The 72,089-nt window shown below is 48.6% G+C and overlaps 2 protein-coding genes across 5 annotated transcripts; one reads left to right on the top strand and one right to left on the bottom strand.

Annotated features, from left to right (window-relative positions):
• Nucleotides 1-23,708: 23,708 nt before the first annotated feature.
• On the bottom strand, nucleotides 23,709-36,083 carry LOC120920796 (serine-rich adhesin for platelets-like). Of its 4 annotated transcripts, none has more exons than XM_040333107.1 (4): nucleotides 35,977-36,083; nucleotides 30,330-30,490; nucleotides 25,217-26,441; nucleotides 23,709-25,036 (listed from the first exon to the last, which is right to left on the bottom strand). In XM_040333107.1, the coding sequence occupies exons 2-4, from the start codon at nucleotides 30,465-30,467 to the stop codon at nucleotides 24,144-24,146; spliced, it is 2,256 nt and encodes a 751-aa protein (XP_040189041.1). In that variant the 5' UTR covers nucleotides 30,468-30,490; nucleotides 35,977-36,083; the 3' UTR covers nucleotides 23,709-24,143. The 4 variants fall into 4 exon arrangements, with proteins under 4 accessions (XP_040189041.1, XP_040189042.1, XP_040189039.1 ...); XM_040333108.1 differs by having other exon boundaries at nucleotides 23,709-25,159; nucleotides 25,403-26,441; XM_040333105.1 differs by having other exon boundaries at nucleotides 23,709-25,566; nucleotides 25,687-26,441.
• Nucleotides 36,084-59,799: 23,716 nt separating this feature from the next.
• On the top strand, nucleotides 59,800-63,775 carry LOC120920599 (beta-1,4-galactosyltransferase 3-like). The gene has a single exon (XM_040332763.1). It carries the CDS (start codon nucleotides 60,049-60,051, stop codon nucleotides 61,012-61,014), a length of 966 nt encoding a protein of 321 aa, XP_040188697.1. The 5' UTR covers nucleotides 59,800-60,048; the 3' UTR covers nucleotides 61,015-63,775.
• The last annotated feature ends 8,314 nt before the right edge of the window (nucleotides 63,776-72,089 follow it).

Here is a 72,089-nt window from a genome sequence, read left to right as displayed (position 1 = left end):
ACCTGCAACCACTCGTTACCGACCTTTGGCTTGTCCCTTAACTATGCTTCCGCTTGACCCCAACCTGCAACCACTCGTTACCGACCTTTGGCTTGTCCCTTAACTACGCTTCCGCCTGATCCCAACCTGCAACCACTCGTTACCGACCTTTGGCTTGTCCCTTAACTACGCTTCCGCTTGACCCCAACCTGCAACCACTCGTTACCGACCTTTGGCTTGTCCCTTAACTACGCTTCCGCTTGACCCCAACCTGCAACCACTTGTTACCGACCTTTGGCTTGTCCCTTAACTACGCTTCCGCCTGACCCCAACCTGCAACCACTCGTTACCGACCTTTGGCTTGTCCCTTAACTATGCTTCCGCTTGACCCCAACCTGCAACCACTCGTTACCGACCTTTGGCTTGTCCCTTAACTACGCTTCCGCCTGATCCCAACCTGCAACCACTCGTTACCGACCTTTGGCTTGTCCCTTAACTACGCTTCCGCTTGACCCCAACCTGCAACCCCTTCTTACCGACCTTTGGCTTGTTCCTCAACTATGCTTCCGCTTGACCCCAACCTGCAACCACTTGTTACCGACCTTTGGCTTGTTCCTTAACTACGCTTCCGCTTGACCCCAACCTGCAACCACTCGTTACCGACCTTTGGCTTGTCCCTTAACTACGCTTCCGCTTGACCCCAACCTGCAACCACTCGTTACCGACCTTTGGCTTGTTCCTCAACTACGCTTCCGCTTGACCCCAACCTGCAACCACTCGTTACCGACCTTTGGCTTGTCCCTTAACTACGCTTCCGCTTGACCCCAACCTGCAACCACTCGTTACCGACCTTTGGCTTGTCCCTTAACTACGCTTCCGCTTGACCCCAACCTGCAACCACTCGTTACCAACCTTTGGCTTGTCCCTTAACTACGATTCCGCTTGACCCCAACCTGCCACCACTTGTTACCGACCTTTGGCTTGTTCCTCAACTACACTTCCTCGTGATCCCAACCTGCAACCACCCGTTACCGACCTTTGGCTTGTCCCCTAACTACGCTTCTGCTTGATCCCAACCTGCAACCACTTGTTACCGGAGAAGTAGTACTGTGCAGAGTCCATACATACAGAATAAGAGGAGATACCGAGAATTACGATTGGACTGGAGGAATGATACATATTTGCGGTGTTACATTGCCCCCTAGTGGTGGATATAGTATTAGCTCTGGGTATACGGGGAACACCTGACCCCAACCTGCAACCACTTGTCTTATTCTTCAACTATGCTTTTGCTTGACACCGACCTGCAACCACTTGTTACCGACCTTTGGCTTGTTCCTTAACTACGCTTCCGCTTGACCCCAACCTGCAACCACTTGTTACCGACCTTTGGCTTGTTCCTTAACTATGCTTCCGCTTGACCCCAACCTGCAACCACTTGTTACCGACCTTTGGCTTGTTCCTTAACTATGCTTCCGCTTGACCCCAACCTGCAACCACTCGTTACCGACCTTTGGCTTGTCCCTTAACTATGCTTCCGCTTGACCCCAACCTGCAACCACTCGTTACCGACCTTTGGCTTGTCCCTCAACTACGCTTCCGCTTGACCCCAACATGCAACCACTTGTTACCGACCTTTGGCTTGTCCCTTAACTACGCTTCCGCTTGACCCCAACCTGCAACCACTCGTTACCGACCTTTGGCTTGTCCCTCAACTACGCTTCCGCTTGACCCCAACATGCAACCACCCGTTACCGACCTTTGGCTTGTCCCTTAACTACGCTTCCGCCTGACCCCAACCTGCAACCACTCGTTACCGACCTTTGGCTTGTCCCTTAACTACGCTTCCGCTTGACCCCAACCTGCAACCACTCGTTACCGACCTTTGGCTTGTCCCTCAACTACGCTTCCGCTTGACCCCAACCTGCAACCACTCGTTACCGACCTTTGGCTTGTCCCTCAACTACGCTTCCACTTGATCCCAACCTGCAACCACTTGTTACCGGAGAAGTAGTACTGTGCAGAGCCCATACATACAGAATAAGAAGAGATACCGAGAAATACACTTGGACTAGAGGAATGATACATATTTGCGGTGTTACATTGCCCCCTAGTGGTGGATATAGTATTAGCTCTGGGTATACAGGGAATACAGGGCGTGGTATATAATAATGAGTGCGGCTGGGTGATGCGGATGATCTTTGTTTTCCAAATTCCAGTCATGTGACCTCTCTATTAACCACTTAAGCCCCGGACCAATATGCTGCCTAAAGACCCAAGGTGTTTTTACAGTTCGGGACTGCGTCGCTTTAACAGACAATTGCGCGGTCGTGCGACGCGGCTCCCAAACAAAATCGGCGTCCTTTTCCCCCACAAATAGAGCTTTCTTTTGGTGGTATTTGATCACCTCTGCGGTTTTTATTTTTTGCGCTATAAACAAAAATAGAGCGACAATTTTGAAAAAAATGCAATATTTTTTACTTTTTGCTGTAATAAATATCCCCCAAAAAACATATATAAAATTTTTTTCCCTCAGTTTAGGCCGATACGTATTCTTCTACCTATTTTTGGTAAAAAAAAATCGCAATAATCGTTTATCGGTTGGTTTGCGCAAAATTTATAGCGTTTACAAAATAGGGGATAGTTTTATTGCATTTTTATTTTTTTTACTACTAATGGCGGCGATCAGCGATTTTTTTCGTGACTGCGACATTATGGCGGACGCTTCGGACAATTTTGACACATTTTTGGGACCATTGTCATTTTCACAGCAAAAAATGCATTTAAATTGCATTGTTTATTGTGAAAATGACAGTTGCAGTTTGGGAGTTAACCACAGGGGGGCGCTGAAGGAGTTAGTGTTCACCTAGTGTGTGTTTACAACTGTAGGGGGGTGTGGCTGTAGGAATGACGTCATCGATCGAGTCTCCCTATAAAAGGGATCACTCGATCGATACGCCGACACAGTGAAGCACGGGGAAGCCGTGTTTACATACGTCTCTCCCCGTTCTTCAGCTCGGGGGAGCGATCGCGACGGAGCGGCTAGAAACGAATAGCCGCGCCGTCGTCCCGGATCGCTCCCCGCGGGAATCCGACCGCCGCATGTCGCGGGGGGGGGGGGGTCCCGATCGGACCCGCGGAAAGGCAGGGATGTACCTGTACGCCCATGTGCCTGTACGTGCCATTCTGCCGACCTATATGTACATGCGGCGGTCGGGAAGGGGTTAAAGCAGAACTCCGCCGAGCGCCGTCTCCATCCCGTCACCTTTTCCTCTTGTTGGGAATTTCTCAGAAAGGAATCAATGGAGGGAGGAGTCATCCCCGGAATCTCTTCTTTTTTTACAGCGATGGAAATATATATATAAAAAAATACAAACACACAGGGGCGGACTGACAACTCATGGGGCCCCCGGGCAATAGAAGATTATGGGGCCCCCGGGCTTACAGATGGCCACCACGCCAGGAGGCGGGGCAGCTAAAATCTCGAGATTTTCACATCAGAAGCATGCCGGTTTCGGACATTTCAGGGACAGATGTAAAAAAAAAACACAGGCCCGGATTCAAGTAGATTTGCGCATTTATTTCGGAGGCGCAGGGCAACGATTTTGCCCTGCGCCCCAGCAATTTTTTTGCGCTGCCCTCGATTCACGGAGCAGAAGCTCCGTAAATTGCGCGGGCGCGCCGGCAAAAATGCCCGGCGCAAGCGCGCGCAATTTAAATGATCCTGTAGGGGGCGGGAATCGTTTAAATTAGGCGCGTTCCCGCGCCGATTGTGGAGCGCATGCTCCGTCGGGAAACTTTCCGGACGCGCATTGCGGCAAATGACGTCGCAAGGACGTCATTTGCTTCAAAGTGAACGGCGTCCAGCGCCATTCACGAATCACTTACGCAAAGTACGTAAATTTCAAATTTCGCGACGCGAGAACGACGGGTATACGTAACATTGGCTGCGCCTGCTAATAGCAGGGGCAGCCTTACGCGAAAACCGCCGTACGGAAACGACGTAAACTGCGTACTGCAGGGCTCGCACAACATTGTGAATCGGCGTTGGTATGCAATTTGCATACAATATACGCTGAGCACAATGGGAACGCCACCTAGCGGCCATCATAAGAATGCAGCCTAAGATATGCGGGCGATAAGAGCCTTATGCCGCGCATATCTTAGGCTGCAGTCGGCGTAACGAGCTCTCTGAATCTGGAGCATTCGTTACGCCGGCGCAAGTCAGCAATTGCGCTGTGTAACCTATGGTTACACAGGCGCAATTGCTTCTTGAATCCAGGCCACAGATTTTTACATACTGTCCCTGGTTTTACTGAGCCTGGCAACCCTGACGGGGGGCCCCATAGTGGCATGGGGCCCTCGGGCAGCTTCCGCTGCAGTCCCAGTGTGAAAGCCTGAGTGCTTTCACTCTGGGGCACTGTCAGGGCATTAAAAAAAAAGTCCTCCAAGCAGCATCTCTGTTTTTAAAAAAATGCCATCGGCCCACCGGGAAACTCCCTGTAGTCCCTATGGCCAGTCCATCCCTGACAGGCGCACTCTGGAAAAACCTTCTCGGTTGCCTTTTATTGATAAAAGTTATCAAACATCACAGCAAAGACCGGGGCATACCGCTGACGTTCCGCACTCCAATCAGTGCTTACTCACTTCCCGACCGCCGCATGTATATATACGTCGGCAGAATGGCACGGACAGGCACATCAACGTACCTGCCTAGACGTGGGTCGGGGGTCCGATCGGGACCCCCCCTGGTACATGCGGCGGTCGGGTTCCCTCGGGGAGCGATCCGGGACGACGGCGCGGCTATTCGTTTCTAGCCGCCCCGGAGCTGAAGAACGGGGAGAGCTGTATGTAAACACGGCTTCCCCGTGCTTCACTGTGGCGGCGCATCGATCGAGTGATCCCCTTTATAGGGGAGACTCGATCGATGACGTCATTCCTACAGCCACACCCCCCTACAGTTGTAAACACACACTAGGTGAACCCTAACTCCTACAGCGCCCCCTGTGGTTAACTCCCAAACTGCAACTGTCATTTCCACAATAAACAATGCAATTTAAATGCATTTTTTGCTGTGAAAATGACACTGGTCCCAAAAATTTGTCAAAATTGTCCGAAGTGTCCGCCATAATGTCGCAGTCACGAAAAAAATCGCTGATCGCCGCAATTAGTAGTAAAAAAAATAAAAATGCAATAAAACTATCCCCTATTTTGTAAACGCTATACATTTTGCGCAAACCAATCGATAAACGCTTATTGCGATTTTTTTTACCAAAAATAGGTAGAAGAATACGTATTGCCCTAAACTGAGGAAAACATTTTTTTTATATATATGTTTTTGGGGGATATTTATTATAGCAAAAAGTAAAAAATTTGGCATTTTTTTCAAAATTGTCGCTCTATTTTTGTTTATAGCGCAAAAAATAAAAACCGCAGAGGTGATCAGATACACCAAAAGAAAGCTCTATTTGTGGGGAAAAAAGGACGCCAATCTTGTTTGGGAGCCACGTCGCACGACCGCGCAATTGTCTGTTAAAGCGACGCAGTGCCGAACTGTAAAAACACCTTGGGTCTTTAGGCAGCATATTGGTCCGGGGCTTAAGTGGTTACTCATAGCTAGCGTGTAAGAAAATGCACCAAAAATATATATATATAGTATCAAACAAAACACCATGTGATCAACATCAACCAATAATACAGACTTCCCAAGTGAATGAGAATCCATTGTGTGTGTCTGCTGATTGGATAACACTTACGGGTGTGGTCACACGTGAAAACCATTCTACACCAGCTTAACCCTTTGTGACAAAGGACTGTGAACTGGATGTGAAAGAAGAAGGAAAAAATCCTTTCAGTGGCCTGGATTCAGAAAGAATTGCGCTTTTTTTGCGGAGGCGCAGGGCAACGATTTTGCCCTGCGCCCCCGCAAATTTACTGCGATGCGCGCGATTCACGGAGCAGTAGCTCCGTAAATTGCGTGTGCGCTGTGTAAACTTGCCCTGCGTAAGGGCGCCTAATGTAAATGATCCCGTAGGGGGGCGGGAATCATTTAAATTAGGCGCGCTCCCGCGCCGAGCGTAGAGCGCATGCTCTGTCGGGAAACTTTCCCTGACGCGCATTGCGGCAAATGACGTCGCAAGGACGTCATTTGCTTCAAAGTGAACGTGAATGGCGTCCAGCGCCATTCACGAATCACTTACGCAAACGACGTAACATTCAAATTTCGCGACGCGTATACGTAACATTGGCTGCCCCTGCTAATAGCAGGGGCAGCTTTACGCTAAACACGCCATACGGAAACGACGTAACTTGCGTACGCAGGGCCCGCGCAACATTGTGAATCGGTGTTAGTATGCAATTTGCATGCTATACGCTGATCACAATGGGAGCGCCCCCTAGCGGCCATCGCAAGAATGCAGCCTAAAATCTGCGTGGCATAAGAGCCTTATGTCGCGCAGATCTTAGGCTGCAGTCGGTGTAACGAGGTTCCTGAATCAGGAGCATTCGTTACGCCGGGGCAAGTAAGCAATTGCGCTGTGTAACCTATGGTCATTTAAATTGCATGCTCTAGCGCCGGGCAATTTTGCCGGCGCGCCCTCGCAATTTACGGAGCTACTGCTCCGTGAATCGTGCTCAGCGCAGATAATTTGCAGGGGCGCAGGGCAAAAACGTTGCCCTGCGCCTCCGCAAAAAAAAAGCGCAATTCTCTTTGAATCCGGGCCATTGAAAGGATTTTTTCCTTCTTTTTTCACATCCAGTTCACGGTCCTTTGTCACAAAGGGTTAAGCTGGTGCAGAATGGTTTCCACGTGTGACCACACCCAGAAGTGGTATCCAATCAGCAGACACACACGATGGATTCTCATCCAATTGGGAAGTCTGTATTATTGGTTGATGTTGATCACATGGTGTTTTGTTTGACACTATATATATTTTTGGTGCATTTTCTTACACGCTAGCTATGAGTAAGCACTGATTGGAGTGCGAAGCGTCAGCGCTATGCCCCGGTCTTTGCTGTGATGTTTGATAAAAGTTATCAATAAAAGGAAACCGAGACGGTTTTTCCGGAGTGCGGCTGTCCAAACATTTCTTTCTACAATTTACAGGATACCCGACCAGGGCCGGCCTTTGGGGTGTGCGAGCTGTGCGGCCATCCAGAGGCGTACTAAAGGGGGGGGCGAGCCGCCCCCGGGTACCACACACTGGGGGGGGGTGTCAGACTGGCACCCCCCGCCGCGATTGTATTACACCCCCGGTGGCAGCGCCGCGAGTTTAGGCAGCGGCACACTGGCACAGGCAGGGGGAGGCGAGCTAGCTACAGTGGCGAGGGGGATGGGGTGTGCGAGGGGGGGTGCAGGGTGGCACCGCTGCACCTACCATCCCTTCCTCTTGCGGCCACTGTGATCTGAGGTACTGAAGGGGGGGCTGCATGAATGGGGGGGGCTACACTGAACGAGGGGGGCTGCACTAAACGAGGGGGGCGACACTGAACGGGGAGGGGGGCGACACTGAACGGGGGAGGTGACACTGAAGGGGGTGCTACACTGAAGGGGGGTCTGCACTGAACGAGGGGTCTGCATTGAAGGGGTGGATACACTGAAGGGGGGTCTGCACTGAACGGGGGATCTGCATTGAAGGGGTGGATACACTGAAGGGGGGTCTGCACTGAACGGGGGTCTGCATTGAAGGGGTGGATACACTGAAGGGGGGTCTGCACTGAACGGGGGTCTGCATTGAAGGGGTGGATACACTGAAGGGGGGTCTGCACTGAACGGGGGGTCTGCATTGAAGGGGTGGATACACTGAAGGGGGGTCTGCATTGAACGGGGGGTCTGCATTGAAGGGGTGGATACACTGAAGGGGGGTCTGCACTGAACGGGGGGTCTGCATTGAAGGGGTGGATACACTGAAGGGGGGTCTGCATTGAACGGGGGGTCTGCATTGAAGGGGTGGATACACTGAAGGGGGGTCTGCATTGAACGGGGGGTCTGCATTGAAGGGGTGGATACACTGAAGGGGGGTCTGCATTGAACGGGGGGTCTGCATTGAAGGGGTGGATACACTGAAGGGGGGTCTGCATTGAACGGGGGGTCTGCATTGAAGGGGTGGATACACTGAAGGGGGGTCTGCATTGAACGGGGGGTCTGCATTGAAGGGGTGGATACACTGAAGGGGGGTCTGCACTGAACGAGGGGTCTGCATTGAAGGGGTGGATACACTGAAGGGGGGTCTGCACTGAACGAGGGGTCTGCATTGAAGGGGTGGATACACTGAAGGGGGTCTGCACTGAACGGGGGGGTCTGCATTGAAGGGGTGGATACACTGAAGGGGGGTCTGCACTGAACGGGGGGTTTGCATTGAAGGGGTGGATACACTGAAGGGGGGTCTGCACTGAAGAGGGGTCTGTGTAACATGCAGGGGGTCCAAAGCATCTCACGTAGGATGAACCATTCATAGTCTGTTTTACGCTCCCAATCACGTGGTGCTGCGGCGCCATGCAATTTGGCACGTGCGTGAAATTGTGTGCGTTTGCGGGCGCCCTGGGGGAGGAGGAGGGGGGGATCACCAATTAAAGGGCCACACGTTTCTGTGCGCGACAGGAAAGCACGCAATTTTGTGCACGTTTCCCAACAAGCGCAAGACGTGAAGTCTGGCGCCCCGTCCACACACTCTACTTCTACTTGACACCAACCCCCGAGGAGCAGAATCAGTGGAGTGTCCCGGATCTTCCCACCCACAAAGAGAAATCGATACATTGTATAGAGCAAAGAATGTTTCCAAATGGATTGAATTACATTTTGGGGGCGCGTACCCCCCCGGGATCAGTTTGTTTTGGGGTCTATAATATGAGGGGAAAATAATGATTTGACCCCCCCCCCCCCCCACTGCTGATTTTGTATGTTTCCCCCGCTGACAAAGAAACGATCGGTCTCTATAATTTCATTGGTCGGTTTATTATAACAGCGAGAGACAAAACAACAACAAAAATATCCAGAAAAACGCATTTCAAAAAAGTAATAAATTGATTTGCATTTTAATGAGTGAAATAAGTATTTGACCCCCCTAGTAGTTGGGGGAGGTTCCTTAGTAGTTGGGGGAGGTCCCTTAGTAGTTGGGGGAGGTTCCTTAGTAGTTGGGGGAGGTTCTTTAGTAGTTGGGGGAGGTTCCTTAGTAGTTGGGGGAGGTTCCTTAGTAGTTGGGGGAGGTCCCTTAGTAGTTGGGGGAGGTTCCTTAGTAGTTGGGGGAGGTTCCTTGTTGGGAAGCACAGAGGTCAGACGTTTCTTGTAGTTGGGGGAGGTTCCTTAGTAGTTGGGGGAGGTTCCTTAGTAGTTGGGGGAGGTTCCTTGTTGGGAAGCACAGAGGTCAGACGTTTCTTGTAGTTGGGGGGAGGTTCCTTAGTAGTTGGGGGGAGGTTCCTTGGTAGTTGGGGGGAGGTTCCTTAGTAGTTGGGGGAGGTTCCTTAGTAGTTGGGGGAGGTTCCTTAGTAGTTGGGGGAGGTTCCTTGTTGGGAAGCACAGAGGTCAGACGTTTCTTGTAGTTGGGGGAGGTTCCTTAGTAGTTGGGGGAGGTTCCTTAGTAGTTGGGGGAGGTTCCTTGTTGGGAAGCACAGAGGTCAGACGTTTCTTGTAGTTGGGGGGAGGTTCCTTAGTAGTTGGGGGGAGGTTCCTTGGTAGTTGGGGGGAGGTTCCTTAGTAGTTGGGGGAGGTTCCTTAGTAGTTGGGGGAGGTTCCTTGGTAGTTGGGGGAGGTTGCTTGTTGGGAAGCACAGAGGTCAGACGTTTCTTGGAGTTGGGGGAGGTTCCTTAGTAGTTGGGGGAGGTTCCTTAGTAGTTGGGGGAGGTTCCTTGTTGGGAAGCACAGAGGTCAGACGTTTCTTGGAGTTGGGGGAGGTTCCTTAGTAGTTGGGGGAGGTTCCTTGGTAGTTGGGGGAGGTTGCTTGTTGGGAAGCACAGAGGTCAGACGTTTCTTGGAGTTGGCCTCCAGGTTCTCACACATCTCAGGAGGGATTTTGTCCTCTTTGCAGATCTTCTCCAAGTCATTAATGTTTTAAAGGCTCTTATTTGGTAGCTTGAAGTTTCTGCTCCCTCCATACATTTTCTATAGGATTAAGGTCTGGAGACCGGCTAGGCCACTCCATCACCTTAATGTACTTCTTCTTGAGCCGCTCATTTGTTGCCTTGGCGATATGTTTTGGGTCATTGTCATGCTGGAAGACCCGTCCATGACCCATCTTCAGTGTTCTGTCTGAGGGAAGAAGGTTCTCCTCCGAGATCTTACAATACGTGGCCCCGCCCATCGCCAATATTCAGTTTGCTTTGTTAGCAGGAGCTTGGCATTGCTGAGCCAATCATCTACTAGATTGCACTGCTTACCCCTCCTCCAGGTCATTTCTGAACAAATTAAACAGGATCGGTTCCAGCACAGAACCCTGGGGGGACCCCACTACCCACCCCCGACCATTCCGAGTACTCCCCATTTATCACCACCCTCTGAACTCGCCTTTGTAGACAGTTTTTAATACTCACCCTTTAATGTACTCCCCCTATGGTCCGTGTACTCCCCCTATGGTCCATGTACTCCCCCTATGGTCCATGTACTCCCCCTATGGTCCATGTACTCCCCCTATGGTCCGTGTACTCCCCCTATGGTCCATGTACTCCCCCTATGGTCCGTGTACTCCCCCTATGGTCCGTGTACTCACCCTATGGTCCATGTACTCACCCTATGGTCCATGTACCCCCCCTATGGTCCTTGTACTCACCCCTATGGTCCATGTACTCCCCCTATGGTCCATGTACCCCCCCTATGGTCCATGTACTCACCCTATGGTCCATGTACTCCCCCCTATGGTCCATGTATCCCCCCTATGGTCCATGTACTCCCCCTATGGTCCATGTACTCCCCCTATGGTCCATGTACTCCCCCTATGGTCCATGTACCCCCCCTATGGTCCTTGTACTCACCCCTATGGTCCATGTACTCCCCCTATGGTCCATGTACCCCCCCTATGGTCTATGTACTCCCCCTATGGTCCATGGACTCACCCTATGGTCCATGTACTACCCCTATGGTCCATGTACCCCCCCTATGGTCCTTGTACTACCCCTATGGTCCATGTACCCCCCCTATGGTCCATGTACCCCCCCTATGGTCCATGTACTCCCCCTATGGTCCATGTACTCCCCCTATGGTCCGTGTACTCCCCCTATGGTCCATGTACTCCCCCTATGGTCCATGTACTCCCCCTATGGTCCATGTACTCCCCCTATGGTCCATGTACCCCCCCTATGGTCCATGTACTCCCCCTATGGTGTATGGTATCTGCAGAGGCACATTGCCGGGGGTAGAGCTGCAGTTTCCCATTGTTTTCAATGGAGGGAGAGGTAAAGGAGAGGTAAACACACCGCTTCTTCACCGCTCCAAAGATGCGGCTAGCAGGACTTTTGGACGCGCCGCTGTTTCAGGTCGGTTTGCAGGCGCTATTTTTAGCGCAATTGCGCTTGCAAACCGCCCCAGTGTGAAAGGGGTCTAAGGGTTAAAAATGAGATTCTTCTTGAACTTCAACCCTTATAATGAGCGCCCACCATTGAGCCCCTAAACATAACCCTGACCCTGACCCCTGAGTCATTTAAAGTGTATATAGAGCCCAACACTGTTCTTAGTTGTGGATAGAGCAGGGAAGGGGTGACACCCCGGCCAGTGTATCCTTGGCTGCAGGGCCGGACTGGGCATAAAAACCAGCCCTGGAAATTCTTTCATAGCAGCCCCAGTGGCGTAGCGGGGGTTGTCAGCACCCAAGGCAAGTAATTTGCACCCCTAACCCGCGGACATTTAGCACGCCGAGTCCCTTCCACTCGTACAGTATTAAAGGAGTTCTCTGACCTAAAAGTTTTAACCCCCGCTGTGCCCGGGCTGTAAAAAAATAGAAAATAAACTGTCACTTACCTGCCTACGATCCCCCGTTGTTCCGATATCGCCGTCCCGTTCTCCGGTCCCGGGCCCCTTCCGCTTCCTGTGTGTCGGTGACTCATAGTGCGCTCAGCCTATCAGCGGCCGCAGCAATGTCCCGTCGCGGCCACTGATAGGCTGAGCGCACTATGAGTCACCGACACACAGGAAGCGGAAGAGACCGGGACCGGAGAACGGGACGGCGATATCGGAACAACGGGGGATCGTAGGCAGGTAAGTGACAGTTTATTTTCTATTTTTTTACAGCCCGGGCACAGCGGGGGTTAAAACTTTTAGGTCAGAGAACTCCTTTAAACCCCCTTATGCCCTGTACACACGATCGGTTCATCCAATGAAAACGGTCTGATGGATTTTTTCATCAGATATCCGATGAAGCTGAAGCTCATCAGTCGCGCCTACGCACCATCAGTTAAAAAAACGATCGTGTCAGAACGCGGTGACGTAAAACACTACGACGTGCTGAAAAAAAAAATGAAGTTCAATGCTTCCGAACATGCGTCGACTTGATTCTGAGCATGCGTGGATTTTTAACTGATGGACGTGCCCACAGACGATCGTTTTTTTCTATCGGTTAGTTAACCATCAGGTAATTTTAAAACAAAGCTCCTAGTTTTTTAACCGATGGATAAAAAACTGATGGGGGCCACGTACACACGATCGGTTAGTCTGATGAAAACGGTCCATCAGACCGTGTGTACGTGGCATTAGGATATACCACTCTTTCTCTTTGTTCTCCTTTCTTTACCTTTTATCTCTCTCTATCCTAATGTCTTGTCCCCACCCCCTATCTATCGCTCTTTATCCATCTTTCATCTTCTTTCTCACTCCTTTTCTTTCTTTATCCCCCTCTTTTAATTCCTTCTCTTACTCCTTGTTTTTTTCCTCTCTCAACTCTATATCTAAACACGCACACACACACACAGGCCCAGATTCTCAAAGGCGTTACGACGGCGCAACACCATTAGCGCCGTCGTAACTCCTCATCTGGCCCCGGGTATCTATGCGACTGATTCTCAGAATCAGTTGCGCATAGGTACCCATTAGATCTGACATGCGTAAGGCTGTTACGCTGTCAGATCTTAAAAGTAATTTTTTTTCCCGCCGCTAGGTGTCGCATCGTCGCTTTTCCCCGTCGTCTATGCAAATGAGGTAAGTACGGCGATTCCCGAACATACGCGAGGTCGACGCAGCGAATTAACGTCGTTTGCGTAGCGTACCCGACGCGTAAGGTTGCCCCTGCTAATTAGCAGGCGCAACCAATGTTAACGATGGCCGTCGTTCCCGCGTCGAATTCAATAAAAATTACGTCGTTTGCGTAAGATGTCCGTGAATGGCGCTGGACGCCATTTACGTATACATCTAGGCAAATGACGTCGGGGCGACGTCATTTAGCGCAATGCACGTCGGGTAATTTACCCGACGGAGCATGCGCAGTACGCTCGGCGCGGGAGCGCGCCTAATTTAAATGGTGCCCGCCCCATTTGAATTGGGCAGGCTTGCGCCGAGCAATCTAACGCTACACCGCCGCAAGTTTACAGGTAAGTGTTCTGAGAATCAGGATGTAAACCTGTAGACCTGCGGCGGTGTAACGTAGATCTCATATATTACGCTGCCCAGGAGCAGCGCGAATGTATGAGAATCTGGCCCACAGTGTATGTATTTACACCTATATGTATATTGCACCCAATAAATGATTGTCTTATGGGGGAGGATGGATTTCAATGTAAAATGTGCCATGGCCATAGCACCCACCATAAAGCATCCTCATTCTGTACTGGGGGCTCTAATATAATTCTGCTGTGGCAGATGAGGAAGTGTGTACAGTGTGTGTGTATCATGTGTGTACCCTCTCCTGCAGGGATTGCAGACATTACAGGAGATGGTCAGAGACTGCAGATATATATTACAGGAGATGGTCAGAGACTGCAGACATTACAGGAGATGGCCAGAGACTGCAGATATATATTACAGGAGATGGTCAGAGACTGCAGATATATATTACAGGAGATGGTCAGAGACTGCAGATATATATTACAGGAGATGGTCAGAGACTGCAGATATATATATTACAGGAGATGGTCAGAGACTGCAGATATATATTACAGGAGATGGTCAGAGACTGCAGATATATATTACAGGAGATGGTCAGAGACTGCAGATATATATTACAGGAGATGGTCAGAGACTGCAGATATATATTACAGGAGATGGTCAGAGACTGCAGATATATATTACAGGAGATGGTCAGAGACTGCAGATATATATATTACAGGAGATGGTCAGAGACTGCAGATATATATTACAGGAGATGGTCAGAGACTGCAGATATATATTACAGGAGATGGTCAGAGACTGCAGATATATATATTACAGGAGATGGTCAGAGACTGCAGATATATATTACAGGAGATGGTCAGAGACTGCAGATATATATTACAGGAGATGGTCAGAGACTGCAGATATATATATTACAGGAGATGGTCAGAGACTGCAGATATATATTACAGGAGATGGTCAGAGACTGCAGATATATATTACAGGAGATGGTCAGAGACTGCAGATATATATTACAGGAGATGGTCAGAGACTGCAGATATATATTACAGGAGATGGTCAGAGACTGCAGATATATATTACAGGAGATGGTCAGAGACTGCAGATATATATTACAGGAGATGGTCAGAGACTGCAGATATATATTACAGGAGATGGTCAGAGACTGCAGATATATATTACAGGAGATGGTCAGAGACTGCAGATATATATTACAGGAGATGGTCAGAGACTGCAGATATATATTACAGGAGATGGTCAGAGACTGCAGATATATATTACAGGAGATGGTCAGAGACTGCAGATATATATTACAGGAGATGGTCAGAGACTGCAGATATATATTACAGGAGATGGTCAGAGACTGCAGATATATATTACAGGAGATGGTCAGAGACTGCAGATATATATTACAGGAGATGGTCAGAGACTGCAGATATATATTACAGGAGATGGTCAGAGACTGCAGATATATATTACAGGAGATGGTCAGAGACTGCAGATATATATTACAGGAGATGGTCAGAGACTGCAGATATATATATTACAGGAGATGGTCAGAGACTGCAGATATATATTACAGGAGATGGTCAGAGACTGCAGATATATATTACAGGAGATGGTCAGAGACTGCAGATATATATTACAGGAGATGGTCAGAGACTGCAGATATATATTACAGGAGATGGTCAGAGACTGCAGATATATATATTACAGGAGATGGTCAGAGACTGCAGATATATATTACAGGAGATGGTCAGAGACTGCAGATATATATTACAGGAGATGGTCAGAGACTGCAGATATATATTACAGGAGATGGTCAGAGACTGCAGATATATATTACAGGAGATGGTCAGAGACTGCAGATATATATTACAGGAGATGGTCAGAGACTGCAGATATATATTACAGGAGATGGTCAGAGACTGCAGATATATATTACAGGAGATGGTCAGAGACTGCAGATATATATTACAGGAGATGGTCAGAGACTGCAGATATATATTACAGGAGATGGTCAGAGACTGCAGATATATATATTACAGGAGATGGTCAGAGACTGCAGATATATATTACAGGAGATGGTCAGAGACTGCAGATATATATTACAGGAGATGGTCAGAGACTGCAGATATATATTACAGGAGATGGTCAGAGACTGCAGATATATATTACAGGAGATGGTCAGAGACTGCAGATATATATATTACAGGAGATGGTCAGAGACTGCAGATATATATTACAGGAGATGGTCAGAGACTGCAGATATATATTACAGGAGATGGTCAGAGACTGCAGATATATATTACAGGAGATGGTCAGAGACTGCAGATATATATTACAGGAGATGGTCAGAGACTGCAGATATATATTACAGGAGATGGTCAGAGACTGCAGATATATATTACAGGAGATGGTCAGAGACTGCAGATATATAATACAGGAGATGGTCAGAGACTGTAGTTACAGGACAGGAGATGGTCAGAGACTGCAGATTATAGTACAGGAGATGGTCAGAGACTGCAGATATATATATTACAGGAGATGGTCAGAGACTGCAGATATATATTACAGGAGATGGTCAGAGACTGCAGATATATATATTACAGGAGATGGTCAGAGACTGCAGATATATATTACAGGAGATGGTCAGAGACTGCAGATATATATTACAGGAGATGGTCAGAGACTGCAGATATATATTACAGGAGATGGTCAGAGACTGCAGATATATATTACAGGAGATGGTCAGAGACTGCAGATATATATTACAGGAGATGGTCAGAGACTGCAGATATATAATACAGGAGATGGTCAGAGACTGTAGTTACAGGACAGGAGATGGTCAGAGACTGCAGATTATAGTACAGGAGATGGTCAGAGACTGCAGATATATATTACAGGAGATGGTCAGAGACTGCAGATATATATTACAGGAGATGGTCAGAGACGGCAGATATATATTACAGGAGATGGTCAGAGACTGCAGATATATATTACAGGAGATGGTCAGAGACTGCAGATATATATTACAGGAGATGGTCAGAGACTGCAGATATATATATTACAGGAGATGGTCAGAGACTGCAGATATATATTACAGGAGATGGTCAGAGACTGCAGATATATATTACAGGAGATGGTCAGAGACTGCAGATATATATTACAGGAGATGGTCAGAGACTGCAGATATATATTACAGGAGATGGTCAGAGACTGCAGATATATATATTACAGGAGATGGTCAGAGACTGCAGATATATATTACAGGAGATGGTCAGAGACTGCAGATATATATTACAGGAGATGGTCAGAGACTGCAGATATATATTACAGGAGATGGTCAGAGACTGCAGATATATATTACAGGAGATGGTCAGAGACTGCAGATATATATTACAGGAGATGGTCAGAGACTGCAGATATATATATTACAGGAGATGGTCAGAGACTGCAGATATATATTACAGGAGATGGTCAGAGACTGCAGATATATATTACAGGAGATGGTCAGAGACTGCAGATATATATTACAGGAGATGGTCAGAGACTGTAGTTACAGGACAGGAGATGGTCAGAGACTGCAGATTATATTACAGGAGATGGTCAGAGACTGCAGATATATATTACAGGAGATGGTCAGAGACTGCAGATATATATTACAGGAGATGGTCAGAGACTGCAGATATATATTACAGGAGATGGTCAGAGACTGCAGATATATATTACAGGAGATGGTCAGAGACTGCAGATATATATTACAGGAGATGGTCAGAGACTGCAGATATATATTACAGGAGATGGTCAGAGACTGCAGATATATATTACAGGAGATGGTCAGAGACTGCAGATATATATATTACAGGAGATGGTCAGAGACTGCAGATATATATTACAGGAGATGGTCAGAGACTGCAGATATATATTACAGGAGATGGTCAGAGACGGCAGATATATATTACAGGAGATGGTCAGAGACTGCAGATATATATTACAGGAGATGGTCAGAGACTGCAGATATATATTACAGGAGATGGTCAGAGACTGCAGATATATATTACAGGAGATGGTCAGAGACTGCAGATATATATTACAGGAGATGGTCAGAGACTGCAGATATATATTACAGGAGATGGTCAGAGACTGCAGATATATATTACAGGAGATGGTCAGAGACTGCAGATATATATTACAGGAGATGGTCAGAGACTGCAGATATATATTACAGGAGATGGTCAGAGACTGCAGATATATATTACAGGAGATGGTCAGAGACTGTAGTTACAGGACAGGAGATGGTCAGAGACTGCAGATTATAGTACAGGAGAATGTCAGAGAATGCAGACATGGTACAGGGGACGGTTAAGGATTGCAGACATGATTGATTCAGGAGATGGTCAGAGACTGCATTTAAAGATGAACTCAATATACAGGTATATAGTATTGCAGGGTTGCTCCACTCTATTTAAACTATCTCTGCAGGATCAAGGCAGTCTTTATGCTTTGAAAGTACAACCAAGTGACAGAAGAAATAATCACATCCAATTTCTAAAATACAAATTTTCTTGCAAAAACTGAACTGCTCAGGATAAGTGGAGGACAGTAACCAGTTAATTGGTCTGTTTAAGTGGTTGTAAACCCACTATTTGTACTTTTACCTACAGGTAAGCCTACAACAAGGCTTACCTGTAGGTAAGGAGAATATCTCCTAAACCTTCACGGTTTAGGAGATATTCCCCCCGCAATGCGGGCGGCGCATGCGCAGGGGGGAATCCACGGCTGAAGGACCGGCATCCGCCGGACCCTGCCGATTTTAAATCTCCCGCGCGCACGCGCCGGAGTGACGTCATCGCCGCTCCAGCCAATCACAGCGCTGGAGCGGCGATACCCTGGAAGACACGCCGGAGCAAGATGACATCCTGCTCGGCGTGGACCAGGTAAGTGGTACACACCTCGTTCCGAGGTAAGTATTTCATAATAGGCTAGTATGCGGTGCATACTAGCCTATTATGCCTTTTGCATTGCAGGTTTGGGGGAAAAAAAAAAAAGTTTATGCGGTTTACAACCGCTTTAAGCTTTTAGCCTCATCCAGCAGTAAATCCTCCAACAAAAACAAACTCCTATCAAACAATCTGTGCAGCACACACAGAGCTCTGCCTAAATAGCTGATTATAGGCTGAAATGGTTAAAGCAGATCTCCACTCTAAAGTGGAGTCCCGCTGATCGGCACCCTCCCCCCCTCCGGTGTCACATTTGACACCTTTCAGGGGGGAGGGGGGTGCAGATACCTGTCTACAGACAGGTATTTGCACCCACTTCCGGCCCTACGATACGGGCAAAGGACGGGTTTTTTCCTTCCTTCCTGTCCGTCCCCGTTGTATGCTGGGAACACTCGGCTCCCAGCACACAGCGGGAGCCAATCGGCGGGCGCAGCGCGACTCGCGCATGCGCCGTAGGGAACCGGGCAGTGAAGCCGGAGCGCTTCACTTCCTGGTTCCCTCACCGTGGATGGAGGGGGGAGCAGCAGGGTGACAAGCGATCGGCTCGTCATCTGCTGCGATCACCGCTGGACTCCAGGACAGGTAAGTGTCCTTATATTAAAAGTCAGCAGCTGCAGTATTTGTAGCTGCTGGCTTTTAATATATTTTTCCCGTGGCACATCCGCTTTAAATGTGTCCCCGGTCTCATAGAACACTGCTGCAGCGTCTTCCAGAGATCTTATCAGTGTGATCAGACAATGTGCAGGTCAGGTTATAGGCAGAAACAGGGAGACAAGAGGTGTGTGTGTGTGTGGGGGAGGCTGATTGATAACCTGCACACTGCCTGATCACATATCTGAAAGACACTGCAGCCGGTGATCTGACGTGCTGGTTCCATGTATCATGGAAGTTCCAGCGCATGCGCGAACTGATGCGCTGAGCTGGTTCCAGCCATCGGGAAAGTTCCGTCAAGCACTGCGCAGGTGCAAACTTGCTGACGGAAATCCCCAAACGGCGGCCGGCATCCAGGGCGACGTGGACTTAGAGGAAAGTGGCCAGTCGGCCTCACGTCCTCGCTTCGCTCGGCCTCCTGGCTCTTTTTTTAACATCCTCCAATCCACGGGGATGTTAAGGAAAGAGCCTGGCTGCCGGGCGAGGTTCGGGGATTTCCGTCGGAAAGTTTGCGCCTGCGCAGTGAGTGGAGGAACTTCCCCCATAGGGGAACATTCAGGACAAGTCACCGGCCAGCAACATGTTACTGTTCAGATTTGTGTGTCCTGAGGCTGCAGAACGTGGATTGTTGTCATCCTACCTTTCCTGCATCTCCCTCCTAGCGTGCCCCATTCAGCCTCACTCCAACACTTAGGCTGCATTCACACCTAAGCGACAAAACGCCCGACGCGGGACGCTTCTGTCGCTAGAGGGGAGAATTCCCATTGCCGTCTATGGAGATGGTTCACATCTCATAGACGCGCAACGCCTGTCGCCTGAAAAAAAGTCCCGGACCCTTTTTTTCACGCGACAGGCGCGTTTTCCCATAGACAGCAATGGGAATACTTTAGAAAAAAAAAAAAAAAGATACATTTGTAATCGCGGCAAATCTGCCGCTACACGCGTACGCGGCTGTCGCTTAGGTGTGAATGCAGCCTTACAATCAAATGTGAGCGGGGGGAAGAGCTACACTGCCTGCTGATTGGCTGTGGATGGACCGGAGGAGGAGCAGGTCCTCCCTTGAACTCCTTTATGCAGCGCTATTGGCTGTGGGTTCCCTACTAGAGAAATGACTGGCCAGTGGCCAGAGAACACCCAGTAAGTGTTCCCTCCTCCACAGCACACAGACCTGACAGTGCCTGCCGCACGATAGTCACGTGCTCCTCCAGCCCTCCGCTCTGCTGCTGGAATTTATTTCCTCATCCAGCCCCGAGTCCTGTTCACAGCAGCCAGCCTACCGGGATATTTCCCGCTGTCCTGCTAGGCCAAGTCCGGCCCTGCTTGGCTGTCTGCAGGTAGGGGCAAGCGCCCCCCCCTGGAATCAGGGATCAGCAAGGTGTCCGCCATAGGCTGCTGTTTCCCCTTTAAAAATAAATACTTGCGAGTCGCGGCTAAGCCCCTCCCCTTCATGACATTGTCAAAAGGGGGTGGAGCATGGGTGACCTTAAAATAATGCCCCCCCCCTGTACAAAGTTCTGCGGACGCCCATGGTTGTCTGTGTTCCCGCTGCAAGATCTCCCTTCATTTCCTGACCTGGAAATGCAACAGGAAACAAAGGGAAGTCTGCCCCTTCTTAGACAGTCTAATGCACACTGTCACTGTCTCACAATGTGCAGGGGAAGCTGCAGCAAGTCAGATGAAGCCCCGCCTCATTCCCTGGCTGGAGGACATCTAGCATCATCTATATTTGCATAACCCTTCCCACTGCTTTCTTCAGGGCTGAGGGCTTTTTATAGGAGTATTGAGGCGGCGCTGTGATGTTTCAGAATGCTATGCCGGGCCCACTCCCACCAGCAATGGGCTGCCTGCATTGTGTAGATAAGCACAGAGATCAGCGCCCTACCAAGGGGTGGGCAGGTAGGGAAGTTGCCCTGGGCGCCATCGTTTATTGCAGGGATGTAGGCACCCTGGCCCTAACCCTAAGGGAAGGGGTTGGGGCGCAGTTTGGCATCTTTGCTCTGGGTGCTGGATGGCCTTGTCCCGGCACTGACAGAGATCCCGGGGTGATGATGACTGTGACAGACCTAGCCTGGACAGAGGCTTTATGCTGGCCTCTTGCCTTCTGATTATGGGCCCTGGATTTTAAGGGAACAATACTCTTTGCGAGGTGTATGCCTGGGGACCTTGAAGTAATGTTACTTTGGATTCTAGTCCATGTCCCCCCAAAACAAACAGACTCTGGGAACCCTGTATATGCCATATAATAGTGATGGCTTCATAATGTTGGGGCTCATAGAAGATGCCGAGGTCATCAACTCCACCCACCTGTCTGTCTGTTGTCTGCTAGAATGTGTTTATTGTAAAAAAGGCTAATGTGGGCTCTGAGGCCTTGTAGCCACGTAATTTGCGTGGGCGCTCTTCAAAAATGCCCTGCGTAAGGGCACCTAATGTAAATGATCCCATAGGGGGCGGGAATCATTTAAATTAGGCGCGTTCCCGCGCCGAGCGTAGAGCGCATGCTCCGTCTGGAAACTTTCCCGACGTGCATTGCGGTAAATGACGTCGCAAGGACGTCATTTGCTTCAAAGTGAACGTGAATGGCGTCCAGCGCCATTCACGATTCACTTACGCAAACTACGTAAATTTCAAATTTCGCGACGCGGAAACGACGGGTATACGTAGCATTGGCTGCCCCTGCTAATAGCATGGGCAGCCTTACGCAAAAACCGCCGCACGCAAACGACGTAAACTGCGTACGCAGGGCTCGCGTAACGTTGTGAATCGGCGTTAGTATGCAATTTGCATACTATACGCTGCCCACAACGGGAACGCCACCTAGCGGCCTGCGTAAGAATGCAGCCTAAGATATGAGGGCATAAGAGCCTTATGCCACGCATATCTTAGGCTGCAGTCGGCGTAACGAGCTCTCTGAATCAGGAGAAGTCGTTACGCTGGTGCAAGTAAGCAATTGCGCTGCGTAACTATGATTACGCAGACGCAATTGCTTCTTGAATCTGGGCCATTGTTGTTTGTGTTAATGAACTCTGCTATTGTGAGAAGGTTTTCTCTGTTTCTATTTATGATAAGGTTGATTGTGTCTTCTGAGCTAAAAGACGGCAAGTCTGTCCTAAAGGTCATGCTTCTGAGTCGGAAGCATGACCTTTAGGACAGACTTGCCGTCTTTTAGCTCAGAAGACACAATCAACCTTATCATAAATAGAAACACAGAAAACCTTCTCACAATAGCAGAGTTACCAAAGAATTAGTAATTAGCTCATGTTAATTAGGTTTCTGGTTACAGTTAGTATTGTTATCCTTGGGCCAGATTCTGAAAGGACTTACGACGGCACAGCGCCATGTACGCCGTCGTAAGTCCTAATCCGACCCGCCGTATCTATGAGCCTGATTCTTAGGCTGCTTTCACACTTAGGCGTGCAGCCACGGTGACGGTATAGCCGCGCTATTTGTAGTGCGGCTATACCGTTGTATTTACCGCGATATTCGGGTGCTAGCGGTGAGGTTTTAACCCCCGCTAGCGGCCGAAAAAGGGTTAATGCCGCCCGCATTGATTTCAATGGGAAGGCGCGGTATAGGAGCGGTGAACACCCCGCTCCTATACCGCGGTAAAGATGCGGCTAGCAGGACTTTTGGTGCGCTCCTGCTAGCGCACCGCTTCAATGTGAAAGCCTACGCGAATTCACGAACGTACGCCCGACCGACGCAATAAAGTTGCAACGTTTACGTTAGGCTTGTCCCAGCGTATAGTTGCCCCTGCTATATGAGGCATAAGTGCGGCGTACCAATGTTAAGTATGGCTGTCGTTCCCGCTTCGAAATTTGAAAAAGTTACGTCGTTTGCGTAAGTCGTCCTTGAATGGGGCTGGACGTCATTTACATTGACGTCGAAACCAATGACGTCCTTGCGGCGTACTTTGGAGCAATGCACACTGGGAAATTCCACGGACGGGGCGCATGCGCCGTTCGGGAAAAACGTCAATCACGTCGGGTCACAGATAGATTTACATAAAACACGCCCCCCTGATCCAAATTTGAATTAGGCGGGCTTACGCCGGCCGATTTACCCTACGCTGCCGCAACTTACGGAGCAAGTGCTTTGAGAATACAGCACTTGCCCTTCTAAGTTGCGGAGGCGTAACGTAAGAATCTGGCCCCTTGTGTATAGATTTGTGTGAGATCTCAAATATAAAGTCTATTCCTGATGTACTCGATGACTGGGTGGGCTAAAGAGTCTTGGATAGTGCTGGTTCTGGACAGAAGAAGCATTTACGGCTGACAAAGTTCTGTTGAGGACAAGGGTTCGTCACAATGACATTGACCCCTCACCCTTGACCAAACTCCTACTCTAGCCCTCAACCTAATATTAAACACAACTTACCGGTACCTTCTAAACGGCCATACTTCTACCTACAGTGAGTGTCTCCAAACTCAGCCGGCACCAGAATCTAGTCATTGGCATTATTTTTTTAGTGCCGGAAGCTTAACCATAAATTTTGAGGGGCCTTTTCTTAAGAAAGAAAAACAAATCCACTGCCATTCACACAACTGTTTTTTTTAACTGTTTATTACAATACTGTAGTAAATCAATTCAGTTTGCAAAGAACAAAGAAAGGACTTGAGACTCACATATAAGAGTAACAGGTCACATCATGGTGGAGGAAGACTTCAGATGCAAATTATTATTAACCCAACGATTCTGTAGGCTGTAAGCTACCACAAACCAGGAAAAAGTATCGGAATCATCAACACAAAATTAATATTATGAGTTTGGTCGACCATTATAATTGTTCCGATGAAATCATGTAAGAATTAAGGTAAGTCAAGCAAGTCGAAGAGAACGTTTTCCTGTAGGTCCCGGATTTACCTGCATCTACATTTTCTATCATTCACCCTTCTTGATGCGACCTCCTCTCGATGGACACCCTTGTAGAGAATATTGATTTTAGGCAAGAGAGCATAGTTGATGTATCGACAGTTGAGAGGAACTTCGTCTTACATGTTTTTCTTGTGGGACTGATAAAACTGGGGTTGTTGGGTTTGTTGGGTTTGTTGGTACTGTTGTGGGGGTTGTTGGGTTTGTTGGTACTCCTGTGGGGCTTGTTGGGTTTGTTGGTACTCCTGTGGGGCTTGTTGGTTTTTTTGGTACTCCTGTGGTGGTTGTTGTTGGCTAATGGCTGAGTCTTGTTGGACTTCGGAGTAAGAAGGTGGCTGTTGTGGGGGCTGAGCTCCTTGGCCCAGAGTTGGGGGAGGTATGTATACGGCTTTTTGGTAGAACTTCTGGGGTTCCTGTCGGGCTAGTCCAGCGCTATCTTGTGCAGATGTCTGGTCTGCTTTGGATGTTTGGTTTTGGGACTGATAGGTGATACTTACTTTAGCTGTTTTGTCTTGATCCTGTTTAGACTGAGCAGTGGTGGTGGAGGTGTCTTGTTGGTTTTGGGACTGGGAAGTATTAGAGGAGTCAGACTGAGTAATCAGATTTTTATCTTGTTGGTAATACCGAGACTGGGAACCAGTGGAAGTCGTGGTGCCACCTGCTTGAGATATTTGACATGTTCCCTGTTGGCTTGGCTGGGAACCGGAGGAGGTGGTACCTACTTGAGATGTTTTATCTGTTCCTTGTTGGCTCTTCTGGATACTGGAAGATGTGGTGGTACCTGCTCGTAATGTTCCCTGCTGGCTCTGCTGGGAACCAGAGGAGGTGGTACCTACTTGAGATGTTTTATCTGTTCCTTGCTGACTCTTCTGGGTACTGCAAGATGTGGTGGTACCTGCTTGATATGTTCCCTGTTGGCTCTGCTGGGAACCAGAGGAGGTGGTACCTACTTGAGATGTTTGATCTTTTCCTTGTTGGCTCTGCTGGGTACTGGTGGTAGAGGAGGTGGTACCTGTTTGGTATGTTCCCTGTGGGCTTTGCTGGGAACCGGAGGATGTAGTGGTACCTGTTTGATATGTTCCCTGTTGACTCTGCTGGGAACTGGAGGAGGTGGTACCTACTTGAGATGTTTGATCTTTTCCTTGTTGGCTCTGCTGGGTACTGGTGGTGGTGGTGGTGGTGGAGGTGGTACCTGCTTGATATTTTCCCTGTTGGCTCTGCTGGGAACCAGAGGAGGTGGTACCTACTTGAGATGTTTGATCTTTTCCTTGTTGGCTCTGCTGGGTACTGGTGGTGGTGGAGGTGGTACCTGTTTGATATTTTCCCTGTTGGCTCTGCTGGGAACCAGAGGAGGTGGTACCTACTTGAGATGTTTGATCTTTTCCTTGTTGGCTCTGCTGGGTACTGGTGGTGGAGGAGGTGGTACCTGTTTGGTATGTTCCCTGTGGGCTTTGCTGGGAACTGGAGCAGGTGGTACCTACTTGAGATGTTTTATCAGTTCCTTGTTGGCCCTGATTGACACTGGTGGATGTGGCGGTACCTGTTTGATCTTTTCCCTGCTGGCTCTGCTGAGTACTGGAGGATGAGGTGGTGGCACCTGTTTTATATGTTCCTTGTTGGCTCTGCTGGGAACCGGAGGAGGAGGTGGTACCTACTTGGGATGTTTGATCTTTTCCCTGTTGGCTCTGCTGAGTACTGGAGGATGAGGTGGTGGTACCTGTTTGATCTTTTCCCTGTTGGCTCTGCTGAGTACTGGAGGATGAGGTGGTGGCACCTGTTTTATATTGTACTTGTTGGCTCTGCTGGGAACCGGAGGAGGAGGTGCTACCTACTTGGGATGTTTGATCTTTTCCCTGTTGGCTCTGCTGAGTACTGGAGGATGAGGTGGTGGTACCTGTTTTATCTGTTCCTTGTTGGCTCTGCTGGGAACCGGAGGAGGAGGTGGCACCTACTTGGGATGTTTGATCTTTTCCCTGTTGACTATCTGGCGCCCTGCGCTTGTCAGTCTGAGTTGCGCTATCCTCTGTAGGCACATCTTTATCTCCGCATGATTGGGGGGTACCTGATGTAGAGGTGGCATCTCCCAATTTTTGACCACCACGTTGATCCACACTGCTTCCACTTTGGCCTTGGTTTGAAGACTTATCTTGAGAGCCATAAAAAGGCTTGGGGTAGAGAGGACTCTGGTAATATTTAGGGGGGGCATCACTTGCCTTCGCTGAATCCTGCGTTGTCTTCTCACCTTGTTTAACGGTTGAATCTTGTTGGCATGCAGCATCTGATCCTTGCACAACCTTGTAATAAGATTTCACTACTCTACCGAAGAGGTCACAGAATTCATTGAAGTCCACTTCTCCGTCATTGTTCTCGTCAAGAACTTTAAGCAGAGAAGAGATGGTTTTGGGATCTTTGGGGTTCTGAAAGAAAATAAAAAGGTTTTTAGTATCGAGGCTGACCAGAGATAGCACTATGAGTGCATTGAAGGCAACTTTTCTTAAAGGATAACTAAGCCCAAGAATACAAATTTAATATACGGTAATGCAGCTTGCCAGGCGTTAGATGTGGTCGCTGCATTCCTTTTCATTTTTAAGGCTGAGGTCAAGAATACATTTTAGCTTCCTTCTCTAAACTAGTAAATCCCCCATTCTCCATGTAATGGAGATGAACAAAGGCAGACATATTTGTAGTCTAGCCTGGGTGGCAATCATGGCTCTCTCCGTAGATACACCTAAGTAGGGATGAGCCAAACACCCCCCCCCCAGTTCGGTTCGCATCAGAACATGCGACAGGCAAAAAATTTGTTTGAACATGCGAACACTGTTAAAGTCTATGGGACACGAACGTGAAAAATCAAAAGTGCTAATTTTAAAGGTTAATATGCAAGTTATTGTTATAAAAAGTGTTTGGGGACCCGGGTCCTGCCCCAGGGGACATGTATCAATGCAAAAAAAAGTTTTAGAAACTGCTGTGAAACAATAAATTTCGAATCTGGGGGGTGTCTATAGTATGCCTGTAAAGTAGCGATTTTTTCCTGTGTTTAGAAAAGTCCCTGCACAAAATTAAATTTCTAAAAGGAAAAAAAGTAATTTAAAACTACTCGCGGCTATAATGAGTTGTAGGGTCCCAGCAATACAGATAAAAGTAATTGAAAAAAACGGCTTGGGTGCCCCCCCCCAGTCCATTACCAGGCCCTTTGGGTCTAGTATGAATATTTAGGGGAACCCCGAACCAAAATTAAAAAAAAATGCGTGGGGGTCCCCCTAAATTCCATACCAGGCCTGGTATGGATATTAAGGGGAACCCTGTGCCATTTTTTTTAAATGGCGTTAGGGTTCCCCTCAAAATCCATATCAGACCCTTCAGGTCTGGTATGGATTTTAAGGGGAACCCCGTGCCAAAATAAATAAAAAACATGGTGTGGGGGTCTCCCAAAAATCCATACCAGACCCTTATCCGAGCACGCAACCTGGCAGGCCGCAGGAAAAGAGGGGGTGACCCCGCCCTCTCTGACGCAATGGGGAAAGGCTGCGGGGGTTACCCGCACAGTGACATGTGCGGGTGACCCTGCCCCCCTCTGACGCAACGGAGATTTCTCTTTTATTGTTTCACTTTAAGCATTACTAAAATCACTGCTCCCGAAAAAACGGGCAGGACCCGGGTCCCCAAACATAAAATTAGCACTTTTAATTTTTCACGTTCGTGTCTCATAGACTTTAATGGTGTTTGCGTGTTCGAACAATTTTTTTGTTCATTGACAATACCATGCATATAAGCCTTTTAAAATGAGCACTTTTGATTTCTTCCATAGGCTTTTAATCGGTGTTCCGCGGCTTTCGAATTTGCCACAAACACCCCAAATTGTTCGCTGTTCGGCGAACAGGCGACCCTTTGGGTATGGTATAAATATTAAGGGGAACCCCGAACCAAAATGAAAAAAAAAAATTGCGTGGGGCCCCCCAAATTTCATACCAGGCCCTTTAGGTCTGGTAGGTCTGGTATGGATATTAAGGGGAACCCTGCAGCAATTACCTGTCCAGGGCGCCCGCGATGTCCTCACCCAAAGCCGATCTGTCCCTCGGCTCTCGGGTGGAGGCACTGCTATCTTCGGTAAGGGAATCAGGAAGTGAAGTCTTGCGGCTTTTCAGCTTGGTTCCCTACGCAATCCCACTGGTCCCTGCTGTCTTCTGAGACCTGTGTGTCTCCCAGAAGACAGCAGGGGGAGGAGGGGCCGGACATGGCATAGATTGCCGCGGAGCCTGCGGCGATCTATGCCTCAAAGTGGGAGCAAATACCTGGATTAGACAGGTATCTGCTCCCCCCTCCCCCCTGAAAGGTGCCAAATGTGACACCGGAGGGGGGGAGGAACAGGATCAGCGGAAGTTCCATGATTGGGTGGAACACCACTTTAAGGTTTAGCTAGGCCAAAACATATTTTTCAGCCAAATCTATATACTATATGGCCAAAAGTATGAGGACCCCTCCACATGATGGGAGTTCAGGTGTCTCCAGTGAAGGGTCCTGTTAATATTACAGCATACAAAAACATTGTAGACAATTATGTCCTTTCAACCTTGTATTAGCAGTTTGGTGAAGACCTTTTCTGTTCCAGCATGACTGTGCCCCACCCATGTACAAAGTCAGCTCCATAAAGACATGGTTTGACCAGTTTGGTGAGGAGGAACTAGAGTGTCCTATACAGAGCCCTGATCTCAACCCTAATAAACACCATTGGGATCAATTGGAATGCCGTTTGCAAGCCAGGTCTTTTTATTATATTTTGGTGCCCAACGTGAGGCCAAATGTGTGAGCCAGGTGTTTTTTTAGGTGCAGAAGGTGAGGTCAGATGTGTAAGCCAGGTGTTTTTTTTTGCGCCCAACGTGAAGCCAAATGTGTGAGCCAGGTATTTTTTTTGGTGCCCAACATGAGGACAGATGTGTGAGCCAGGTATTTCTTTTTTTTGGTGCCCAACATGAAGCCCAAAGTGTGAACCAAGTCTTCTTATTCAACATTGGTACCCAACCTCACAAATGGGCACCAGTTTCCACAGACATTCTTCAAAATCTTGTGGAAAGTGTTCTCAGAAGAGTAGAGGATGTTGATAGCTGCAAAGGGGGTAATACTATATTGATGGCCATGGGGGATGGGGGAAACTCCTTATTAATGGCTAGGAAGGGAGGGGACAACTCCATATTAATGGCCCTGGTCTCAAACCTACTAAACACCTTTGGGATCAATTGGAATGCCGATTGCGAGCCAGGTCTTTTTTTTTTAGGTGCCCAATGTGAGGACAGATGTGTGAGCCAGGTGTTTTTTTTGTGCCCAACGTGAGGCTAGATGTGAGAGCCAGGTATTTTTTTGGTGCCCAAAATGAGACCGGATGTGTGAGCCACGTCTTTTTTTGGTGCCCAACGTGAGGCTAGATGTGTGAGCCAAGTCTGTTTTTTGGTGCCCAACGTAAGGCCCGATGTGTGAGCCAGGTATGTTTTATTTATTTTTTGGTGCCCAACTGCCCAACATGAAGCCCAATGTGTGAACCAGGTCTTCTCATTCAACAATGGTACCCAACCTCACAAATGGGCACCAGTTTCCACAGACATCCTTTAAAATCTTGAGGAAAGTCTTCCCAGAAGAGTAGAGGATGTTTATAACTGCAAAGGGGACATTACCTTATTGATGGCCATAGGGGAAGGGGTCAAATTCTTATTAATGGCCAGGAAGGGAGGGGGAAACTCCATATTAGTGGCCATGAAGGGGGGGGGCAACTCCATAATAATGGCCATAGGGGAAGGGGGCAACTCCTTATTAATGACCATGAAGAGAGGGGGAAACTACATATTAGTGGCCATAAAGGGAGGGGGCAACTCCATAATAATGGCCATAGGGGAAGGGGGCAACTCCTTATTAATGACCATGAAGGGAGGGGACAACTCCATATTAATGGCCATTGTTCTTAAATGGCACGTACAATAAACTCATACAAGTGTGATGGCCAATTGTTCACAGACTTTTGGCTATATAATATAGATAGATACTGCATATAGATATTAAGCATATAAGTTTGCTAGTGTAGACATACATTTTGGAGTTCATTGAACTCCAGTCCTGTACCGTAGGTTGCCCAATCTCGAGTATCGCTATTAGTTTCAGGGCTGTGGCTGTGCATCAGCGAGACGAGCTCCACCCCTGAACCAACACCCCTTCTCAATGTCAAGCATTAGCACCCTCCACAACTGGATGGAACCTTCTGCTTGAACAAGACAGGTCCCCTTCAAGAGGTTTGTCCAATTACCAATTGGTCGTCTTACCTTTATGACATCTGTGAACTCATCCTGAATCAGGAGGTTGAGCTCCTGTTTGTTCAGTTTGGAGTGGCTGCAGTCCTGCTTGGCATATTTTTCAAAAACCGCAATAATGTCTTGGATTAATCCGATGAGATGTGGCATTTTTGCAAATTAGGGATTTTTTCCTGCAGGTAGGGAACAAAAAGAATTAGATTTTTTAGAATTGGTAATTGAGTTTATTAAAGAGGTTTCTTACTTTAGCAGCCCTAATAGGCAGTGTCAGCCAAGAATCTGCGGAGCCCTCCTGACCCTTTCCAATTAGCATGACTTTTTGTTCCCCCCAATTTTTTAGTTTCTCTCTTTGCCCCAAGGACATGGGTGGGGAGGTTAGGTTTAGTTACATCAGGGATGCCTCGCTATTTAAGAGACAGACTTGTGGGTTTCTGTGTGGCCTCTAATATCCAATAGGAAGCTTTATCCCACTTCCCGACCAACCCTAGACGTACACTTGGAGACTTCACCCCACTAATATATTCTTCTGGGAATTGGGGAGGGGGGGGGGGTAAGGTTTAGCTACACCAGGGATGCCTTGCTATTTAAGAGACAGACTTCTGGGTTTCTGTGTTGCCCCTAATGTCCAATAGGAGGTATTGTCCCACTTCCTGACCAACCCTAGAGGTACACTTGGAGACTTCATCCCACTAATATATTCTTCTGTAAATTAGTACGTCCTTAAATTCACGAAACTCAAAAATTTGAGAATCCCCAACCAAAAGCCTCAACCAATGGAGTTGGCCGACTGCGGGTAGCACCAGTAACCCTGAGCAGAGATCAATCGTGTCATGGTTCAGCCACCCTTTAAAAAAAAATGCAAAACTCAAATTATTTGGAATTTCCCAAACCAAAAGTCTCAACCAATGGAGTTGGCCCACCAACCCTAGAGGTACACTTGGAGACTTCATCCCACTAATATATTCTTCTGGAAATTAGTACGTCCTGAAATTCACGAAACTCAAACATTTGAGATTTCCCTACCAAAAGTCTCAACCAATGGAGTTGGCTGATTGCGGGTAGTATCAGTAACCCTGAGCAGAGATCAATCATGTCGTGGTTCAGCCATCCTTTTAAAAAATTTGCAAAACTCAAATTGTTTGGAATTTCCCAAACCAAAAGTCTCAACCAATGGAGTTGGACCACCAACCCTAGAGGTATCCCACTAATATATTCTTCTGGGAATTAGTACGTCCAATGGAGTTGGCCCACCAACCCTAGAGGTACACTTGGAGACTTCATCCCACTAATATATTCTTCTGGGAATTAGTACATCCTGAAATTCACAAAACTCAATAATTTGAGATTTCCCTACCAAAAGTCTCAACCAATGGAGTTGGCCCACTGCTGGTGGCACCAGTAACCCAGAGTAGAGGGGTTGCGGTTCAGCCATTCTTTTAAAAAATTCCCGAAACTATAAATATTTTGAATTTTCCAACCAAGTCAAAGAAAATTTGAACCAAACTCCAAAATTAAGGAGCACCAAAGAATGCTAAAATGTGCAGAATGGTTTGGGAATCTTTTGGAAAAACTGCCTAATGAGATGATAGGGCCTAAAAAAAAACTGCCTGAGCTGGTCTGTGATGTAAAACACATTAATATATTCATTTGACAACACATCATTAGCCAGTCACTGATAATTACCCGATTTATATGTGAAATAATAAGTCATCTCTTCCACCCATGTACACACTCCCATTATGAGTGATCAGGAATGTAGGACAGGACGTCTGTGGGAGACACATCCTTAATTGAGAGGTTTTAAAATTAAAATTAAAATTAATCTTGGGAATATATTTAATAACGCTTGAATGTGAGCTCGATCATTTTATTTGGGGAGGGACTAAAGATAAAGTTCTTTAGACTGAACAGCTTCTTAGAAGGTTTGAAAACCATTGATGATGGTAGGTAGAGGAATTGATGGGAATTTTGACTATGATGGGGCACTAGTCCTCCCAATGACACTAATAATGGGGAACTCGTGCCTTAATACCAACACTAAGGTACTATTCCTCCCACTGATACTAATGATGGGGCGTTCTTTACTCCCATTGACGCCAGGGCATTTTTTACTCACACTGGCCATAGTCTAGCCTCCTCAAAGTCGGAAGGACAGTAAACTGTCTCTTTGATCAGAACATTTGTAGACCCCTGCTCTAGAGCAATGTTTCTCTGCCAGAGTTCTGTGAAACCCTAGGGTTCCTCCAAAGGTTTCTAGGGGTTCCTTGAACAATGAGCAATTTCTGCCTCTCGTATGAGTAAGCCCTGACACCAATGGTCATTTTAACTATCTGTAAGGGGGTAATTCTTTCCCAATGATCACAAATTTAAGGAGCATTTTTCCTACTGACCATCACACAAATATACTGGGTAAGGGTAGGAAAAGTGCCCCATCATTGGTATCAGGGGGTAGGAAAATTTAATAATTATTAACAGGGGGTTCTAGAAGCCAAAACATGGTTGCAAAGGTTAAAAACATTGATAAATGCTGTTTTAGAGGATGCTATTGGCTCCTTGAGCTGTGTCTGATAGACCTGCTATCTAATGTTGCTGGCATGGTTCTGGGTCCAACCCCAGTGATCTTTAAGGGTGGCCTTCTGACCACCACTGTAAGGGAAGAGTTCTCCTCACTGACCACCAATGGGTTCATTTTATCAGAGGGTTCCCTGAGACCTGAAAATTATCTTAAGGCCTCCTCTGGGGTAGGAAAGTTGAAGAAGGCTGGTGTAAGATGTACTTCGTTTACAGAGTTTATTCCTATAAGGAAGCCCATCTCAAACCAAGGACCCTTCTACTGCCTAAAAAGACTCTTGACCACTGGGCTTGCCCTTACCTAAATTTCCCAACACGCTCAAGACATTTTCTGTAAGAGAAGCGTTGCACAATTTGGCAGGGAGTTCCCAAAGACCAGAAAATTATTGTAAGAGTTCCTCTGGGGTAGAAATATTGAGAAAGGCTGATAAAGGATGTTCTGGCTTTACAGAGTCTCACCCAAACCAAGGACCCTTCTACTGCTTTAAAAGACTCTGGACCACCGAGCACGCCCTTACCTAAATTTTCCATCACTTTCAAGACATTTATAATGGTAGACTCTCAATTTTGTTTGAGGTGACCAAACTGAACTTAGCAGCCCCAAATCTTCTCTGCGATTTTTTATGTTAATGTAATAATTATTAGCAGTGGTTTCCTAAAGCCAAAAAATTGTTTCAAGGGTTCCTCTATGTTAAAAAAGGCTGTTTTCGAGGATGCTATTGGCTCCTTGAGCTGTGGCCAATTGACCCGCTATCTAATGTTGCTGGCGTGGTTCTGGGTCCAATGCCAGTGGCATGACACCGATGATCTTTAAGGGTGGTCTACTGACCACCACTGTAAGAAAAGCATTGTACAATTAGGCAGGGAGTTCCCTGAGACCAGAAAATTATCGTAAGAGTTCCTCTGGGGTAGAAAGATTATGAAAGGCTGATAAAGGATGTTCTGGCTTTACAGAGTCTCACCCAAACCAAGGACCCTTCTACTGCTTTATAAAGACTCTTGACCTCCCAGCACGCCCTTACCTAAATTTTCCATCTTTCTCAAGACATTTATAATGGTAGACTCTCAATTTTGTTTGAGGTAACCAAACTGAACATAGCAGCCCCAAATCTTGAGGGTGGTCTTCTAACCACCACTGTAAGAGAAGCGTTGTACAATTTGGCAGGTAGTTTCCCAAGACCTGAAAAATTATCGTAAGAGTTCCTCTGGGGTAGAAATATCGAGAAAGGCTAATAAAGGATGTTCTGGTTTTAGAGAGTCCCACCCAAACCAAGGACCCTTCTACTGCCTCCAAAAGACTCCTGACCACCGAGCACGCCCTTACCTAAATTTTACATAATTCTCAAGACATTTATAATAGTAGACTCTCAATTTCGTTTGAGGTAACCAAACTGAACGTAGCAGCCCCAAATCTTCTCTGCAATCTTTTCTGTTAATGTAATAATTATTAGCAGGGGTTTCCTAAAGCCCAAAAATTGTTTCAATGGTTCTTCTATGTTAAAAAAGGTTATTTTAGAGGATGTTATTGGTTCCTTGAGCTGTGGCCAATTGACCCGCTATCTAATGTTGCTGGCGTAGTTCTGTGTCCAACGCCAGTGGCACGGCACAGATGATCTTTAAGGGTGGCCTTCTGACCACCACTGTAAGAGAAGCGTGGTCAGGGAGTTCCCCGAGACCTGAAAATTATGGTAAGAGTTCCTCTGGGGTAGAAAGATTGAGAAAGTCTGATAATCAATGTTCTGGCTTTACAGAGTCTCACCTAAACCAAGGACCCTTCTACTGCTTTCAAAGACTCTTGACCACCGAGCACGCCCTTACCTAAATTTTCCATCATTCTCAAGACATTTCTAATGGTAGACTCTCAATTTTGTTTGAGGTAACCAAACTGAACTTAGCAGCCCCAAATCTTCTCTGCAATCTTTTCTGTTAATGTAACAGTTTATTCCTATAAGGAAGCCCATCTCAAACCAATGACCCTTCTACTGCTCTAAAAGACTCTTGACCACGAGCGCGCCCTTACCTAAATTTTCCATTATTCTCTAAATCTCTCTCTTGATCGAGCTGTAGCCTCCTCCCTGTAGAAAATGGGGCTACCAAGGGTAAGGTGACCAGATTTTTTTTAATTAAATCCGGGGACTCTCTGCCCGTCGTCGCCGCCGCCCGACTCACAGCCTGTCAAGTCTTACTCTCTGGGCCCTGGGTACTACTGGGTGGGGAGCGGAGGAAGATCACTCTGCCAGGAAAGGCAAGGAGATAAGCAGGCAAGCGGCAGGCTGAGACTTGAGCTAAGGCAGAAGTACATGCAAGCAGAGCTGAATGGGCACCCAAAACTGAAGAAATATTCCCTCTGATCCGACCAGCACATGATCATCAGAAAGGGGCACAGATAATGGAAAAGAAATACACACACCCCTAAGCTAGTAGGAGCGGCAAAGCGGGGGGGGGGGTGTAATTCAGATTTTTTTGGTGACGGATCTTGAAACTGTTACACCCCCTTACAGCAGGTGTCTCTATCACATTTGCCCCTTACATCAGATATCCACATCACAGTTGCCCCTTACATCAGATGTCCCCATCAGAGTGCCCCCTTACATCAGATGTCCCCATCAGAGTAACCACTAACATCAGGTGTCCGCATCTCAGTATGCCCTACATCCGGTGTCCCCATCTCAGTATGCCCTACATCTGGTGTCCCCATCTCAGTATGCCCTACATCTGGTGTCCCCATCTCAGTATGCCCTACATCTGGTGTCCCCATCTCAGTATGCCCTACATCTGGTGTCCCCATCTCAGTATGCCCTACATCAGGTGTCCCCATCTCAGTATGCCCTACATCTGGTGTCCCCATCTCAGTATGCCCTACATCTGGTGTCTCCATCTCAGTATGCCCTATCAGGTGTCTCCATCTCAGTATGCCCTACATCTGGTGTCCCCATCTCAGTATGCCCTACATCTGGTGTCCCCATCTCAGTATGCCCTATCAGGTGTCCCCATCTCAGTATGCCCTACATCTGGTGTCCCAATGCCCCCTTACTGTATATCAGCTATGAGTTCTGTCGGGAATGTGTAAAAAGAATGCAGGACTTACCTCCTCTACACTGACACAGAGCACACTGCAGAATAGGAATGACCAATCTCCGTCGGCATTTATAGGGAGAGGGTGGCCTAGTTATTCCTAAGGAGGCTCCTGTTGTGTCACCTCATTATTCGTGACTTTTATGACCAGCCCATACTCGTTTGGCCAGTACCATCAATTAAGGAGGTTCTGCCTAAAATGAGACAACATGTGTCACCCAGCCCAGACTTCCAAACACGTCCCGCCACTCGAGGCCAGTCAACAACTTCTCACGTGACTCCCTTTGGGTGGCCAACCTACGTCTGGATCAGGAGATGGGCCAAAAAACTGCAAAAAAATATATAAAAATATCTAATTATACATAAAAATGAAGTCAATTTCTTGTTGACTTCTGTCTCGGGTTACACCGTTCACAAGTTTCGTACGAGGCGAAGAGGCTTTGTGTTTCATCGCAGAAGAAGAACGTTCTGCAAGTTTAATTAACCTGTTTATCTAGTTTCATAGATTACCTCATAGGGCCACTAATCATCCCTGACTGGGGCCTTTTGTTTCAGACGGAACTTGCGTACTTGAAATTTCTGAATATTGATGCATGTCATTAGTCCAAAAGCAGATTTCGAGACACCTCCCTGCCCCCTGGCCAAAATCAAGCGTCACGCCGAAACTTGTTGCTTAGGGAAGGGTTAAAGCTTCTCGCGAACCCCCCGGAGATCAATGTATTTACCCTCACTTCCTGTTAGGGTGACAACGCATTTACCAGACAGGAAGTGAGTGGAAATTTCTAACAGAAACACAGATCGAAAAACAACTTTTTTTTTTTTGTAGAAAAAATAAAAGTGCCAATTCCAGTATTTGACCCAAAGGGGACGGATTGACTCAGATAGGTCCCCATCAGAGTGCCCCCTAACATCTGGTGTCTCCATCAAAGTGGACTCCTACAGCAAGTCTCCCCATGACAGATACCCCTTGGATTAGGTGTCCCCATCAAAGTGACCGCTTATATCAGGTGTCCCCATCAAAGTGGCCTCCTACAACAGGTGTCCCCATGACAGTGCCCCCCTGATATTGGGTATTCCCATCACGGTGCCCCCTTACATCAAGTTTCCCCATCAAAGTGTCCCCTACAACAGGTGTCCCCTTGGCCCCTTATATCAGGTGTCCCCATCACTGTGCCCCCTAACATCAGGTGTCCCCATCAAAGTGGCCTCCTACGACAGGTGTCCCCATGACAGTTTCCCCCTGATATTGGGTATTCCCATCACAGTGCCCCCTTACATCAAGTTTCCCCGTCAAAGTGTCCCCTACAACAGGTTTCCCAATGGCCCCTTTATATCAGGTGTCCCCATCACTGTGCCCCCTAACATCAGGTGTCCCCATCAAAGTAACCACCCATGACAGTGCCCCCTTACATCTGGTGTCCCCAATAAAGTGACCCTTATATCAGGTGTCTCCATGACAGTTGCAACTTACATCAGATGTCCCAATCAAAGTGACCCCTTACATCAGGTGTCCCCATCAAAGTACCCACCCATCACAGTGCCCCCTTACGTCAGGTGTACCCATGACAGTGCCCTCTTACATCAGGTGTCCCCATGACACTGCCCCCTTACATCAGGTGTCCCCATGACACTGCCCCCTTACATCTGGTGTCCCCATGACAATGCCCCCCCTTGTGATGGATATTGGATCCGTCACACCCCTTACAGCAGATGTCCCTATTAAAGTGCCCCCTTATATCAGATGTCCCCATCAGAGTGCCCCCTTACATCAGGTGTCCCCATCTCAGTATGCCATACATCTGGAGTCCCAACGCCCCCTTACTGTATATCAGGTGTCCCCACCACAGTGCCCCTATACATCAGGTGTCCCCATCTCAGAACCCCTACATCTGGTGTCCCCATGCCCTCCTGTATCAGATATCCCCATCACAATACCCCCTGATATCGGTTATCCCTATGCCCCCTTACACCAGGTGTCCCAATTAAAGTGTCCCCTACAACAGGTTTCCCAGTGACAGTGGCTCCTTATATCAGGTGGGTGTCTCCATCACAATGGTTTCTTACATCAGATGTCCCCATCAGAGTGACTCTTTTCATGCGGTGTCCCCATCTCAGTATGCCCTAAATCTGGTGTCCCCATTACAGTGCCCCCTTTGGACCGGGTGCTCCCATCACAGTACTCCTATACATCAGGTGTCCTCATCTCAAAACCCCCCTACTTCTGGTGTCCCCATGCCCTCTTATATCAGGTATCCTCCTCACAGTGCCCCCTTGCATCAGGTGTCCCCATTAAAGTGTCCCCTTACATCAGGTGTCCCATCAGTATGCACCCTTATATCAGGCGTTTCCATCACAGTGGCCTCCTACAACAGGCGTCCCCATCACAGTGCCCCCTTATTTTAGATGTCCCCATCACAGATCCCCCTTATGTCAGATGTCCCCATCACAGTACACCCTTATTTTAGATGTCCCCATCACAGTGCCCCCTTATGTGAGATGTCCCCATCACAGTGCCCCCTTATGTCAGATGTCCCCATCACAGTACCCCTTATTTTAGATGTCCCCATCACAGTGCCCCCTTATGTCAGATGTCCCCATCACAGTACCCCCTTATGTCAGATGTCCCCATTACAGTGCCCCCTTATGTCAGATGTCCCCATCACAGTACCCCCTTATTTTAGATGTCCCCATCACAGTGCCCCCTAATGTCAGATGTCCCCATCACAGTGCCCCCTTATGTCAGATGTCCCCATCACAGTACTAAATCTAGTGTGCCCATTACAGTGCCCCCTTAGACCGGGTGCTCCCATCACAGTACTCCTATACATCAGGTGTCCCCATCTCAGGACCCCCAACATCTGGTGTCCCCATGACCGTTATATCAGGTATCCCCATCACAGTGCCCCCTTATATCAGATGTCCCCATCTCAGTATGTCCTAAATCTGGTGTCCCCCATTCCCTCTTTACATCAGCTGTCCCCATCTTCATACCCCCTACATCTGCTGTCCCCATGCCCCTTACTTCAGATGTCCCCATACATCAGGTTCCCCCATCACAGTGTCCCCATACCTCAGATGTCCCCATACATCAGGTTCCCCCATCACAGTGTCCCCATACGTCAGATGTCCCCATACATCAGGTTCCCCCATCACAGTGTCCCCATACGTCAGATGTCTCCATACATCAGGTTCCCCCATCACAGTGTCCCCATACGTCAGATGTCCCCATACATCAGGTTCCCCCATCACAGTGTCCCCATACGTCAGATGTCTCCATACATCAGGTTCCCCCATCACAGTGTCCCCATACATCAGATGTCCCCATACATCAGGTTCCCCCATCACAGTGTCCCCATACGTCAGATGTCCCCATACATCAGGTTCCCCCATCACAGTGTCCCCATACGTCAGATGTCCCCACACATCAGGTTCCCCCATCACAGTGCCCCCCTTACATCAAGTGTCCCCTAAGCAGAAGGTGGGAGGCAGGTGGTTACCAAGCGACAGGTCTGGACGGAGGAATTCTACTTCTGTCCTCCTATGATGGGGGAAGCATGCACATGGCGTCATTGGTTGTGAGGCCACAGTCCTAGCAACCAATGGCTGCAGAGAAGGGTAAGAACCCGTGCTGGGGACAGGCTGGTGGTCTGGATATGGACTGTCCCCTCGGTCCAGGTCTGGACCACCATCCTCCATTTAGTGATGACTGCTCTATAACATAGCCTGGGATAGAAGCACCATGGTTTTTTACCCTTCCCTTATCCCCACTCCACCCCAAACTAAAAGAAGAACTTCCGGTTGGATTTACATTTCTTCGGTTTGTTTTCGGTCATCGATACGTTCCTCAAGATAATTTGGGACGGAACAAAACGATCTGTTTTGACGTTCTGATTTTTCCGCCTGCCTTATTATCTCGAATTATAGCTGGAACATCTCCCGGTGTATTTGGCAAGGACTCAAGGGGAAGGAGAAATGTAAAATATTCTTCTTCTTAGAGGTGGAGTATAGGGCCACCATCGCAGTTGTTGGGTCGGTAGGCTGTTCATCCGGACCAGAGAACCCAGGTTCAAGCCAGTGCATGAAATTGCTGGGATGTCACCATGACTTGCCTACACCGGCACGGGATTCATCTGCAAGCAAGGTTTACATCAAAAGAGCCAGTCCATAGAGGGCGCAGGAGCGCCGCCCCCTCTCTCCTGCACCCGTCACTCAACAATAGATAGATTCATGCATTTCATATTGTCGCCGCTACCACCCCCTATTCAGGTGTTTTCGGAAGCGCCTGATTGGAGCTTGTTGGCTCTAACCGGCTTCCAAATTGTTAAACAGCGGGCGCACTGCAGTGCTTTCCCTGTTTTAACAATGCTGTGTTAGGGAATCGCTTCCCTAACACTGACCCACCTCTCAGCCAATCAGGTGCACCGGGTCTGGTTAACGGTCACCTGATTGGCTGAAGCAACAGGCGTTGTGATTGGACGCCTATCAGGCGTCCAATCATAGTAGTGATGACATCGAGGATGGGAGAAGACATGGATGGAGCGTGGAGGAGGACAGCGCTGACCCGAGAAAGGTAAGTGCCGGGCGGGGGGAGGCAAACTGGCTGCATTTGATGGGCAAACTGGCTGCATTTGAGGGGAAACTGGCTGCATTTGAGGGGGAAACTGGCTGCATTTGGGGGGAAAATGGCTGCATTTGAGGGGGAAACTGGCTGCATTTCAGGGGGGTGGACACTGGCTGCATTTGAGGGGGGAAACTGGCTGCATTTGAGGGGGGAAACTGGCTGCATTTGAGTGGGGAAACTGGCAGCATTTGGGGGGGGGGGACTGGCTGCATTTGGGAGGAAACTGGCTGCATTTGAGGGGAAACTGGCTGCATTTGAGGGGGAAACTGGCTGCATTTGATTGGCAAACTGGCTGCATTTGAGGGGGAAACTGGCTGCATTTGATGGGGAAACTGGCTGCATTTGAGGGGGAAACTGGCTGCATTTGAGGAGGGAAACTGGCTGCATTTGAGGGGGGAACTGGCTGCATTTGAGGGGGGAAACTGGCTGCATTTGAGGGGGAAACTGGCTGCATTTGAGGGGGAAACTGGCTGCATTTGAGGGGGAAACTGGCTGAATTTGAGGAGAAACTGGCTGCATTTGAGGGGGAAACTGGCTGCATTTGAGGAGAAACTGGCATCATTTGAGGGAAAACTGGCTGCATTTGGGGGGGAACTGGCTGCATTTGAGGGGGGAAACTGGCTGCATTTGAGGGGGAAACTGGCTGTATTTGGTGGAAACTGGCTGCATTTGAGGGGGGAAACTGGCTGCATTTGAGGGGGAAACTGGCTGCATTTGAGGGGGGAAACTGGCTGCATTTGAGGGGGGAAACTGGCTGCATTTGAGGGGAAACTGGCTGCATTTGAGGGGAAACTGGCTGCATTTGAGGGGGAAACTGGCTGTATTTGGTGGAAACTGGCTGCATTTGAGGGGGAAAACTGACTGCATTTGAGGGGGAAACTGGCTGCATTTTTAGGGGGAAACTGGCTGAATTTGAGGAGAAACTGGCTGCATTTGAGAGGGAAACTGGCTGCATTTGAGGGAGAAACTGGCATCATTTGAGGGAAAACTGGCTGCATTTGAGGGGGGAAACTGGCTGCACTTGAGGGGAAACTGGCTGCATTTGAGGGGAAACTGGCTGCATTTGAGGGGGAAACTGGCTGTATTTGGTGGAAACTGGCTGCATTTGAGGGGGGAAACTGGCTGCATTTGAGGGGGAAACTGGCTGCATTTGAGGGGGAAACTGGCTGCATTTGAGGGGGAAACTGGCTGCATTTGAGGGGGAAACTGGCTGAATTTGAGGAGAAATTGGCTGCATTTGAGAGGGAAACTGGCTGCATTTGAGGAGAAACTGGCATCATTTGAGGGAAAACTGGCTGCATTTGGGGGGGAACTGGCTGCATTTGAGGGGGGAAACTGGCTGCATTTGAGGGGGGAAACTGGCTGCATTTGAGGGGGAAACTGGCTGTATTTGGTGGAAACTGGCTGCATTTGAGGGGGGAAACTGGCTGCATTTGAGGGGGGAAACTGGCTGCATTTGAGGGAGGAAACTGGCTGCATTTGAGGGGGAAACTGGATGCATTTGAGGGGGAAACTGGATGCATTTGATGGGGAAACTGGCTGCATTTGATGGGGAAACTGGATGCATTTGAGGGGGAAACTGGCTGCATTTGATGGTGAAACTGGCTGCATTTGATGGGGAAACTGGCTGCATTTGATGGGGAAACTGGCTGCATTTGAGGGGAAACTGGCTGCATTTGAGGGGAAACTGGCTGCATTTCATGGGGAAACTGGCTGCATTTGAGGGGGAAACTGGCTGCATTTGAGGGGGGAAACTGGCTGCATTTGGGGGGAAACTGGCTGCATTTGGGGGGGAAACTGGTTGCATTTGATGGGGAAATGGGCTGCATTTGGGGGGAGACTGGCTGCATTTGGGGGGAAACTGGCTGCATTTTATGGGGAAACTGGCTGCATTTGAGGAGAAACTGGCATCATTTGGGGGGAAAATGGATGCATTTGAGGAGAAACTGGCTGCATTTGGGGGGAAACTGGCTGCATTTGATAGGGAAACTGGCTGCATTTGGGGGGAAACTGGCTGCATTTGATGGGGAAACTGGCTGCATTTGGGGGGAAACTGGCTGCATTTGGGGGGAAACTGGCTGCATTTGAGGGCAAACTGGCTGCATTTGATGGGAAACTGGCTGCAATTGATGGGCACAGTGGCTGTGTTTGATAGGCACAGTGGCTGCGAATCATGGGCACAGTGGCTGCAATCGATGGGCACACTGGCTGCGTTTGATGGGCACAGTGGCTGCAATTGATGTTTTTTTTTTCAGTTTGTTTGGCCCCTCCAAAAAATCTGAGCACCAGCCGCCACTGCGATTGCCATGTGTCTTGCCACTCCAAGCCTGTTTACTGGAGATCCATTTTTTGTAGATGTTCCTCTTCCACGCTTTTTATTTATATCAATCTTCTCAATCACATGACTGTGAAGAACAAGGAGATAATGTTTCTTAAGAAGGAACAGGTAGAACTCGCTGGTAATTATATATTTTTGGGCTAGATTTGGGATATTGGGCCAATGGACGCAGCAAAAAGACGTTGCCTGCTTCTATTTCTCTAGCGCCTAGCTGGTGGCCATGGTCCTCCTGTACTACTTGGGGGTTCAGAAGGTGGTCACATACTCCTTTGGGATCCTACAGCAGAGTGTCCTCAAGTTTCGGGGTACAGCCCGGTACCCAGAACCTAACACTTCTTGAGGATGTGTACGACTAGCTACGTTTCATAGCTGGGAGCAATGAAGTGAATCAGACTTCTCGAAGATCTTCCCATCAGGGCCTACCAGGGTTTTCTAAAGTCATTGACAATGGAAGAAGCACTATGCAAGAACCCTTAACGTGACTCAAGGAGGCCACTACAAGCCCTCAACTGTATGTCCAGAAAGAAAACCGCCATCATCATCCCTCGTTGGTTCCTTTGGTATCTCTTGTACAGTTTTAGCCTTCCTCTTCCTCATAGAATACCAAAAGAAGACCAGAATCTGGGCGAGTCCAGCAAATAATGGATCTGAGCCTCGCCATATATAAAAGGGCCAATCCAGGCCCGGTTATCAAAGTCCATCAGACTGGAAGACGTGATACAGGAGAACCCCAGTTTGGTCCAAGGAGGCCGATACGAGTCCCCCGACTGTATCTCCAAAAAGAAGACCGCCATCATCATCCCTCACCGGAACAGGGAGCACCACCTTCAGTATCTCTTGAATATTTGCACCCCTTTATGCAACTCCAACAGCTGAACTACGTCATCCACCGGGCGGCCAAGTTCACCTTTAACTGTGCTAAGCCGATGAACCTTGGCTTCAAGGAAGACACGAAGGATGATGACTGGAACTACTTGTTCTTCCATGACATGGACCTCATCCCCGAAGGTGGCCACAGCCTTTACACCCGCGACTGGTTCCCCAAGCATGCCGCCAGTGCACGGGATAGCAGGCTTCAGTAATGTTATGTGGAACACGGGATGAATCCCCAAAGAGTCCGGTAGTTCCAAGTCAGAAGCAACATTGTTGATCCGTCTTTTCCCAGGAAATGGCCCCACAAACTTAGGGCCCTTAGGGTTCTTTGAAGGGCAGGCTAATTTTAGATTTGTTGTAGCCAACCAAACTTTGTCACCTGGATTCAAGATCAATCTCCCCCTTCTCTTCTTGTCAAAAACCTCTTTGTTGTAGGCCGGTGTCTTGGCCGTTGTTTCAGTTTATTGTTTGTATGAAAGAAGTTCATTGTTTCTAGAACAGCGGGTGGCGGGCATTCCGGGTTTGCATTGGACAGAAAAGAAGGATCGAAACCGGAGTTGACAAAGAATGGAGATTGTTTTGTGGCTGAATGAACAGATTTATTGTAAGAGAAGTTCCATTCCAAGTAGACATGTCCACTCCCGAAAAATTTGTTCATATTCGTTTTATTCGTTTTTTTTAGCTTTTTCCGGAAACCCGGAAATTCTGGAAATTCGAAAATTTGGAAATTCAAAAATTCAATAATTTGAAAATTCAGAAATTGATGAGTTGACACTGATAAAGTGGCACGGATGAGGAGACACTGATATGTAGAATTGATGGGCACTGATAGGCGACACTGATATGGAGCACTGATGGGCACCAATAGGCGCCACTGATGGACACTGAAAGGCGACACTGATTGGCACTGACAGGTGGCACTGATGGACAGCACTGATGATGAGATACTGACAGGTGTTACTGCTGGGCAGTGATTGGCACTGTGGTGGGCAGTGATTGGCACTGTGGTGGGCAGTGAATGGCACAGTGGTGGACAGGCATTGGCACTGTGGTGGGCAGTGATTGGAACTGTGGTGGGCACTTGCATAATTCATTATTGGGGCACTGCTGGGCATGTGATTTGTACATTTGAGGGGGCTGCGCTGATAATCAATATGCTGATCGGCTCTCCCTGTCAGGGCGAACCGAGAAATGCCGTTTACCGGCGCTTCCTAGTTCACGCGATGATCAGCTGTGATTGGTCATAATATTTGTCCAAAATATTTGGGGGGGCGCAAACAAACTGAAAAAATAAAAATTGCAGCCATTGTGCCCATCAATTGCCGTCAGTTTGCCCCATCAAATGCCGCCAGTTTGCCCCGACAATAGCCACCAGTTTGCCCCATCAAATGCCGCCAGTTTGCCCCATCAATAGCCGCCAGTTTTCCTCATCAAATGATTCCAGTTTGCCCTCTCAATAGCTGCCAGTCTGCCCCATCAAATGCAGCCAGTTTGCCCTCTCAGTAGCTGCCAGTTTGCCCTATCAAATGATGCCAGTTTGCCCCGTAAAATGCTGCCAGTTTGCCCCATTAATAGCCACCAGTTTGCCCCATCAATAGCTGCCAGTTTGCCCCATCAATAGCCGCCAGTTTTTCCCATCAAATGCCGCCACTTTGTCCCATCAAATGCCGCCAGTTTGCCCCATCAAATGCCGCCTCCAGTTTGCCCCATCAAATGCCTCCAGTTTGCCCCGTCAATAGCCGCCAGTTTGCCCCATCAATAGCCGCCAGTTTTCCCCATCAAATGCCACCAGTTTGCCCCATCAATAGCCACCAGTTTGCCCCGTCAAACGCCGCCAGTTTGCCCCATCAATAGCCGCCAGTTTGCCCCGTCAAACGCCGCCAGTTTGCCCCATCAATAGCCGCCAGTTTGCCCCGTCAAACGCCGCCAGTTTGCCCTGTCAATAGCTGCCAGTTTGCCCCATCAAATGCCGCCAGTTTGCCCCCCTCACCCAGCACTTACCTTTCTCAGGTCAGTGCCGTCCTCCACGCTCCCTCTGAATCCTCAATGTCTTCTCCTGTCCTCTTTATGTCATCTCTGCTATGATTGGACGCCTGATAGACATCCAATCACAGCGCCTGTCACTTCAGCCAATCAGGTGATCGGTAACCAGACCCGGTGCACCTGATTGGCTGAGAGCCGGATCAGTGTTAGGGAAGCGATTCCCTAACACAAGTACTGTGTAATCAGCGAACACACAGCAGTGCGCCCGCTGCTTAACAATTTGGAAGCCCTTTTGAGCACACAGGCTCCAATCAGGCGCCTCCGAAAACACCCCCCCGCCGCTGTAATTCTGATGGCCGGCGCTGGCCAAGGGGGCCGGACACCTGAATAGTGGGCGGCAGTGCAATGCATGAATCTATCTATTGGTGATTGACGGGTGCTGGAGAGAGGGGTCGGCGCTCCTGCGCCCTCTATGGACGCACCGCCACTGAAAGCAGCCTGAGCTTCCGGGGACCGACGCAATCTAGAACCTTGGTCGGTAAGTTGAGAGATGATTGCTGAGGATCCCCTGATGAATTTTCGAATTAAATATTTGCGAATCCCACAAAGCGTTGGGCACCTTTCTTATCACTGGGAGTTGGCCAACCCAAGATGGCCGTGACTTTTCGGGGATCCATCTTGATACCCTTTGGTGGATGTGATCAAGCCCAGGAATTGGATGCTTTGGCATTCAAACTCAAGGTTTCTCGTGGTTCGGCGTAAAGTCCATGCTGTCGAAGGCGGCGCGGTACACCTCTTACATGTCTGCGGCGGTGGTCTAGAGAGGGGGAGAAGATTCGTATGTCATCAAGGTCCACCACAACAAAGAAAGCCAGGAAATCTCGGAAGACATCGGTAACAAAGTGCTGGAAAGTCGCGGGGGCATTGCACAGTCCAAAGGGCATTACAGGATATTCGAAATGCCCGAACCGTGTGCGGAAAGCCGCCTTCTCTTCACCCCCCCCTCTCTCGTGTACCGACCAAGTTATAGGCACCTCGTTGGTCCAGTTTCGTAAATATGGTGGCAGTGCCAAGCCTCTGGAATAGATCGGGCACGAGTGGAAGGGGATGGCGGTTTCTGACTGTAACTTTATTAAGTTCGCGATAATCCACACGGCTGTAAGGAATGGGGGGACGTGGATGGACGTATGAACCCCTTTTTTTAAGTTATCATCAATGTAGTCCTTTAAAGCCACAAGTTCACACTCTGACAAAGGCGCGCCAGCGGCGAAATCTCCTGACGGGACTTGAAGACGTCTTCTGCAGCTACCATTTTGGTTGCTGGCATGCCCTAACTGGCACCCTCCTTACATCAGGTGCCCCCAGTGGAGTCCCTCCTTACATCAGGTGCCCCCAGTGGAGTCCCTCCTTTCATCAGGTGCCCCCAGTTGAGCCCCTCCTTACATCAGGTGCCCCCAGCAGAGACCCTCCTTTCATAAGATGCCCCCAGTAGAGTCCCTCCTTCCATCAGGTGCCTCCAGTAGAGTCCTGCTTTACATCAGGTGCCCCCAGTTGAGCCTACTTACATCAGGTTCCCCCAGCGGAGTCCCTCCTTACATCAGGTGCCCCAGTAGAGTCCCTCCTTCCATCAGGTTCCCCCAGTAGAGTCCCTCCTTACATCAGGTGCCCCCAGTGGAGTCCCTTCTTTCATCAGGTGCCCCCAGTTGAGCCCCCCCTTACATCAGGTGCCCCCAGTGGAGTCCATTCATACATCAGGTGCCCCCAGTGGAGTCCCTCCTTCCATCAGGTTCCCCCAGTAGAGTCCCTCCTTACATCAGGTGCCCCCAGTGGAGTCCCTTCTTTCATCAGGTGCCCCCAGTTGAGCCCCCCCTTACATCAGGTGCCCCCAGTGGAGTCCATTCATACATCAGGTGCCCCCAGTGGAGTCCATTCATACATCAGGTGCCCCCAGCGGAGTCCCTCCTTACATCAGGTTCCCCCAGTAGAGTCCCTCCTTACAACAGGTGCCCCCAGTAGAGTCCCTCCTTCCATCAGGTGCCTCCAGTAGAGTCCCGCTTTACATCAGGTGCCCCCAGTGGAGTCCCTCATTTCATCAGGTGCCCCCAGTTGAGCCTACTTACATCAGGTTCCCCCAGCGGAGTTCCTCCTTACATCAGGTGCCCCAGTAGAGTCCCTCTTTCCATCAGGTGCCCCCAGTGGAGTCCCTCCTTTCATCAAGTGCCCTCAATTAATATTTTTTTATATATTTATTTTTATATTAAATGCCCAGAGGTCCCCAGGGCCCCGGATGGCTACCCCCCCCCCTTTTGTTTTATATATATATATATATATTATTTATTTATTTATTTTTTGTAAGGGGCTCAGAGGTCCCCAGGACAACCCCCCAATTCGTGGCACCCCCGCTTCTCAATTCATGGCCCCCGCTTCTCTCAATTTTCTCAATTAGCGACTGTACCCCCCGCTTCTCAATTTGAGGCGGCAGCAGCCCCCCCGGTTCTCTGCTCCAGGGGGCCCATGCCTGAAGCTGTGTAAGGGGCCCCATAATTCCCTGCGCTCAGCCCAGGATCCTCCCCATCCAGAGCTCCGTCCCCTAAGGACAGGGACCCCCCTTCAATTCCCCCGGGGGGCACCGAGAAAAAGTGCCCCGACTCCAGCACTGAGAACACGCTGGCACCAGTGCTGAGAAAGAGTGCACTGACACCAGCACTTTACGGCTCCTTATATATGCAATTTACGCAGTTATTTTCTATCACTTCCATTATGGGCGTGGGTGGGGCTTCATGTCTAAGTTATGCCTAAGGCCTCACAAAGCCTAGAGCCGCCTCTGCATCTCATGGTAATACATGAAAAATTACGAAGAAGGAGGTTACCTGGAACGGACTGGGAAATTGTTAAAATATCTGCGTTGCCCCCAGGTCACTAAAGTTGTCAAACTTGACTTTTTTGTTAAAGGTCCTTCCTGGTGACCTCTCACCTCTTCCAGAGATCATTTGCTGAATTCTACATAGGCAGACATTAAGAAGCTTTGCAAAGGTTGAGGAACGCACAGTCGTTTGCTGCTTGCCGGACTGTAGATATCTGCTTCTCCGTATATTTATCTGTTGGATTTTGACACCTGGGTTGGAGAGAACAGCCAAATGACCCCCAGAAAGATATATTGCCTGCTGCTCCTTATAGGTGTCCAGCTGGGAGTTTTAGTTTTTGGTCAATAAACAAGCCAATAGATCAATCACGAGTGGCTACAGGTTGGGATCAGGCAGGAGAGTAGTCCAGGAACAGGCCGAGGGTCAAACACGGGTGGTTGCAGCTACAAATGGCAGCAGGAAAGACAATAGCAAGGCACAATAACCTGGCCAAGAGGAAGTGCAGAGACAAGGCTTTTATAGGAAGTTCATGGGAGGAGCAAGGGGTTCAAGGTTCAATGACAATCAAGACACCAAGCAGAGAAGTCTAATGGATCAGATAGGTTTATCCAGCAGATCAGGCAGGGAACTGTCCAACATCCCAGATAGCTCAGTGGGAAGAGTCGATGTCAGACACAGAAGAGGTCCCAGGTCCTGACAGTACTCCCCTCCTCTCAGGACGTCCTAGGGCCTGGCTTGTGAGGAAACCTCTGGTGGAATACTCTTGTTAATCTAGGGGAGTGAACTTTATTTTTGCTTTAGAAGTTCCTGCCGGGGAGATTCTCCTCGCTCGCAAGGCTTTTTCAAACATCTCCAGCTCCTGCTTACGAATAAGGGTGCCATTCGAGGCATACATACAGTCAGGTGGTAGAACTTCTTTGGCAGGACAGGGTGACGTTACGGCATTTACCACTGTGGAGCACGGAATGACTACTGGAACTGGTCTGTTGTCGGGAGATTGCATAGTTGCCTCTAGGCCAGATGGTAGGGGTTTCACAGGGGTATTGGTTGCGGGTTCAAGAGGGGCACTAGTATCGTTGACCACCGTATTCTGGGAACCCACTTGTGTCATTGAACATGGACAGGCCTTACAGCAACCTTGGCAGTTCACAGGCCGAAAAGCAGGGATAGCAGGATGAGTCCCAATAGTACCCATTTTAAGAACCTTTGGCCGAGGTGGACGAGTTGGGCAGAGAGAGATCAGGTGCCCTCTTTCTCCACAATAGAAACAAAGGCCACAGCCTCTCCTCTGCTCTCTTTCAGCTTTAGACGGCCTGGTCTGGATGACCCCGGTCTCCATTGGTTCCACATCTTCCAGGGTAGGTGTGTGTATATCCACAGGAACGCCAAGGCTTTGTGGTGTTAGGCCTTCATGGCTTGGCACGTACTGGGACAGAGTCGTATGTGTACAGGGTATTCCTGTCCCTGGGTCCCCGTAGGCCACATGAGCTAGGAGCAGACTTGGGAACCCTGGTTTTCTTGGAAACTTTATAGTGAGAGTCCAGGGCTAACATAAATGCTTCCCAGCTGTCCAAGACTGGACTCCTTTCCTGTCGTACCTGATGAGCCCATGTTTTGATTGGTCCAGTGAGCAGGTTGATAGTAGCACCAACCTTTTTATAATCGGTGGCATAGGTCCTAGGCTTAAGAGCAAACAACAGTTCGCAATCCATCTTGAAGCACAAGAATGATGCACAGCTACCATCAAACCTCTCTGGCATCACCACAAATGGGCGTACTGTACCTTTCAGTAACAGAACTTCTTGCTGCAGGTCCGAGATTTGCTGTCTGAAAGGAGCCAAAGCATCTGCTATAGCGGCCTTCATGTTTAGGGCCAGGTTATTCTGTTGCGATCAGGTGTCGGACTTGAAGGCCAGTAGCTATAGCAGTGGCAGGACAGGCATACAGGCAGACACTTCTGGCAGATGACACAGGCTCCCCTGAGGTGCGGAGTCTAAGTACTAGCCAGTGTTCACCAGAGCTCCTGATGGTGGAGATGGACTTAGCTGCGTGCTAGTACCAGGTCGCGGTCCTCAGGTTTGCCCCACCAGGGTGTGAGCAAGCCGGGGTCCAATAGCGGATAAGCAGACAAGGATGAAACAGCAGCGTGGTCAGTAAACAAGCCAAGGGATCAATCACGAGTGGCTACAGGTTGGGATCAGGCAGAAGAGTAGTCAAAGAACAGGCCGAGGGTCAAACACAGGTGGTTGCAGATTGGGATCAGGCAGTTGAGTAGTCCAGGAACAGGCCAAGGGTCAAACATGGGTGGTTGCAGGTACAAATGGCAGCAGGAAAGACAACAGCAAGGCACTGGCTGGGAAGGCACAATAACCTGGCAAAGAGGAAGTGCAGAGACAAGGCTTTTATAGGAAGTTCATGGGAGGAGCAAGGGGTTCAAGGTTCAATGACAATCAAGACACCAAGCAGAGAAGTCTAACGGATCAGATAGGTTTATCCAGCAGATCAGGCAGGCAACTGTCCAGCATCCCAGATGGCTCAGTGGGAAGAGTCGATGCCAGACACAGAAGAGGTCCCAGGTTCAAGCCCAGGTCCTGACATGATTGCTGTAAATTTTTACCTCACACATTTTACAAAAACAAGCAGTGCCTGGACCCCCTTCTCATCAACGTATATCTAGATGTCAGGACCATTAAGGCAAGTACTCACCGAGGCCGAGATGCTGAGGGCGGCTCACCTTTGCGACCCTGTGCAGACCACTCCCTGGAGTTAGAACAGAGGAGGGACGGCACAAGGAGGCACCGGTGCCGGGAACTGGTAGGCAGACCTGGTGCAGCTGACGAAAGCAGGGCAGGTGCAGAGGACTGGAGACAGTCGTTGATCAGGCAGGAACAGGCAGGTAAGTCCAGAAGGGACCAACAGGAAACAAGGCAAATCCGGGTCACAGGCCGTGGGTCAGGAGTTGGAGAGATCAGAGGAAGTCCGTGAGAGCAAGCCAAGGTCAAGGGGCTGGAGACAACAGCAAATCCGATAAGCAGGCAGGGGTCAAGTGTAGGAGACGGCAGAGAATCGTCAAGGTCCAATCCGGGTCAAACAGGTCAAGGTATTCAGGTACAAGGTTCTCTCACAGGGTAAAGCTGACAACGAACCAGCAATTAGCAGAGGGGAAGGGGCTGGCTTAAATAGGACGCACTGGCCACTGATTGGTCCACAGAAGGTACAGGTTCAGCACCAGGCTCAAATGGATAGCAAGCAAAGTAATACTTGAGCAGTGGCTCAGAGGCAAAGAGCTGGACTCACAATGGACAGGTCCCAGGTTCAATTCTACCCAGAGCCAACTGGGGAAATGTGACCGTAAAGGGCAGTGCCCTGACACTAGATGGGAGAATTACGAAGGATTTACCGGAGAATGGAAAATGTACTTCCAACTCGGCCTACCCTTCGACTCCCCCAATTTGTATCTTGCAATATATTTATCTGGTCTCTTTTATTGTCTTGTTGGAGAAGCACCAAGACAACAAAGTGCCAGATACATCATATCTTCAATGCATGAACCCTTCAAAAGGTGTCCCAGTGTCTAGGGAGCCTGAAGGTACGCGGAATTATGAAGGGTTTACCAGAGAATGGAAGACGTGCTTCCAACTGGGCTAACCCTTCGACTACCCCAATTTTTGATATGGAGTCATGCTTGGATCAGCCTTTGTTGGTCAACCAATCACAGAAAAGTACAATTTTTTTTAATTGGTTTGCAAGTAATTGTTGTAAATTATTTCCTCACACATTTTACAAAAACAAGCAGTGCCTAGACCCCCTTCTCATCAACGTATATATTGAGATGGGAGAATTACAAAGGGTTTACCAGAGAATGGCACAGTGGTGACAATGGGCACAGTGACGACAATTAATGGCACAGTGGCTGCGTTTGATGGCATGGCACAGTGGTGCGTTTGATGGCACAGTGGCTGCGTTTGGCATGGCACAGTGGTGACAATTGATGGGCACAGTGGCGACAATTGATGGGCACATTGGCGACAATTGATGGCACAGTGACGACAATTAATGGCACAGTGGCTGCGTTTGATGGCATGGCACAGTGGTGGCAATTGATGGGCACAGTGGCGATAAATGATGGCACATTGGCTTGCGTTTGATGGCACATTGGCTTGCATTTGATGGGCACAGTGGTTGCAATTGATGGGCACAGTGAGGATGCAATTGTTTTTTTTTTTCATTTGTCTGCGCCCCCCCCAAAAATTTTGAGCACCAGCCGCCACTGTTCTGTGTGGAACCCCTTCCTATTTTTTCGGAAGGTACCGCAGGCCAGGGTTTGTTCACGATACAGGTGACAGAAAAGGGGCAAGTTGCTGTAGTAATTATCTACATATAAGTGGCATCCTTTTTTGAACAAGGGGTATGCAAGGTCCCAGACAATTTTACCACTGGTTCCTATAAATGTGGGGCAATCACAGGGCTGGAGCTGGGAATCTTTGCCTTGGTAAATACGAAACGTTTGCACATATCCAGTGGCTCGATCGCATAATTTATTCATTTTTCCCCCGTACCCGGGTCTCTTACTTGAGATATACTGCTTGAAATGCCGCCGGCCAGTAAAGTGGATAAGGGATTCGTCTACACAAATATTTTGGTCGGGGATAAACACTTCAGAAAATAGTTTGGTAAAAGAATTTATTAGGGGGCGAAGCTTATATAATTTGTCACGGTTAGGGGTGATCTCGGGGAGGGGGCACTGCGAATTGTTATGGAAATGTAGAAAACGCATTATCATGTCGAACCGTGTCCTGGACATGACAGCAGAAAATATGGGCATGTGGTGGATGGGGCGGGTGGACCAGTAGGCATGCGTTTCGTTTTTCTTTGAAAGCCCCATATTAAAAGCAAGGCCCAAAAACAATTTGAATTCCTCTAGTGTGAGACGGCGCCAAGTAAACATACGGGCGTAGGACGAATTGGGGTTGGCAGCAATAAATTGCTCTGCATTGAGATTTGTTTGGCCCACCATGTACTGCAACAAATCTTCGGGGAAAACCAAATAAAAATAGTCTAATTTGGAAAAATTTGACGTGTTGAGCTGCACCTGGCTGTGCGGTGAAAGGGGGGATTGTAGCGGATCCTGAGTTGGCAGGCAACCATAAGGGGTTTGCCAGGGCATCAGGAAGGTAGGACTGGGCCCGGATTCCTTGGGCTGAATGAGTAATTCCAGTACTGGTATTGGGCTCCTCTTCCTGGGGTCTGGCGCTGCTGGTGGTAGGCAGGTCTTCTGATCTAGGTCCTGATCTCGTCACTCTTTTAGAAGGCACGGTTTCCTCTGCTGACTCCGATGCCCTACCCTCCACTGGCTGGTATTCCGTACCAGAATCGGATAATTGGAGCTCCCCGCTGCTCTCCTCATCCGACATGGTGAGGATGTTATATGCCTCCTCAGGTATGTACATTCTTTGAGACATGATGGCGGTACTGGTGGTGCTACTGACAGCTCACTAATGGCGGGCCTGTGTGAGAGTAAGAAGAGGTTACTGATGGCCTGTGTGACGGTACTTATGGTGGGACTGTGCAGTGGTAGTAATGGCCGGTACTGAAAGCAGTACCGATGGCGGCCTGTGTGAGAGATGGGCTGTGACAGAGGGGCTGTCAGACCCAGATGGTACTGATGGCGGTACTGATGGCAGTACCGATAGCGGTACTGATGGCAGTACTGATGGCGGTACCGTTGGTGGCCTGTGTGAGAGATGGGCTGTAACAGATGGGCTGTTTCGGTACTGATGGCGGTACTGATAGCGGTACCATTGGTGGCCTGTGTGACAGATGGGCTGTCAGATCCAGATGGTACTGGTGGCAGTACTGATGGCAGTGTTGATGGCGGTACTGATGGCAGTGATGATGGCGGGAAATGATGGCAGTGTTGATGGCAGTACTGATGGCAGTGTTGATGGCGGTACTGATAGCAGTGTTGATGGCGGGAAATGATGGCAGTGTTGATGGCAGTACTGATGGCAGTGTTGATGGCGGTAATGATGTCAGTGTTGATGGCGGTACTGATGGCAGTGTTGATGGCGGGAAATGATGGCAGTGTTGATGGCAGTACTGATGGCAGTGTTGATGGCGGTACTGATGGCAGTGTTGATGGCGGTACTGATGGCAGTGTTGATGGCAGTGTTGATGGCAGTGTTGATGGCAGTACTGATGGCAGTGTTGATGGCGGTACTGATGGCAGTGTTGATGGCAGTGTTGATGGCAGTGTTGATGGCAGTACTGATGGCAGTGTTGATGGCAGTGTTGATGGCAGTACTGATGGCAGTGTTGATGGCGGTACTGATGGCAGTGTTGATGGCGGTACTGATGGCAGTGTTGATGGTGGTACTGATGGCAGTGTTGATGGCGGTACTGATGGCAGTGTTGATGGCAGTGTTGATGGCAGTACTGATGGCAGTGTTGATGGCAGTACTGATGGCAGTGTTGATGGCGGTACTGATGGCAGTGTTGATGGCGGTACTGATGGCAGTGTTGATGGCAGTACTGATGGCAGTGTTGATGGCAGTGTTGATGGCAGTACTGATGGCAGTGTTGATGGCAGTACTGATGGCAGTGTTGATGGCGGTACTGATGGCAGTGTTGATGGCGGTACTGATGGCAGTGTTGATGGTGGTACTGATGGCAGTACTGATGGCAGTGTTGATGGCAGTGTTGATGGCAGTACTGATGGCAGTGTTGATGGCAGTACTGATGGCAGTGTTGATGGCGGTACTGATGGCAGTGTTGATGGCAGTACTGATGGCAGTGTTGATGGCGGTACTGATGGCAGTGTTGATGGCGGTACTGATGGCAGTGTTGATGGCGGTACTGATGGCAGTGTTGATGGTGGTACTGATGGCAGTGTCGATAGCAGTACTGATGGCAGTGTTGATGGTGGTACTGATGGCAGTGTCGATAGCAGTACTGATGGCAGTGTTGATGGCAGTGTTGATGGCAGTACTGATGGCAGTGTTGATGGAAACCCTAACCCTAACCCTAAGCCGAACCCTAACCCTAAACCGAACCCTAACCCTAAGCCGAACCCTAACCCTAAGCCGAACCCTAACCCTAACTCCCCGGGGGCGCACAATAACGGCGAATCCTGGCAGACGTCATATGACATCCGGTCAGGATTCTGAAACCACTTTGCCGCCGTCATTCTGTAATAGGGCGGGGGCAAGTGGTTAAGTGAAATAAATTAAGTGGAATTAAATTAAATCTGATTAGGTCAAATTAAAATTAAAATCGCACCCATGTGGTGCAATCAATTAAATTAAATATTTATTTATGTGCAGACAATTATGTTGAATGTTTGTATAATATAGTCATGCCCATGCGTGATGAGTATGCATGAAGAGAAACAAAAACATAAAAACATAATATAATTAGTTGCTAAAATTTGTAGAAATTAATATACAAAAGTTGTTACAATTGCTACCGACAACACTTGTCATACAAGCAGATCCCTTGCGTCTGAAAAAGATATAAAGAATAATATCATTAACATAAGTCTATGGACAGCAAGGGAATGTATGGGTTAAAATGACAAGTGTGATGTAGTTTGACCGCCACCCTTCCTGCCCAGACCAATTTTCAGCTTTCAGCGCTGACGCGTTTTGAATGACAATTGCGCGGTCACACAACGCTGTACCCCAATGATGTTTTTATCCTTTTTTTCCCCACAAATAGAGCTTTCTTTTGGTGGTATTTGATCACCTCTGCATTTTTTATTTTTTGCGCTTATAGCAGACAGAAAACAAAACAAAACAAAACAAAAAAGACAGAAAATTTTGGAAAAAAAACAACACAATATTTTTTTACTTTTTGTTATAAAAAATATCCCAATTTCATTTTATTTTTTAATATTTATTTTTTCTCAGTTTAGTCCGATACGTATTCTTCTACATATTTTTGGCAAAAAAAAAAAATTCGCAATAAGCGTTTATTGATTGGTTTGCGCAAAAGTTAGAGCGCCTACAAAATAGGGGATACATTTATGAATTTTTTTTTTTTTTTTTTATTCTTTATTTTAGTATTTTTTTTCTTTCAAAAAGATATTCAAACTACAGCTTTACAGGTAAAACATCTGATTTAACAATTCTGCATAGTTAACTCTTAAGCTTTACATTTTTGGAAATCGTAGTCCCCGTCGAACATGAAAAAATTGTGGGTGAGAAGATATTCCAAACACATGAGGAATGGATGAACTCTTGTACCATGGGAGAAAAACTGCCCGATCTATCTAAAAAGAATGACGCGGCTTGTAAACCTAAAGTGTGAGATATAGAAGAATAAAGATCGGAAACATCACAAGAAATCCACCGATAATCATCAATGACCAATACCCATGTCTTCCTCCAGCTCCCCACCTCCTCCAGCTGCTCCCGGTGTCCTCCTCAAGCTCCCTGGCCTCCTCCTGCAGTTCCTCGGTGTCCTCCTCCCGCTCCCCACCTCCTCCTGCAGCTCCTGGTGTCCTCCTCTGGCTCTTCCAGCTCACTGCCTCTTCCTCTGGTTCTCAGTGTCCTTCTCAGGCTCCCCACCTCCTCCTGCAGCTCCTGGTGTCTTCCTCTGGCTCCCCGCCTCCTCCGACTCCCTTGGTCCTGCTCTGGTCCCCCTCTGTGCTATTTGGCTCCCTGCATCTTCCTCTGGCTCTGTGTCTCCTACTGCGGCTCGCCACTTCCTCCTCCGGCTCTCCACCTCCTCCTCTTGATCCCTGTGTCTTCCTCCGGCTCCCCGCCTCCTCCTGCGGCTCCCGGTGTCCTCCTGCAGTTCCTGGTGTCCTCCTCCCCACCTTTTTTCCTGCAGCTCCCGGTGTCCTCCTGCACCTTCCAGTGTCTTCCTCTGGCTCCCCGCCTCCTCCTGCAGTACCCGGTGTCCTCCTCCACTCCGGCTCCCCACCTCCTCCTGCAGCTCCTGGTGTCCTCTGGCTCCTCCAGCTCCCTGCCTCCTCCTGTAGTTCCCAGTGTCCTTCTCCAGCTCCCCGCCTACTCCTGTGGCTCGCGGTGTTCTCCTCCGGCTCCCTGCCTCCTCCTGCAGCTCCCGGTGTCTTCCTCCGACACCCCGCTTCCTCCTGTGGTCCCCAGTGTCCTCCTCCAGCTCCCCGCAAATTCCTGCAGCTCCTGGTGTCTTCCTCCGGCTCCCCACCTCCTCCGACTCCCTGGGTCCTGCTCTGGTCCCTCTCTGTGATACTCCAGCTCTCCACGTCTTCCTCTGGCACTGTGGCTCCTCCTGCGGCTCGCCACCTCCTCCTTCGACTCTTCACCTCCTCCTCCGGTTTCCCCGTGTCTTCCTCCGGCTCCCCGCCTCCTCCTGCAGCTCCCTGCCTCCCCCTGCTGTTCCCGTTGTCCTCCTCTGGCTCCCCGCCTCTTCCTGTAGCTCCCAGTGTCCTTCTCTGCCTCCTAGCCTCCTCCTGCACCTTCTAGTTTCTTCCTCCAGCTGCCCACCTACTCCTGGAGCTCCTGGTGTCCTCCCCAGGCTCCTCCAGCTCCCCACGTCCTCCTCCCCACCTCCTCCTGCGGCTCCCCTAGTCCTGGATCTGTCAGGATGAAGAGGAAGAAGCCAGTATACAGTATAATTCATGTACCGTCTCCTTCCTTTTCTGAATGCACAGAGTCAGTAATCACTGACTGTCCAATTATAACTGAGCATTGTAATCTGCTTTTCCTCTGCCTCAGTTTATGAATGGAGAGGAGCCTCTGTCTCCTCTCCATTGATCTTCAGTGCAGCTGAGGCTGCAGAGAAAGGGACCGGGGGAATCTGTGTCCTCAGTCCATTTCCCTGTCTCAAAGGGGAGATGTCAGGGGTCTGATAAATAGGGCTGATAAATAATAATAAAAAATAATTGTAATAAATAAATATTAAACATTCTTATTGTATAAATAATAATAATACTAATAATAATAAACACTGACACGGTCCAAGCCGCCCCCCCCCCCCCCCAAAAAAAAAGAAAGCATAGTAAACAAAAAAAAATTGTAAAAACTATTTAAAAAAAAATATAAAATTGTAATAAATTAAACTGTAAATAAGAATTTAAATAAAAAACTACTGACACCATCCACAGCCCTACTGATACGGTTAACTGCCAACCACCCCCCCTTAAAAAAGAATTGTGAAAAATAAAAAAATAAAAATAAGAAATTAAATTGTGAAAATAAATACATCTGTAAAAAATTATAAATAAAAAGCTGCTGATACTGTGAACTGCCTTACTGACACCGTCCATCCAAAACCGCCACCAAATATGCTTATAAAAGAGTTTGCCAATAAAAAAATTAAAATGAAAAAAATAAAAATATGCCCCCGGATTTAAAAAATTTGGTCACCTTAACCCATTACTGTCCTTGCCCCCCCCCTTCAGCACTGGTCCTCAGCTACCCCCCAATACATGTCAGTTAGTGCCCGACTGTCCGCCGCAATCTCGCAGTCCCGCTATAAGTCCCTGATCGCCGCCATTACTAGAAATAAAAATATAAATAAATAAAGGACCGACCATTTTGAAAAAGAAAAATATATATATATATATTTTTTACTTTCTGCTATAAAACATCCAATAAATAAAAAAAATATTATTTTGCTACATATTTCTGGTAAAAAAAAATGACATATATGCTTATTGTTTTTTTTACCAAAAATATGTAGCAAAATAAATATTGGCCTAAATTTATGAAGAAATTTTATTTTTTTCTATTTAATGGATGTTTTATAGCAGAACGTAGAAGAAAAAATATTTTTTTATTTTTTTAAATTGCCGGTCCTTTATTACTTTTAGCGCAAAAAGCTCTATTCTTTTTAAATGATATTTTACCTGGGATGGACTGGATCACCTGGGACGGGCTGGGATTGGATTACCTGGGACGGACTGGATTACCTGGGATGGACTGGATCACCTGGGACGGACTGGATCACCTGGGACGGGCTGGAATTGGATTACCAGGGACGGGCTGGAATTGGATTACCTGGGACGGGCTAGGATTGGATTACCTGGGACGGACTGGATCACCTGGGACGGACTGGATCACCTGGGACGGGCTGGAATTTGATCACCTGGGATGGGCTGGAATTTGATCACCTGGGACGGGCTGGAATTGGATTACCTGGGACGGGCTAGGATTGGATTACCTGGGACGGGCTGGGAAATGTTATTGGTAGGTATCTTCCTACCTTGTCAAACCAGACTTTTGTATTTAAGGTTCTGCCTGGGAAAATGTCACCACTTTCCATATGAGAGATAATTGCTGGGTACCAGATAGGCAGATGATAAGAAGCTTTGCATAGTTTGAGGTAGAGACAGAAACTTGCTGATTGTCAGACTGGAGACATCCATTTCTCCGTATTTATCTGTCGGATTTTGACTCCTGGGTCGGAGAGAGCTGCCAAATGACCTCCAGAACCATATATGGCCTGCTGCTCCTTTTCTGTGTCCTGATGGGGGTTATATCCTACCTGTACCTCATAGGAGACCAAAAGACGATCACAGACCGCGTGAGTCCAGGAAAAAACAAATCATCGGAATCTTGCCCGGCGATCTCGCCATATTTAAAAGGGCCAATCCAGGTCCAGTTACCAAAGTCCCACCAACTGGAAGACGTGATACAGGAGAACCCCAATGTGACCCAAGGAGGCCGCTACGAGCCCCCCGACTGTATCTCCAAAAAGAAGACCGCCATCGTCATCCCTCAGCGGAACCGAGAGCGCCACCTTAAATACCTCTTGTACAATCTGCACCCGTTCTTGCAACGCCAACAGCTGAACTACGGCATCTACGTCATCCAGCAGGCGGGCAACTTCACTTTTAACCGCGCTAAACTCATGAACGTTGGTTTTAAAGAAGCCATGAAAGACGAGGCCTGGGACTGCTTGTTCTTCCATGACGTGGACCTCATCCCCGAAGACGACCGCAACCTGTACACCTGCGACGGGTTCCCCAAACACGCGTCTGTTGCCATAGACAAGTTTAATTACACTCTGCCCTACCAGTTGTACTTTGGGGGAGTCTCGGCATTGACTCCTGAGCAGTATGAAAAAGTCAACGGATTTTCGAACAATTACTGGGGCTGGGGTGGCGAGGACGACGACTTGGCGGATCGAATTCAAATCGGCGGCATGCAGATATCTCGGCCGTCCGTCCTTGTAGGAAGGTATAAAATGATACAGCACGCTCGGGACCAAGGGAACGAGAAAAACCAACAACGGTTCCACCTTCTGGGACAGACAAGGGGGACTTGGAGACAAGATGGTCTAAACACCCTCCAGTATAAACTGCTGTCCAAGGAGCTTCTCCCGCTCTACACCAAAATCACGGTGGACATTGGAACAGATAAACTTGCTCCATCAAGAAGGTGAGACCGGGACCCGATGTATACCGATCGCTTTGCCCAATTTTCCACACTTCTTCCTCTCTAAAACTCCATTGGCTTTTACTCATCCCAAGACATTGTAATCTTTATTTATCTTTCTATCGTTCCATGATTAGTCCAACAAGTCTTGGCCCCCCGGAGTCATGCCTTGGATCAGCTTTTGTTGGTCAACCAATCAAAGAAATGTACAATTTTTATTTAATTGGTTTGCATTTGATTGTTATTTATTTTCTTTTGTTTTCTTAATACAAATTTTACAAAAACGAGCGGTGCCCTAGACCCCCTTCTCATCAACGTATATCTAGATTAGAGAATTACGAAGGGTTTACCGGAGAATGGAAGACGTGCTTCCAACTGGGCTAACCCCTCAGCTCCCCCAATTTTTAATTGTGTAATATATTCATCTGGTCTCTTTTATTGTTTTGTTGGAGAGACACCAAGACAACAAAGTACCATATACATCATATCTTCAATGCATGAACCCTTCAAAAGGTGTCCCAGTGTCTAGGGAGCCTGAAGGTACGCAGAAATACGAAGGGTTTACCGGAGAATGGAAGACGTGCTTCCAACTGGGCTAACCCTTCGACTCCCCCCATTTTCGATTGTGTAATATATTCATCTGGTCTCTTTTATTGTCTTGTTGGAGAGACTCCAAGACAACAAAGTACCATATACATCATATCTTCAATGGATGAACCCTTGAAAAGGTGTCCCAGTGTCTAGGGAGCCTGAAGGTACGCAGAATTACGAAGGGTTTACTGGAGAATGGAAGACGTGCTTCCAACTGGGCTAACCCTTCGACTCCCTCAATTTTTGACTGTGCAATGTGGTCTATTTTATTGTCTTGTTGGAGAGACACCAAGACAACAAAGTACCATATACATCATATCTTCAATGCATGAACCCTTCAAAAGGTGTCCCAGTGTCTAGGGAGCCTGAAGGTACGCAGAAATACGAAGGGTTTACCGGAGAATGGAAGACGTGCTTCCAACTGGGCTAACCCTTCGACTCCCCCCATTTTTGATTGTGTAATATATTCATCTGGTCTTTTTTATTGTCTTGTTGGAGAGACTCCAAGACAACAAAGTACCATATACATCATATCTTCAATGGATGAACCCTTGAAAAGGTGTCCCAGTGTCTAGGGAGCCTGAAGGTACGCAGAATTACGAAGGGTTTACTGGAGAATGGAAGACGTGCTTCCAACTGGGCTAACCCTTCGACTCCCTCAATTTTTGACTGTGTAATGTGGTCTATTTTATTGTCTTGTTGGAGAGACACCAAGACAACAAAGTACCATATACATCATATCTTCAATGCATGAACCCTTCAAAAGGTGTCCCAGTGTCTAGGGAGCCTGAAGGTACGCAGAAATACGAAGGGTTTACCGGAGAATGGAAGACGTGCTTCCAACTGGGCTAACCCTTCGACCCCCCCCATTTTTGATTGTGTAATATATTCATCTGGTCTCTTTTATTGTCTTGTTGGAGAGACTCCAAGACAACAAAGTACCATATACATCATATCTTCAATGGATGAACCCTTGAAAAGGTGTCCCAGTGTCTAGGGAGCCTGAAGGTACGCAGAATTACGAAGGGTTTACTGGAGAATGGAAGACGTGCTTCCAACTGGGCTAACCCTTCGACTCCCCCGAATTTCCGATTGTGTAATATATTCATCTGGTCTCTTTTATTGTCTTGTTGGAGAGACACCAAGACAACAAAGTACCATATACATCATATCTTCAATGCATGAACCCTTGAAAAGGTGTCCCAGTGTCTAGGGAGCCTAAAGGTACGCAGAATTACGAAGGGTTTACCGGAGAATGGAAGACGTGCTTCCAACTGGGCTAACCCTTCGACTCCCCCCATTTTTGATTGTGTAATATATTCATCTGGTCTTTTTTATTGTCTTGTTGGAGAGACTCCAAGACAACAAAGTACCATATACATCATATCTTCAATGGATGAACCCTTGAAAAGGTGTCCCAGTGTCTAGGGAGCCTGAAGGTACGCAGAATTACGAAGGGTTTACTGGAGAATGGAAGACGTGCTTCCAACTGGGCTAACCCTTCGACTCCCTCAATTTTTGACTGTGTAATGTGGTCTATTTTATTGTCTTGTTGGAGAGACACCAAGACAACAAAGTACCATATACATCATATCTTCAATGCATGAACCCTTCAAAAGGTGTCCCAGTGTCTAGGGAGCCTGAAGGTACGCAGAAATACGAAGGGTTTACCGGAGAATGGAAGACGTGCTTCCAACTGGGCTAACCCTTCGACTCCCCCCATTTTTGATTGTGTAATATATTCATCTGGTCTCTTTTATTGTCTTGTTGGAGAGACTCCAAGACAACAAAGTACCATATACATCATATCTTCAATGGATGAACCCTTGAAAAGGTGTCCCAGTGTCTAGGGAGCCTGAAGGTACGCAGAATTACGAAGGGTTTACTGGAGAATGGAAGACGTGCTTCCAACTGGGCTAACCCTTCGACTCCCCCGAATTTCCGATTGTGTAATATATTCATCTGGTCTCTTTTATTGTCTTGTTGGAGAGACACCAAGACAACAAAGTACCATATACATCATATCTTCAATGCATGAACCCTTGAAAAGGTGTCCCAGTGTCTAGGGAGCCTAAAGGTACGCAGAATTACGAAGGGTTTACCGGAGAATGGAAGACGTGCTTCCAACTGGGCTAACCCTTCGACTCCCCCAATTTTTCGATTGTGTAATATATTCATCTGGTCTCTTTTATTGTCTTGTTGGAGAGACACCAAGACACATCATCACATCTACCATGAATGAACCCTTGACCCCAAGGTCTTCCTTAGTCCACATGAATTATGGTTGGGTCTGTACTGTATATCGACTTTTTACAAAAAAGTACCACGTTTCGAATATATTTGGTTCTACGTTTTTTGTTAGTAACCTCTTTTTACAACTCAACCGATGTCAATGGATTGTAAAGAAGATGATTGACAGGAGGTGACACTGCCCTGCAGTACGAAACAAAGGTTGTCCCGGTGATATCAGAGACCAAGTACGTAGGATTAGCAACTTTCTTCATTATCCGCTCTTCTCTTTCTCTAGAAAATGAAAAAATATCAAACCTGTGTGAGAACAATGTAGGGTAAGTACACAGGTGTGTGCAGCCACCTACGCTAAGGTGTGCACCTCAAAGTTTAGGCATATATATACATAAACTAGATTGTCAAAAGTATTGGGACGCCGGCCTTTACACACACATATACTTTAATGACATCCCAGTCTTAGTCCGTAGGGTTCAATATTGAGTCGGCCCACCCTTTGCAGGTATAACAGCTTCAACTCTTCTGGGAAGGCCGTCCACAAGGTTTAGGAGGGCGTCTATGGGAATGTTTGAGCATTCTTCCAGAAGAGCATTTGTGAGGTCAGGCATTGAGGTTGGACTAGAAGTTCTGGCTCGCAGTCTCCGTTCTAATTCATCCTATCGGGTTGAGGTCAGGACTCCGTGCAGGCCAATCAAGTTCCTCCACCCCCAAACTCGCTCATCCATGTCTTTATGGACCTTGCTTTGTGCACTGGTGGGCAGTCATGTTGGAACAGGGAGGGGGTCATCCCCCCAAACTGTATCCCACAAAGTTGAGGGGAAGGAAATTGTCCAAAATCTCTTGGTATGCCGACGCCTTAAGAGTTCCCTTCACTGGGGACAAGGGAACGTGGCTGCATTTGGGGACACATGGACAATCGGTATCGGCGAGTACATGAAAAAAAGTATCGGTACTCTGTACTCGGTCCTAAAAAAGTGGTATCGGGCCGCCCCCAGTATATACATATATATAAATATGAGAACACGGTCCAACATTAAGTGAAATAAATTAAATGGAATTAAATTAAATCTGATTAGATAAAATTAAAATGGCAATAAATTAACGTTTTTGCCCTGCGCCCGCCCCCGCAAATTTACTGCACTGCCCTTGATTCACGGAGCAGTAGCTCCGTAAATTGCGTGGGCGCGCCGGCAAAATGGCAAGCGTAAGCGTGCGCAAATTTAAATGATCCCGTAGGGGGCGGGAATCATTTAAATTAGGCGCGTTCCCGCGCCGAGCGTAGAGCGCATGCTCCGTCGGGAAACTTTCCCGACGTGTATTGCGGCAAATGACGTCGCAAGGACGTCATTTGCTTCAAAGTGAACGTGAATGGCGTCCAGCGCCATTCACGATTCACTTACCCAAACTACGTAAATTTCAAATTTCGCGACGCGGGAACGACGGGTATACGTAACATTGGCTGCCCCTGCTAATAGCAGGGGCAGCCTTACGCGAAAACCGCCGCACGGAAACTACGTAAATTGCGTACGCAGGGCTCGCGCAACGTTGTGAATCGGTGTTAGTATGCAATTTGCATACTATACGCTGAGCACAAGGGGAACGCCACCTAGCGGCCATCGCAAGAATGCAGCCTAAGATATGAGGGCATAAGAGCCTTATGCCGCGCATATCTTAGGCTGCCGTCGGCGCAACGAGGTTCCTGAATCAGGAGCATTCGTAACGCCGGAGCAAGTAAGCAATTGCGCTGTGTAACTTATGGTTACACAGGCGCAATTGCTTCTTGAATCCAGGCCAATATAATAAGTTGCTAAAATCTGTATAAATTAATATACAAAAGTTGTTATAATTACTACCGACAACACTTGTCATATAAGCTGATCCCTTGAAAAAGATATAAAGAATAATATCATTCACCACTTAAGGACCGCCTCCTGCAGATATACGTCGGCCGAATGGCGCGGCTGGGCACAAGCACGTACCTGTACGTCCTCTTTAAGTGCCCAGCCGTGGGTCGCGGGCGCGCGCCCGCGGCCCAGTCCCAAGCTCCGTGACCCGAGGACTCGATCGCCGCTGGAGTCCCGCGATCGGTCCCCGGAGCTGAAGAACTGGGAGAGGTGAGTGTAAACACAGCTTCCCTGTTCTTCACTGTGGCGCCGTCATCGATCGTGTGTTCCCTGATATAGGGAGAGACAATCAATGACGTCACACGTCCAGCCCCGCCCCCCTACAGTTAAAAAAACATACGAGGTCACACTTAACCCCTACAGCGCCCCCCTAGTGGTTAACTTTTAAACCGCAATTGTCATTTTCACAGTAATCAGTGCATTTTTATAGCATTTTTTTGCTGTGAAAATGACATTGGTCCCAAAAATGTGTCAAAAGTGTCCGCCATAATGTCGCAGTCACGAAAAAAAAATTGCTGATCGCCGCTATCAGTAGTAAAAAAATAAATGTTAATAAAAATGCAATAAAAGTATACACCCTTTTGTAAACGCTATAAACCAATCGATAAACTCTTATTGCAAAAAAAAAAAATTACCAAAAATAGGTAGAAGAATACGTATCGGAATAAACTGTTTTTTAATATATTTTTGGGGGGATATTTATTATAGCAAAAAGTAAAAAAAATGTAATCCTGAGGGGCGTCTAGTATTTAACCCCTTCAATACCGGACTTTTATACCCACCTCCGCACCGCGCCTATTCTGGCACTTCTCTCCTACATGTACAAATCATCATTCATTTGCTAGAAAATTACGAAGAACCCCCAAACACTATGGCCCGGATTCACAAAGCACTTGCGCCGACGTATCTCAAGAATTGATGGCACAGTGGCTGCGTTTGATGGCATGGCATAGTGACTGCATTTGATGGCATGGCACAGTGGTGCGAATTGTAGTCAATCCAGTAAAGGTAAGTGCCGGGCGGGGGGGGGGCATTTTACAGGGCACAGCGGCGACGACAGGCACAGTGACATCAATGGGCACAGTGGCGACAATAGGCACAGTGGGGACAATTGGCACAGCGGCATCAATGGGCACAGTGGCGACAATTAAAGGGCACAGTGACATCAATGGGCACAGTGGCGACAATTAAAGGGCACAGTGGTGACAATTGGCACAGTGGCGACAATTTATGGCACAGTGGCTGTGTTTGATGGCATGGCACAGTGGCTGCATTTGATGGCATGGCACAGTGGTGACAATTGATGGCACAGTGGCTGTGTTTGATGGCATGGCGCAGTGGCTGCGTTTGATGGCATGGCACAGTGACTGCGTTTGATGGCATGGCACAGTGACTGCGTTTGATGGCATGGCACAGTGGTGCGAATTGATGGCACAGTGGCTGCGTTTGATGGAATGGCACAGTGACTGCATTTGATGGCATGGAACAGTGGTGACAATTGATGGCACAGTGGCTGCGTTTGATGGCATGGCACAGTGGTGCGAATTGATGGCACAATGGCTGTGCTTTATGGCATGGCACAGTAGTGACAATTGATGGCACAGTGGCTGCGTTTGATGGCATGGCACAGTGGTGCGAATTGATGGCACAATGGCTGTGCTTTATGGCATGGCACAGTGGTGACAATTGATGGCACAGTGGCTGCGTTTGATGGAATGGCACAGTGACTGCATTTGATGGCATGGCACAGTGGTGACAATTGATGGCACAGTGGCTGCGTTTGATGGCATGGAACAGTGGTGACAATTGATGGCACAGTGACTGCATTTGATGGCATGGAACAGTGGTGACAATTGATGGCACAGTGGCTGCGTTTGATGGCATGGCACAGTGGTGACAATTGATGGCACAGTGGCTGCGTTTGATGGCATGGCACAGTGGTGCGAATTGATGGCACAGTGGCTGCGTTTGATGGCATGGCATAGTGACTGCATTTGATGGCATGGAACAGTGGTGACAATTGATGGCACAGTGGCTGCGTTTGATGGCAAGGCACAGTGGTGCGAATTGATGGCACAGTGGCTGCGTTTGATGGCATGGCATAGTGACTGCATTTGATGGCATGGAACAGTGGTGACAATTGATGGCACAGTGGCTGCGTTTGAGGGCATGGCACAGTGGTGTGAATTGATGGCACAGTGGCTGCGTTTGATGGCATGGAACAGTGGTGACAATTGATGGCACAGTGGCTGCGTTTGATGGCATGGCACAGTGGTGTGAATTGATGGCACAGTGGCTGCGTTTGATGGCATGGAACAGTGGTGACAATTGATGGCACAGTGGCTGCGTTTTATGGCATGGAACAGTGGTGACAATTGATGGCACAGTGGCTGCGTTTGATGGCATGGCATAGTGACTGCATTTGATGGCATGGCACAGTGGTGCGAATTGATGGCATAGTGACTGCATTTGATGGCATGGCACAGTGGTGCGAATTGATGGCATAGTGACTGCATTTGATGACATGGCACAGTGGCGACAATTGATGGCACAGTGGCTGCGTTTGATGGCATGGCACAGTGGCTGCGTTTGATGGCACAGTGGTGCGAATTGATGGCACAGTGGCTGCGTTTGATGGCATGGCACAGTGGTGACAATTGATGGCACAGTAGCTGCGTTTGATGGCATGGCACAGTGGCTGCGTTTGATGGCACAGTGGTGCGAATTGATGGCACAGTGGCTGCGTTTTATGGCATGGCACAGTGGTGACAATTGATGGCACAGTGGCTGCATTTGATGGCATGGCACAGTGGTGACAATTGATGGCACAGTGGCTGCGTTTGATGGCACAGTGGCTGCGTTTGATGGCATGGCATAGTGACTGCATTTGATGGCATGGCACAGTGGTGCGAATTGATGGCATAGTGACTGCATTTGATGACATGGCACAGTGGCGACAATTGATGGCACAGTGGCTGCGTTTGATGGCATGGCACAGTGGTGACAATTGATGGCACAGTGGCTGCATTTGATGGCATGGCACAGTGGTGACAATTGATGGCACAGTGGCTGCGTTTGATGGCATGGCACAGTGGTGACAATTGATGGCACAGTGGCTGCATTTGATGGCATGGCACAGTGGTGACAATTGATGGCACAGTGGCTGCGTTTGATGGCACAGTGGCTGCGTTTGATGGCATGGCATAGTGACTGCATTTGATGGCATGGCACAGTGGTGCGAATTGATGGCATAGTGACTGCATTTGATGACATGGCACAGTGGCGACAATTGATGGCACAGTGGCTGTGTTTGATGGCATGGCACAGTGGTGTGAATTGATGGCACAGTGACTGCATTTGATGGCATGGAACAGTGGTGACAATTGATGGCACAGTGGCTGCATTTGATGGCATGGCACAGTGGTGTGAATTGATGGCACAGTGACTGCATTTGATGACATGGCACAGTGGCGACAATTGATGGCACAGTGGCTGCGTTTGATGGCATGGAGCAGTGGTGACAATTGATGGCATGGCACAGTGACTGCATTTGATGGCATGGCACAGTGGCTGCATTTGATGGCATGGCACAGTGGTGCGAATTGATGGCACAGTGGCTGCGTTTGATGGCATGGCACAGTGGTTACAATTGATGGCACAGTGGCTGCGTTTGATGGCATGGCACAGTGACTGCATTTGATGGCATGGCACAGTGACTGCATTTGATGGCACAGTGACTGCATTTGATGGCATGGCACAGTGGTGATAATTGATGGCACAGTGGCTGCGTTTGATGGCATGGCACAGTGGCTGCGTTTGATGGCATGGCACAGTAACTGCATTTGATGGCACAGTGACTGCATTTGATGGCATGGCACAGTGGTGATAATTGATGGCACAGTGGCTGCGTTTGATGGCATGGCACAGTGGCTGCATTTGATGGCATGGCACAGTGGTGACAATTGATGGCACAGTAACTGCATTTGATGGCATGGCACAGTGGTGACAATTGATGGCACAGTGGCTGCATTTGATGTGCACAGTAAGGCTGCAATTTTTTTCGTTTGCGCCCCCCAAATATTTTGAGCACCAGCCGCCACTCTAGGACAACCAAGATTGCAGATCACAACAAGGGTCCTTAACAATGAACGACAGATCGTCTATGTATCTGCAAAACAGCACGGTGTCCTGACGACGGGGACTATCAGGTCCAAAAATGCGGAGCCTTTCCCACCATCCCATGTAGAGATTGGCTTGGGACGGCGAAAATCTGGCTCCCATAGAGGCTCCGCATTTTTGGAGATCGTAGTCCCCGTCGGACATGAAAAAATTGTGGGTGAGAAGATATTCCAAGCACATGAGGATGAACTCTTGTACCATGGGAGAAAAACGGCCGATCTATCTAAAAAGAATGACGCGGCTTGTAAACCTAAAGTGTGAGATATAGAAGAATAAAGATCGGAAACATCACAAGAAATCCACCAATAATCATCATGTCATGCGATTTCCTGTAAGTTATTCAATAAATTGCCAGTGTCACCGATATAGCCTGTTAAATGCAGAACTAATGGCTGTAGTTGTTCATCTACCCATGGACCCAAACGTTCGCTTAAAGAATCAATTCCGGCCACGAATTCACCTCCTCCTCCGGTTTCCCCGTGTCTTTCTCCGGCTCCCCGCCTCCTCCTGCAGCTCCCGATCTCTTCCTCAGACTCCATGCCTCCTCCTGTGGTCCCCGATGTTCTCCGGCTCCCCGCAAACTCCTGCAGTTCCTGGTGCCTTCCTCTGGCTCCCCGCCTCCTCCGACTCCCTTGGTCCTGCTCTGGTGCCCCTCTGTGCTACTCTGGCTCCCTGCATCTTCCTCTGGCTCTGTGCCTCCTCCTGCGGCTCGCCACCTCCTCCTCTCCACCTCCTCCTCCGGATCCCTGTGTCTTCCTCCGGCTCCCCTCCTCCTCCTGCGGCTCCCGGTGTCCTCCTGCAGTTTTTGGTGTCCTCCTCCTGCTCCCCGCCTTTTCCTGCAGCTCCCTGTGTCCTCCTACGCCTCCCAACCTCCTGCACCTTAAGGTGTCTTCCTCTGGCTCTCCGCCTTCTCCTGCGGTTCCCGGTGTCCTCCTCCGCTCCGGCTCCCCACCTCCTCCTGCAGCTCCTGGTGTCCTCTTGCTCCTCCAGCTCCCCGCCTTCTCCTGTAGTTCCCAGTGTCCTTCTCCAGCTCCCCGCCTACTCATGCGGCTTGTGTTGTTCTCCTCCGGCTCCCCACCTCCTCTTGCAGCTCCTGGTGTCCTCTGGCTCCTCCAGCTCCCCGTCTCCTCCTGCAGTTCCCAGTGTCCTTCTCCAGCTCCCCGCCTATTCCTGCGGCTCGTGGTGTTCTCCTCCGGCTCCCTGCCTCCTCCTGCAGCTCCTGGTGTCTTCCTCTGACTCCCCACCTCCTCCTGTGGTCCCCGGTGTAGTCCTCCAGCTCCCCGCAAATTCCTGCAGCTCCTGGTGTCTTCCTTCAGCTCCCCACCTCCTCCAACTCCCTGGGTCCTGCTCTGGTCCCCCTCTGTGCTACTCCAGCTCTCCACGTCTTCCTCTGGCACTGTGCCTCCTCCTGTGGCTCGCCACCTCCTCCTTCGACTCTCCACCTCCTCCTCCGGTTTCCCCGTGTCTTCCTCCGGCTCCCCGCCTCCTCCTGCAGCTCCCGGTGTCCTTCTGAGGTTTCTGTTGTCCTCCTCCGGCTTCCCGCCTCTTCCTGTAGCTCCCAGTGTCCTCCTCCTGGCTCCTAGCCTCCTCCTGCACCTTCCAGTGTCATCCTCCGGCTCCCCACCTCCTCCTGGAGCTCGTGGTGTCCTCCGGCTCCTCCAGCTCCCCACCACCTCCTCCGGCTCCCCACCTCCTCCTGCGGCTCCCCTCGTCCTGGATCTGTCAGGACGCCAGGCTGGAAGGCCAGACAGTGGCTCATCAGGCTGGGCAGCAGACAGTGGCTCATCAGGCTGGGCAGCAGACAGTGGCTCATCAGGCTGGGCAGCAGACAGTGGCTCATCAGGCTGGGTGGTTGGCACTGGAATGTCAGGCTGGGCAGCAGACAGTGGCTCATCAGGCTGGGTGGTTGGCACTGAAATGTCAGGCTGGGTAGCTGGCACTGAAACGGCACGTTGGGTAGCTGGCACTAAAACGTCAGGCTGGGTAGCTGCCACTGGGACGTCAGGCTGGGTAGCTGGCACGTCAGGCTGGGTAGCTGGCACTAAAACGTCAGGCTGGGTAGCTGCCACTGGGACGTCAGGCTGGGTTGCTGGCATGTCAGGCTGGGTAGCTGGCACTGGGATGTCAGGCTGGGTAGCTGGCACTGGGACATCAGGCTGGG

This window comes from Rana temporaria, chromosome 13 (assembly GCF_905171775.1).
Source record: "Rana temporaria chromosome 13, aRanTem1.1, whole genome shotgun sequence".
NCBI lineage: Eukaryota > Metazoa > Chordata > Amphibia > Anura > Ranidae > Rana > Rana temporaria.
This window is presented reverse-complemented; position numbering and strand designations above follow the sequence as displayed.

Coding starts and splice junctions, on each gene's coding strand:
- LOC120920796 (XM_040333104.1), bottom strand. CDS start 30,467: ATGCCACATCTCATCGGATTAATCCAAGACATTATTGCGGTTTTTGAA. Junction 26,442..30,329: donor AGTTCACAGATGTCATAAAG/GTAAGACGACCA, acceptor ATTTTCTTTCAG/AACCCCAAAGATCCCAAAAC.
- LOC120920599 (XM_040332763.1), top strand. CDS start 60,049: ATGACCTCCAGAACCATATATGGCCTGCTGCTCCTTTTCTGTGTCCTG.